Below are 72,089 nucleotides of genomic sequence, written 5' to 3'. Positions count from 1 at the left end.
CATGAAAAACAGTTTAGGTTAAATGTAAATTTCTTTTTGGTACCAACTTAAAAACTATGATTTATTATACTGTTAAAAAAATATGAGTTACAAAAGCGATTCAGTCGATCCGGTTTGATGTGTTTTGGTTTGGATTTCCGGAAAATCGTTCATTTAGCTGAAAATATCCTAATAATTCATATATGAGTACAGATGAACTTTTCAACGTGACAAAAATGTTTCTTATTTATAAAAATTACAAACGTTCTCGCTTAGTTACTGTAGACATAGTTTTAAAATATTTTAATTTAAAAAATGAATAAGGAAAAAAAACATACTATTTTGTATTTTAACCAAGATATTATATACATTTTTTTACCTCCTTGAAAACTAAAATTTATTTTAAAAATCATTTATTTATAAAGAATTTTGCTATACGAAAACATCACTCCACTCTTATTACTAAGGTTATCTTCTGTACATCATGTTTTGAATGTTTGTTATTATCGTTTAGTTACTTCGGACAACAAGCCGTGCAAGACGGGTATTGCTTATCGATCACTAGTCGATAGACAGCAATAAACAAAGTGTCAACAATAAATGTATTTTTACTTTACATAACTATTGTCATTTGTCTATTTATTGTAAATTTCAATTAATGGAAACCCAATATTGTGTGTTGAGCTGACTCATAGTCAGGATAAAGAAATAAAGCTTCACAGGTTAGATTTATTCATATTCTCTTTGAAGTTTCGAGTACTAATCCATAATTCATTGTGTCAGGTTTCCTTTGGACGATAATAATTTATTGTTGTCGATTTGGATATGTGACAAACATTTCACTATCGATGACTGAGAGTCTGGCATAAAAAATAATCGATTCAAACCAAACGCTTGTCCTATAATTGCTCCATCATCTGTATGTCAATTGTGAATAATATTAGATAAATTGTGAAACAATAAAAATTGTTTCTGGTATTGGTTTATTTTTATTTCATTATTTTCAGACTAATGATGTAATGAAAACACAAGTGTATTCAAATAAACTTGATGATTCTGCTAGCGATAACAGTTTTTCAGATGTCAGCTCATACGACTTGTCTGATTGCGATACTCTAAATACTATTGATCTAACTGTTTCAGACGATTCCATTTATCTAGTGATAGTAGTATGGTGAGTATGCCCCTTTAATTTTTTTTTAAATTTATTTATCATAAGAATGATAACGTCCATAGGGCAAAAAGTACAGATAATCGTAAATAACATGTAGAATAAGTTTGTAAATATAAATTATGAGTAAAATAGTAAATAGTAAAAATAACTTAGTAATGAAATAATTACTTATTAAATAAACAATAAAGTTACAAACATGGGTAAATAAAGAGCTTAAGTACACAATATTAAGAATTGATAATATTAAAATACGTGAACCATAAAATAATAGATGAATTATGAAGGAAGTCAAAGATACTAGTTGTATTACATAAGTTAAGCAAGCGATTTAACGATGAGTTGCTACTATAATTCTGTCTATAGATATGTATATAAAACATAGGAGAGGAACGAACGATACTTGCGGAACATTTATGGACAGTCAATTATGTTAATGAGTAAATTATACATCCAATAATCATCCAGAAATTTTCTTCTGCATAAAAGAGAAAGCATTTTTTGATTACTAAGCAATTTATCATGTTTAAATTAATTAAAAAGAGATGTTGTAAACATTCAATCTTATTAACATCACAAGCCACGCAATATGGAGACCATACAATAGATCCATATTCTAAGATGGGCCGAAAAAGTTTTTAAGCATGCAATATTTTGAAACTCATTACAATTACGTCTTAAAAATCCTAATGTTCTAGAAGCTTTATTACAAATATACATGATGTGTCTCGTAAAGGATAAACCACTAGATAGGAAAACTCCCAGATCTTTAACATGATTTACAGCAATGAGGTTATAGCCATTAAATACATACTGATGACAATTGTAAGATTTAGTTCTTGTAAACAATTACTCTCATTAATTAGCAATCCGTTTTTTAATGACCACCAGTAAAATTTATCCAAATCAGACTACAATTTTAATTCCAATTTGTTAAAAGGTCATTAGTCAGTAAATTCAAATTTTTGGGAAATTGATAAAAACATATTTCATATGTTACTGTTATCGTATGAACATAAAGTATCTCTTCGCACTTCCAATAGTACTCGTACGCTATTTATCGTAGAAAATTGTTTATAGTACCATATGAAAGACCAGAAGTTTTTCTGGAAAGAGAGCTAGAAAAAAAAGGAAGCTTCAATACCTAGGACACATAATGAGGAATGAGAGTAGGTATTCAATACTTCAATCTATTTAGCATGGGAAAATATTTGGAATAAGAGGACCTGGAAGAAGAAGAAAATCATGGCTTCATAATCCAAGGGAATGGTTTGGAAAGAGCTCATCAGAGTTGTTTAGCGTTGCAACCGACAAAGAGAGCATTGCTGGAATGGTCGCCAACATTCAAAATCGGATAGGCATCTGAAGAAGAAGAATCCTTTCTAGCACTTATCGTCTTTGTTGAACTTGATTTTGTCTTAAGGATAATTGTTTTGTAAACTAAGATTATTAATATCAACTCTTTTATAATTTAACATATATGCTTCAACATTGCTCAATGCCGCTAACAAATAAGCTGTTTTCAGCAGAGTTACTAAATGCTAAAAAACAGGAACAAAAAAATGCTTTTTTCTTTTCAAAATATATTAGTTACTGTCTATTAATTTTATTTTTGTCATAAATTGCAAGTCTTGGGTTAAAAGTAAATTTCGTCTATATACAATTATTATTAAAACTCAAATGTATTTGTTTGTTTCAGGACAGTAACGAAAAAAGATACCATAACATTAAAGTACAAATTAATGTAGAAAGGTCTCCAAGGTTATTTCACCTTGAGGCAATAAAAGAAAAAACCACATCGTCCATTAGTGGACTGAAATTTCGATTCTGCGAAATAACGGAAAAACACCAATCGTAAACACCACGAAACGAAATATATGTTGGATATTAAGGTGTTTATGTACGTGGATCAAGACAAAATAAGAATTAAACACAAGTTGTATAGTATTAATAAAACAGTAATATTTCACTAATACTAAATACAATATAAAGTAATAATAACGACTTATTATACACGAACGTTATGTGAAAGAGTGAGTGAGTAAGATATCCCCCGATCTCCCTTTTTTATAAGACCAATAGAATATTCTAGAACAAAACTGTATACAATGCAATACTACTATTGACGTCAATGCACTTTAAACAACATTATAATATACTGAATATACTAGGAAAAACTTTTTGTTCATGTGTTATCTATGATAATAATATTACTTAGAATATTATGCAAAACTTATTTCTAATGAATACAATATAAGTTATTTATTCTAATTTCAAAAATATACATTGCCGAAGAAACAACACCAGTACACCCGGCCAATGTTCACCAGCGTTAATGATATTTTCGGCAATCAATCCAAACGGGTAATCTGGCGATAAGTCCAGGCGATACAGCCTGGACTAGACATGTCCCCACACGTATATAATGGACGCTCACCGCCAACCATTTTTACTCCGCCTAACACCGCGACACTAGCTCGAATTAACACTGTTAAATTTTCAAAATATTGAAAAATGTAGTAAAATATGCACCTAAAATTTAAGGAAAAAATAATTCTCATATTTTCCGAGAAAATGAGTGTTTTACATTAGTTGGATAACCCTGTATACAGATTTTACGCATAGGACTCTAGTACTTTTTCTTAACAAAATCAAATTCTAAACAAATTTAAGCTGTTTTGACGGTATGCGTCTCCTATAGTTATTTTGTACTTGAAAATATATACACCAGAATAATGGTTTCACGATTAAATAAATTATTGTTGATCTAGGACCGAAATTTAGGATAACATTATGAAATTTGTTTAATAAGTGTTATGTTTTAAGATTTGTTGACAAGTTAAGACATATATAACTGGGCTTTGACCGATTTCCTTAATATATATTTTTGTTAACCATTAATCTATTTTTTATTGGTACCAAAATCGGGTCGATCTATTAAGAAAGCAAGGTCAATAACTTTTTTAAATCAAATACTCGAACTATATTGTAATTTGTATGAATTATGTACATACTATAGTATGCATATTAATATAAATATTATAAAATATAATATCCAACCTTGTGCAACTTAACATATTATGATGTTATGTAAACACAACTAAATATTTTCCTCAATAAGTGTTCCGGGTTATATATTAAAACAAAAAAAATGTTTTTGAAAAGATATGTGTAATAATTATATTGTGGCCTATTTACATGTATGCGATTATAGTGTGAAACACAACAATAATTGTTATTAGCTGGTTGTATTCCGAATCATGGAACCACCACCATTGATCGGCTACACGCTAGAAATTAAAATTCATTCATATACAAAAACACTTGGATTAAAATTAATCACTAATTTATATTCTTTGTCAGAGTCTTTTTGTTAAAATAAAGTGACAATTACGGATTACAATGATTACATTTTATCAAATTATTTGTATATGATGTGTCAGGAAAAAGTTGCTATTAATTATTTATACATTTTAAAAGTCATATTAAAATATATTGGTAAAGTTTATTTGGTTTACTTCACTCTATTGAACACAATCCCGTTTATTATTTAGTAATTATACTTATAAAAAAAAGTAAGTAACTCGTTTGTTTTTGAAAAATCCGAAATTCACATTTGTTCAATTATAACTCTTATTGGTGGTTAAAAAATAAATTTGAATAACTGGTATTCACAAATTTATTTAAGTACCTATAGTGTATAGTGCATGAAAATTAAAAATATAAATTGATTCTTATAATACATATAACATAATATATAATTATTAACGAAGTATTTTGTTAGCATTTTACTAGTGTTGCCCAATTCATCTAACAGCTTCGGATAAATAGTTCAAGGATCACAACCGGCCTACTTAATTGTCATTAAATTGTTACAATCTAAAACATATATGTATTTTCTTTGAGTTGTTGTGTTGGTAACAGTGATATTTTTTCGAGTAGTTATCATATGCATTAAAGGCACCCTATCTTTCGCCGTTGAACTAAGATCTAGTACGTCTGCATAATTTGTCCACTGTCAATTTCAAATTTCACACACCTTTACTTGATAACACCATAATGGAACAATAGCGATGAGGGCGAAAAAATGAATTTTCAATACAGATTGTCCTTGTCTTTTGTGTTCTCAATACTTAACATAGCCGTCTTCATCGCTCTATGTATTATAGTATAATTTATCTGCTTGCGACAATTTCGTGCGTTTGACCAAAATTTCTCCTTAATTTTTTTCACTCAATTTTAGATACCGTCTACGTATTTGCGAGCCTAAAATCATAGCGAAAACCCGTGAACCCGGACGCAGAAATAAAGCTATTAGATGAGGTTTATTTTCCTTTGGTACTAACAGTGATATTTTTTCGGGTAGTTATCATATGCATTATAGGTACCCTATTTTCGCCGTTAAACTAAGATCAAGTCAACATAATTTGTCACTTATTGGGGATACCTTAAAACCGTCAATTGCAAAGGTTTCACACCTTTATTTAAAAACACCATAACGGAACAGCGACGAGGGCGAAAAAATGAATAATCACAATTTTTCCAATTTAAATTTTCCTTGTCTCTCGTACACTCGATACTTGGCATAACCGTCTTCATTGCCTAATACACCTTTTTGTAACGAAAATAATCTGAACACAAAAAAACATACATTAATATTTCCGACAGCTAAAAAAATATTATATTTTGCTAGTTTTTAAATATATATTCGATTCATGTAAATAAGGTGTTTTATCGCTGTGTTGTAAATATTTAAATCAGCATAGATATTAATAATTTCTTTTATAAAGTCGACCAAATCTAATAAACAAGCAAGTAATTAAAATAAACAAATATTATACGGCAAGCAGCATTTTAATAACATTTTTAAAGGTACTTACTTACAAACTTTGTTTCTTTTCAGTAAAGATTTATTAGTTGTGCGTTTTAATCTATATTTCAATGGTAATCTCAAATACTATGTATGAAATGTATGTGTTCTTTTTGCACAAGTCTATACGCGTGATACTAGGGTATGGAATTTTTTTGGCTATTAAAAAAAAAATTATACTTAGCAAAAACAAAAATCATATAGTTGATTTTTTTATGGCAAATACATAATATAAATATTGGATCATCCAATGCAAAATCACCTGACGTGTGTGCGAGTGGGTTTGCTAAATTCCTCGAACTAATAAATCCAATGCTTATAGCTCCATAAAATTGAAAAATAAAGAAAATATTATTATTTCGGACTTGCTACATTGATTGCTACTTTCCTAAATTCTGTAAATTTATTGTAAAAACTCCTTAAGTTCACGACCACGTTACTTAATGACTAATTATGATATTGAAATGGAATTTTCACTGAACAATTGTAACAATTTGATTGAAATCATGAACTAGGTTTTCAATTATTAATTAGTATTATACATATCTCTTGTTAATTATTATACCTAGTCAGTACTTATTAATCACCTTATACTTATGTATATTCTGTATTAATAAGTTAAATGCAACAAAATACATAATTATCTTTATCGTGCATGTTAAACTGTTTTTAGCGATTGTTTATACATGTAAAGATATATATAAATATATATATATATATATTTAACGATAGCGCACGTCTTGATGGAATGTCTTGACCTCTTTAAGAGAGCGGCTCTGACAGCAGTGATGTTTTGATGTGTACTAATAGATTTTTCGTTTTTGGTAAATCGCGATTTGTATGCTATTTTGACATCCTTACTGATGGTAACGGTACCAAAGCTGTCGTTGCAATTTGATCAATCGGTTAGGTTCAGGATTAACCTTGGGTATAATTTTTTAGTTCTCACTTCTTTGAATTGGTTTTAAAAAGGTTTGTATTCATGTTTATTTTATATAATATGATGTGACGTGATCAACTTTATCACAGTTGGTCTTTCCGTCATTTCAAGAAGACGTAGACTATCCTATCACTATAAAGCTGTAGAAAATAATGATTACAGTTAACTACTAATCAATAACGTGTGGAGTCTACAAACGGTATTTTACCAATTTACTGTAAGCAGCTGCTCGATTCTGGTATACAACAGACAATAATCTTATTTCATTATCTGGACACATAGATATTGCTTGGTTATAGAATGTGACAGCTGCGTCATAGCTGCCCATAGAAAATTCAGCATCGCCTTGCTTTTTAAATTTTTCTATTTGATCAACCAACACCTATTATATAATAATATGTGTAATGTGTATTTTACACAAATACCATAATAACATAGCTTTAAAAATAATATCTTAACATTAACCTTTATAGAATCGTTTACATTTGGGACAACACTGTTGCTCTTGGATGTCTTGGTACTGACAAGTTTTTTGGAATGTAGGAATTATGTAACTCAAAGAACGGCAACACCAAGGTATCGAACGGCGAGGCACAATTTCCAATTGGATAAAAAACTGATCCCGGATTCCGTTGAATCAGCCATTACACAATTACAAGATTGTAACTTTTACACAATACTTTTCAAGCCGACCGCATGCTTAACAGTTAACGCTGGATATATTTCACAAACACACTTAACTGTAAAATTATGTTATAATAAAGTGAAGTAAGAGTTAAAAATAATTATTACTACTTTGTAAGCAAACTACCATGCACAATGTATCACGAACTATGTGCCAAAAGTAAAAATGTTTTAAAATGCTATGATTAAACTAGACCAAAGTCAAAACATAATAAATAATAATGCCGTAAAAATCGGTTCCTGTGGTCACCGTTTTTGAGTTACCACCACAGAATAAATGAAATTTCATTTCATATTGAATAACATATTTTTTCAACCGAAATCGGAAATCATTTTGGTATTTAATTTTTATCCGTTGATTTCAGCAAGTTAAGCCCAGTTCAAAGATGATCTGCAATTTGATTGGTTGTTCTGTTTTATATTTTGATACATTTTGTGGTACAACTATTGAATAAGTTTTTACATTATTTATATCTTAGCCCACTGGTTAATACAAAACTAATTTTAAAAAAAAAAATCCGGTCTCTCCGTCATTTCAAGAAGACGTAGACTATCCTATCACTATAAAGTTGTAGAAAATAATGATTACAGTTAACTAATAATCAATAACGCGAGGAGTCTAAAACGGTATTTTCGTAGTAATTTAATAATTACCATTTATATTTCAATTAATAACATTAATATAATATATTTTTACCGCTTATTATACAGAGTGATCCAACTAATGTGAGACACTCGTGTGGGTATACCAAATAAATAATCCTTATAAATTTAAACTCGACCCGACTCTTTTTCTCGAAATTTTAGCCAGTAAAAGTTCTAACTAAAAACTCGTTAGGTTTATGTCTTTTTTTTTAGAATTTTAACTGTGAAGAAGTAAACTTTTTCAACGTTTACCCCCCCCCCCCTCCACCCCAAAGTACAACTATATCAAATTTGTAATTTATACAGTTGCTACTTGAACGAATTGGTCCAGTATTACACAAGTTACACTGTATACAGATAAAAAAAAGGCCACATCATAGTAAAACCAATACTTTCGTCGCTTTGCACCGAAGTTAAAAGATAAATAAATACAACATTTAGAACAATTGTGTTAAACCTTGATTTTCTTCAAAAACTAAACGGTGTTTGTTTTAATGAAACTAAAATTGGTGTCACTTTTGGTAGTTGAATTCAAATTTATAAGTCTTTACTCTTAAAAAATAAATATCGTTTTATTCGAATACCAACCTAATAAGATATTGAAATAAAAACTAAAACTGTTACAAAATGCCCTAGAATGTTCCTATATAGATTTAGTTATTAGTTATCTTAATTTAATGATTCAATAGAAATTTTTTTTAAAACAAAATGATAGAATATCGAAATATTGAATGTTACAGTTTCTTAAAAGTACAAAGAGTAATAATAATACCTAACTAATTAAATTATAACATAATATATAGAGTAATACACGATGCCTGTGGAAATGTAATCAATTTATTACAAAATATCCCTAGGAAAATATTAGGTAATTTATTTTTGGACAATGGTTTCTCTCTAATGTAACAACCAAATCAAATGTTTTATTGATACTCGTTTAAATCTATATACAAGAATGGTGATTTTTTTGTTTAATAACAAATTTTTGGTATCAGATAGTATGCAGAAAGATATAAGTACAAAAGCTGGTACTTGAATATCAAAACTTAACCGTATCATTTTGGATAGATAACAATAGAAGTGTTAAATGATTTGATACAATTTTTTTAAGATTTAAAGTGTTTATGTCGAAATATACAAAATCTAAGAAAAACGCAGTTTTCTGACAAATAAAGAAAAACTGTTGTTCCGAATTTTTTCTTCGGTTAATATGTTATGGATACATATAAGTTTTAACTCTTGATACATTTCTAACTTCAAGTTCCTAAACATATGGCTAAGAAACCCAAAAAACAAAAAACTGGCACCCCACTGAGTATAATGAGTATAATTGAAGTTTGAGACTATCGACTCTTTTTTTCGAAATTAAGTAATAGTCCAACCTTTAAAATTTGTATGGTTTTTTTTTGTTATTTCAAATTTTTATACACTGAGTTACACGGAAAGTGGCGCACTTGAAATAAACTATTAATTTTAAATGTTATGACTTCCACTTGACATTTTTATGCTTAAAATAAATAAAATTCAATTTATGACACCGTTATTAATGTGCTAGCATATGATTTTTTCGTCTTATCACATAAACTCCTACAGGTTAAGCAAAACAGATCTGAAAAGGATATCTATGGATAATTCAATGGTTAGTTCATTTTACGTTCTCGGCCTTCGAACACGAAAAAAAGAATTTTGGTGGACAATTAACAATAAACCAATTCTAAAGTGAAAAAAATGGTGTTAACTAGTGAACAAATTGCCCGTGCTGTGGCCTTGATCGAAGATGGGCGCAGTCAAAGGTACGCGGCCCGTATCCTGGATGTACCGGAAAGTACACTTCGTAGGTGCGTCCGAAGATACAGGGAGCACTGGTCTCTTAACCCGTAGACCTGGTACAGGTCCGCAGAGGGCCACAAATAGGGTGGACGACCGTTTTATGCAGTTATACGCATTACGAAATCGCGGCTCTGTTCCTGTGCAGATAGCCCAAAGGCTTCATGCAGCTCGGGGAGTGGATGTTTTTGCCCAAACAGTACGAAGAAGGTTGGCAGAATATGGACTACATTCATTTAGACCAGCAAATGCACCCGCATTGACGGTAGCGCATAAGCGAGCGCGATTGGAATTCGCGCGTGAGTATAGTGCGTGGACAGAAGCAGAATGGAGTGACGTCCTGTTCACCGACGAGTCCCGCTTTGCCCTTTACGCATCAGATGGCTGCGTAACGCTCGCCACGTCTTCTTAGGATGTTTTGACGTCCATCTGATGCGTAAAGGGCAAAGCGGAACTCGTCGGTGAACAGGACGTCACTCCATTCTGCTTCTGTCCACGCACTATACATAACATTTTATAAGAACAGTCTATTTTTTATTAATTTCGTAGCGATGTGAATAACAAAACATGAGTAATAGCCCACAAAAAAACCCTGCTCTAAATCAATACACATCCAAATAAACAATTTTACACATTTGGAATTTAGCACACAATAATGCGTTGGAAAAAAAAATTGAAATCGACTTTCTTTTTGAATTCAAATATCATGTAGGATTAATTTTCGTACCCGACATTGTTCTTATTTAAATCGTATACAAACCAATCCAATACCATTGTGATTGTCCAGCCAGAATATTGTTTTTCCTCATTTGGCTATAATATATGGTGAAGGAAGGTATTTTCGTGGCATAAGCAATTTCGTGTTATAGTTTGTTGATCGTATCGCGTAATTCCCTATTAGAAAATTGTCTTGAAAATCCCACTGATTGTTAAAATAACTGTGTTTTAAGAATCAGTGTGATTTTCAAGAAAATTTTCTAATAGGGGATTACGCGATACGATCAACAAACTAGATCACGAAATAGCTTATGCCACGAAAATACCTTGCTTCACCCTATAATCTATTCTACGCTGTTTTATTTTGGCACCGACATTAGAACTCCATATAGGTTATGTTAGGTACCTCTAATATCAAATCTTTATATAATAACCATTAAGCTAAATTATCCATTAGAAATATTAACAATGACCCTGTCATCCAATCCAGCTCAGTCATTTAATAAAGGTAGATTAGATACAAAAATACAACTTTACTTATTCGGTAATTATTTGTTTTATTGGTAGACATGGCGTAAAATAAAAATAGGCATACAATATTATGTACTTAAAAATGTATATTGTGGAATACGTTATTGAAAAAATCCACCAACGGTTTTTCCCGTCAGCTTAATTATATGTATATATTTTAGAAATTATAATGAAAAAGTGACAATGATAAGATAAATAATAATATTTTTTTATATAATAAATCGAATACATGTGAGTGTGGGTGGAACTCGTGGACGTCCACGTTGTAACTGTGTCTCGAGTGATTCTCCTGCCTGGTTATTGAAGACTATTTGTGACCATGTGCCATCAATTTTCCTGTATTTGCTTATAGTATTACTTTTATCCGTAAAGATACATGTAAGGCTAGTTGACTCAATATCAACTTCTTTTATGTATGTATCTGGTGATTGTGTACTTAGGTATATTCCTAGAAAACGACACTTCGATGATAAAGATGCCTCATCATCTACAACCTGTTCACCTAAAAAATTTGAAATTTTTTTTATTATGCTAAGATAAACTTACTAGTTTACTACTTTTCTTACCATAGGTGCAGGACAAAACTATTTTATTTGTTAATACGAAGTCATATAAAAATAATACACTAAGTATAGTGTCCGTATTGTACTGTCATGATATTTATATGACATGAAAGTACGTGTTAGTAGTTTAAATTTATTTGGTGAATGGTTAAAAATTAAAATCAGCTGTATACTTTTTCCTATTAAACAACTTATATATATATATATATATATATATATATTTATAGCGTTCATAAACCATACAACTCCATAATAATATTTACCTAATAAACGACGTCCGATTAAACTTTTTAATGCTAAAGCAGCTAATTCTCTTCTCTCGTTTGCAATGTCTTGCAATGTTCCAAATTCTATAAAAATAATTATTAAATGACCGTGTTGCGAAGAAATAATAAAAATAAATAATATATTAGTCGCTCTTTATACATAATTATTGCATTACATTTCAAAGAATTGTGATACAAATAACTTTTTGTACAACCACTTATTAGTGTTGAGACTCCACAAATGTATTATTTCTATTGAAGTCCCAAAGAATTTATTACACATTGACACTGTAGTCACACTCAACAAAAAGTTGAATTTATTAAAATCATTATCTGATATAAAAAATTTAATAAATTTAATGAAGTCGAATTATCAACTCTAAAACAAGCTTTTGAGGCTATTTATGAATATCAAACAAATGGTAATTACCAGTAGTATAAGTTATTTTCGGTCTATATCCTGTAACAAACACATTAAACATCAAATCATTGTGCATTTTATAAAACCCGGTATTTACCTATTAGTTTTATAACTATGACTTGTATCATTTGATCGAGAATTGCATTGGCTTCTAAAATTAAAAATAAAATATATTATTATAATATACTTACATTTTTTGTTTGATAGAAACCGTGTGTCATAGATATATTTTATCAATAGGTACATATGATTAGTCTCAAAGTATTGGTAAATAATAAATACGAAATACTAAAAGGGGTTATTACTTTGCGTTAGGCCAAAAACTCCATCGTACACTGAAATTAAAACAAAAATCTTGTTTGCATAAAAAATAGCAAACAGCTATTGCATAACATAGAGAAAATAATTGGCTTCTAAAAGTTAAAACAAAATGCATTTTAATGTACCTTCCCTTTTTTTTAATGAAACCGATATGTCATATTGGTGTTTGTCAATAGGTACATAAGATTATTCTCAAAGTATTTAGAAATAATAAATATAAAAAGGGATTTTTACTTCCTGATTGGCCTGGAACTCGACGGAAAGCTGAAATTATAACAAAAATCGTGTTTGCATAAAGATTATAAAACAACAGTGTGGAAACGCTTCCATAAAGTGCAATGAATATTATTACCCGCTATATTGGATATACTATCCTTGTGGTCTGAAATGATTAAGAACACATAAATTAATGTTATTGCATTTAATGTTCAATTTTATTACAAAAAGGAAGACGAAATTCAAGGTAGAAAAAACATGTTTATTAATAACTCGAAAGAAATATGCTCCACTGTATATTCAGTACGATGAGAGTCTCTTTGAAAAATTCAATAGGAATGAAATATTGGAAATATTTTCATAAAATTTAACAAAAACTATTACCCGGTATAGCGATCAAAAAACAAAGTTTCTCTGAAATTCACATTACATAAATTAATGATATTGGATTTGATTAGCTATAATAAATTATTACGTTATGTAATTATAAATTAGAAGACGAAGGTCAAAGTAGAAAAAAAATTATATTAAATAGACTAGGGAACCCTTATGAAGTGTAATGGCTGAGTTGATGCAGTATTTTTTCATAAAGCTACTATTTAGATTTCGATGAAAAATATAATAATTATAACACTCGTTCTTTGCATACAGATAAACGTAAGATGCAGTTTTTATATTATTTTCAAATAATTTTTTTCTACTTTTGCCATTATGTTTTGTATTATTATTATAAATATGATTACGGAAATTCAAGAAACCAAGTTCATGGACATCATCAACCATAAACTCAATAATATGCTCCAAACCATCTAAAATAAACAAATAAAGATTTAGGCTATACTAAAATAATAAAATCATATAAAATTAGGTACAATACATACAGTATGTTTAGAATAATATTAAACCCGACTTTGAGCAGTAGCCATTAAGTTCACTCTTTTCCCTCGATTAGAAAATTATAAATCGTTAATGCATAATACACTCTATGGTGTACCAGATATGTGCTCTGTTCACTGTTCTAAATACCTGGTGCACCTTTCTTAGCTATTAATAACAACTAACATTTTTATTTAATTATAACTTGACAGTTAGATACATATAACAAAGCTTCTATATATATTAGTATATTATTTTAAGTATAGTATCTTACTTATTATAGGTGTACCACTTGTTGTTAAATAACTCTTAAAATAAATATTCTTGATGAGTTCAGCTGAGATTCATAATTAAAAAAAATTGTATAAAACAGTTTATTTTAAAAACTTAAAAATCATTTGTTTATAATATAAAATTTAACTGACTTGAAGTGAAAATATTATCCATATAAACCGATTCTGTGAAAAAGTGAAACATTACATTTTTTCAAATTTTAAGTACCTTAAGTTGATAACTGTGAAAATAAAATAATTACCATCATCTGCCAAAACACCCGCAAGGAATAGAAAGGATATTAATAAACTGGAGAGTTTCATTATTATCTGCGAATAATAATAAATCAAAAACCATTTTATATTAGTCATAGTTGCCTTTTGGGTAGAGACGAGAAGGTTAGGTTAGGTATGATTTTGCAAGACATTTTCAATATGATAAATAAATAAATATATATATATATTTATATATGTATATGTGTTTATACATCTTTTTACCAGACCCACAATATTTCCTAGACCGTTAAATTGATTTTTATGTAAACAAAGGTAGAAATCTATCTCGAAAGGTATTTGATTTGGCCAATATTACAGTTATTTCACCATATTGAGGATAGACAAAGTAAGAACAGGTCTGTTAACAATAATTTCAGTTGCATTGTATGAAAAAGTTAAATTATACTATTCAAAATGATAATTAGAAAAATTAGTATTTAACTAAATGTTGTTATTAAAATTCGATATTATGAAGTGACATTATATACTTAATTTTCAGGCGTCTAATGTAATATAGGTGTACCAATTTGTTTCTAGCGTTTTGTTTTAAAATCGTAAAAATAAACAATTAAAACATGCAAAACAATTTTTCTTAATTTCGACATAACATTTATACTGAATAATAAAGTTTTATTTTGAAAATTTACTTTTTGTTCACTGTAGACGGGTTATTTTAACGTTGAACAAAAAAACACTGATAATTAAAACAATTTTTTTTTATATATTTATCGGCCCATTAGCCTTTTGTCTTCAATCTCGAAAATATTCGAAACAATAATTTATTCTAGATTATTTTCTCACCTAACCGATATAGATACCTCACCACTAATTTAGATTGAAACCTAAACATTCAACTATACAACAATTTACTGCGTTTTACTGAACATATAAGCAATGGCTTTGACAAAAAAAACACCATACAGGAGCTGTCTTTTTAGACATAGGTCAAGCGTTTGACCGTGTATGGCATGACGGTCTTCTTTAGAAATTAAAAATACACTCCGACAGCTATTTTTAATCTAATTAAATCATACATTTTCTATCGTTGTTTCGCGTTTCGTATAAATGAAACGACATCGGAAACAAAATATATAAAAGCAGGAGTACCTCAAGGTTTCAAAATTTCCCCTTTTACTATTTAACCTATACGTCTTCGATTTCCCAACAACGAATAATACGGAAGTAGCATTATATGCGGATGACAGTGTAATATTTGCAGGTTCTAGTGACGCTGAAGCTTTAACTCAAAATATTTAAACTCACCTCGACAGCAATTCAGACTTCAATTATGGGCTAAAAAATGGAAAATAATTTTGAACCCCTCAAAAAGCACAGCAGTTCTATTTTCATTACGTCGTCCGAAAAAACGTCCCCATCATAAGACTTAATAGTGATAGCATCTCTTGGTTCTCTAATATATAATACCTCGGTGTAATTCTGGATAAAAATTAAACCTGGAACCCTCATGTATCCTTAAAACTACAACAACGTTACCATAGACTGAAAATACTCTATCCTCTAATAAATCGACAAACATCCCCAAGTTGGAAATGCTTCCTCATGCTGTACAAGCAAACCTTAAGACCTTTGTTATTGTACTCGGCTCCTGTGTGGGGTAACTGCGCCAAGACTCACTTAAACAAAATTCAAATCTTCCAATCCAAAATCTTAAGAACCATCTCAAATGCCTCCTGGTTTGTTCGAAATGACGCACTTCACGCAGACTTTCAGCTTCCACCAATAAATGATTACATTAAAAAACTAACAATAAACTTCTTCGACCAACTGAAGAACGCTAGTGGAGCACAGTACTACTATCTTGGTAATCAGCCCACTGGACGAAGACTAAAACGCGGACGCCCCCACCGGATTATCTTTTAAGATTATAAACATATTTTCGTTATTTGTCTCCTTCTTATACTTTGAAATTGAACTTTTTATCTTATATTTGTAAATAACACTAGACATGTTTTAGTAGTTTAAGTAACTTCGTTATCCAACGTACTATTTGTTTTCCTTCTTTTTATTTTATTGTAAATAGTGATCTTATTTAAAACCGACATATTTGTATTGTAAATTAACTCTAAGTTTAGATGACACTAAGCCAGAAAAAATTATAAAAATAATTATTAAAAAAAAAAAATTAGATTTATAAAGTGTATACAGTTTATCGAAGAAGCATTAAATTATAAGTGCTTTTTAGTATGTCAGACAAGAAAATCGATTTTTCCTTCATTTTAGCGTTAAAATTTTTTTTTTTTATTAAATATTATAGATATTTCTTATCTAGAGTCTAAATTGAAGCCACGCTCTTATCAATATAAAAGTCATTATTTGCCAATTTCCATAATCCTGTTTTTATGTTGTTTGTTTTATAATAGTTTTTTTTTTTTTGGAAAATTACTATTATTTTTCTCAAAAACTAATTAAAATTTTAAAAAAACTAATTTTTGCATATTTTTAATTTTAAAATTTAATTTTTGGCGAAGTTATTTTTTTTTAAATTTAAATCAACGTACTGCTGAAACTGTTTTAGTTACAATGGACTTTCTTAATCATTTTGCTTCTTTGACTTGGACTGACTTTAGGCTATTTTTTTTTTAACATACATGTTTATTTTTATCTTGGTTGTATACGCCAAAATATTTACTTTTGTATAAAATATTTACTTTATTGTGAAAACGATTTAGAAAACTGCAAAAAGTTTTTCAGCCGAGTCTGCATCCACGAAAGAGCATTTTCATGTCCCGTTGAAGTACCGAATAAATATAGATTAGTTGTGGAATTATAATTTAAAAAAAAAATTACATGGAGCTTCCAGTTACAGCATAAGCCAAGGAGATTAAAAAATTATGTACAATCATGTTTCTGGCTAAAATTGTAGTGTTTATTATCTGGCCAAAAGTAACTTAACATAGTTTAATATATAGAGAATTAAACTGTTTTGAATTTATTATTTAGTTCTAATTTGAACGTTGAACGTACATCATATCTCTTATCTCCTATATCTTACCCCTATCCCCTACTCCTATACCCCACCCCTATCTCCCACCCCTATCTCTTGTCCCTAACCCCAACCCTATCCATCCCCCACCCCTTATCTCCTACCCCTATTTCCACCTCCAACCCATCTTCGTGTGGTAACGCTCTTTTGGTAACGCTTTTATGGTAACGCTTTTTTCGGTTATGTGCCAGAGCTAAGACATGAAAATGTCAAAATTCAATTTTATAAATCGTTTTCATAATAGATCACAAAAGTAGCGTCTTGATAATAAAGTACAAAAATATTTCGTCCAAGTCAAAAAAGGAATATTCAGCCAAATGATTTAGTTTTTCCATCATGACTCATAAATAAAAATCTTGTTTTTGGAGGGTATTAATTTCTTTCTAAAAAACGTGTACAAATTTGTTTCTAGCGTTTTGTTTTAAAACCGCCAAAACTAAAAACATTTTTTTGCTGTTTTATAATGCATTTTTTTTTAAATTAGAAAATTACTAATGTTTTTTTTTTTAAATTATATCAAAGAAAAAAAAAATTATTTTTAAATGTTTTTAATTTAGAAATTTTTTTTTTCGATTGAAAAAAAGTGTTTAAAAATAAAATTGTGCACGTATATGAATTTAGTTCCCTACAGAGTTATTTTTTTTTATCTTTGTATTGTTAAAACTTTTTGAGTTATAATGGAAATGTCTTAATCATTTTGCTGAATATAGCATTTTTGACTTGGGGCTGGCTAAATATTTCTAAAATTATATTTTAATCTTGGTTGTACACGTAATAAGATCTACTTTTGTGAGGTATCATTTAGTACACTTTAAGCTAAATATCAAACAATACCAAAATTTATAATATAATTCTCTTCAAAATGTGGATTGTGTAAAACGATGATTGATGATGACGATGTAAAACGATAAAAGAAACGATAAAAAAATAACTAGCAATAAAAAATCATTATTATTTTTCTTTAACGCTATAGCTTTTGAATCTTTAGGCCATGCGTTTTTAGCGTTATTAAAATTTTTAGAGTTTTATAAAAACACTTACTTAAATTGTGGAGTTGGTAGGAGACTCTTGGACAACAATCGACTTGATCAGATTTCGAAACTAAATGTACTGCTTGCGACTTACGTGTGCAATGTAAATATTATGTTCATTTATTGGCACAACCGGTTCATTTTTTTTTGTGTGATTTATCTTGTACAAACATTACTTAGAAAGCAGAGTTTGGACTATTTTTTTCTATGCAATACATTTAAATAAGAAAAATATTTTATTAGATGGAATAGTATTTTTTTTAAATTGTATTATGGTTTTACAAAAACTGTTTCAACGGTTACAATGATTGAAATTCTAAAAACTCTAACGGTATTGAAATTCAAATAACGTGCATTGTATTATGACTTGATAATATACCGTCAACATACCGTCTACGGTATGTGGAAGTCAGTACACAGCGGTTCCTAAGGGGGTTTTCGGCTACACCACCCACGGTGTCGAGCCACCTAAATATGTCTTAAAGTAATGTTGTTATAATCCAAGTCTAGCTATCTTTCAGATAAAAAATTAAAAAAGTAGTTTAATTGAACAATGCGTGATGCGGACATCAATTTCTATTTCTACGTACTTACAAATTCGTTAATAAATAAAGAATTAATGTTCTCAAACATTCCAAAGGCCATTATTATTTAATAGGCTGTATTGATTACAATTTTACAGTAACATTATTTTGTTAAATAATATTATTTTATTTGTAAGATTTGGTTTTTTTCTACAATGAACCCATACTTTTTAGAATTTTTTTTATTTCACGGGTTCTTGGATTTCGTTTTTTACTATCAAAACCGTATACTATAGGCGGTATTTTTTGTAAATGTTTCTCCCTGTGCAATATGAGATATAAACAGATATTTTATCGACGCGCAGTTTTGAAAATCTATTCATTTTCCTTTAAAACGAAATTGTTTTAGTGTATTTTGTGGTTGTTGTTGTAGTTTTTCTTATTTGTACACATTTATTCGAATACGAAAATATTTCACCGAAAAACAATTTATTTTTTGCTCGATTGAGGTCGATTCACTACCGTTCATTTTGTTGACATTGTGCAAATTGTTGTTTCCAAAATTTCATATTATTTTTTTGTCCCTAAAAATTATTTTTCTGTTAGAATAAATATAAAACTAATTGTACGTATAATAGATTTACACTATAGAATATACTTTAGCTACACCTATTTTAATTAAAAAAACTATAGTAAAAAAAAAAAGAATACTTTCCACCACTTTTAAGAAAAAAAAATAAATTAATTCCACTATTTTTCAAATTAAACATGCTTAGTGTAAAAGTTAATTCAATATAATAAACGTTTAATTATCAAAATTAAATTTGTAATAATATATATTTATTTATATACATTTGTATATATCTTAAAGAGCATGGTGAGGTCGGAGCATATTGGGGGGGGGAGGAGAGCACAAGTTTCCCAGAATTATTATTACTGAATGTCATAACTCATAAATCACTATCAAATAAACATCATGTACTATCATAGTTAATTATTGTCTATTTTGAAGCTATGCTTCTTATGGGACGCCTTGGCGCTGGGGTTCAACGAAGATAAACGGGGTATCCTAAATTGGACTTAAACCTACAAAACCTTCGTCCAGTCTTACTAAAGCCAACACTTCTGCTCTTGTCTCTAATGAAGACTTGATTACTGCGTTCTGAATTTTCAGCAATTAATAGCAAAGAATCTGCGATGCTCCTACTGTCTTCATATAACACTGCAAAGCGCTCCGGTACTCTTTTTCCTGATGTTTTTCGAATGGCTAGTGATAAAACCCTATTGCAACGCAAGCTACTGATGGTGAATCCGGTTTGCGTGTAATATTTGAAAATGGAATACCGAAAGTCGGAACCACTTCTACAAAAAACAAGAGGATGATACTTTCATTCACACAGACTGTCATCATCTAATATCCTCGGTAAACGTTAAATGTATTTTTTTGTAATAATGTTAATTACTCATTAGATAATTTTATCCAAGACTTTTATTTATTCAATGATAAATTTTCTAAAATTTACCATTCACCGTTAAATAATATTATGTAAATCTAAGTCTATATTATCAGAATGTTAGAGGCCGCAGATCAAATTTAATCAATTTGCATTCCAACTTTATTCTTTTGTCCTATGACATTTTCGCACTCACAGAGACATGGCTCTCTGAAGATATAAACAAAGCTGAACTAAATTTTACCGGTTACATAATATATTTAGATGTGACAGTAATCTGTACTCGCACCCGTGATGGTAGATTTTCTAATCGCCGTTAAGGAATCTCTTAATCCAAAGCTTGTTTCCACTGGTGTATTAAATATTGAACAACTATTTATTTGGTTTTCCATTCATAATGGCCCCTCAGCTCTTATCAGTGTAGTATTATTATATTTGTGCAAAAAATCATTATATGATAGCTATGTAAATTCCGTCAACATTATCTGGGAGTTAGCAAACTGTGAACTTCGTATATTTTGTGGGGCCTTCAACCCTCCAGGAGTGTCTTGGAATACCGTTACCCAAGGGCTAATTTACACCAGTACGTTCAACAACGAGTCTTCTTTAATTGGTGATCTGTTTATCAGCATGGACTTTCTTCAATTAAATACAATTAGCAAGCGTTCTAGGTCCCTGCTCGATTTACTTTTTTCAAACCTCCGAGGTGCATCAGTTAAGAAATCTCCTGATTATCTACTTCCCCGTGATAGCTATCATCCTGCTCTCTCTATGAAATACCAGCCTCCTTTTCCTTTAATTATGCTAGATGATAAACATATCTATCTAATTAATTGTTATTTTCAATAAATTGCCAAAATATAAATAATTATGTTCACCATTGCTCTCTAATCTGGAAATTTTATAGAAAGCTAAAATGTGATTTTCTTTTGCTTTATTTATAATTAATTATTATTTCAACTCTGTGAGACTGATAAGATATTTGGAATTATCATATTTGCAGAATCGGGGAAATAACATACTATGCAAACATTTTTTTTCTATATTGGCATGCATATATCGAGTGTTTTTATACTGAAGACTAGCATTGACACATTTCCTAATGTGTCATATACCGTAGATAGAATACACAGCGTAGTTTATAGGACATGTCATTTGCAAAACGGTAAACATCGTGTAGACTTTGTCAAGAACTGAAAAACACCCTAACCGAACCGAGGGCCTCTTACACGTCTAAAGACGCGGTAAATAAGTAGAAAAAAAATGTGCACATGTATTGTTCAAATAATTCGAAAAAAAATGTTTTTATACTTAACGCAAAAAATATCATGATCACTCATGTAGCAAATTTATCGGTTTAAAAAAGAAAAACAACAGATATTATATTTATTACACATTTTATAAAAGCCATACCACATTATTCTTGTTTGTGTCTTTGTTTGTCCTTTATGCATTAGTACACCATTCATCCAACCGCCGTGAAACTTTGGGAAGTTGTTAAGTACACTTCCGTGAACTTAACGGAGTATATTCGGGGTATATTTTCATTTATGTAAACAGTGTAAATGTAAACCTAGGCCACAGCACCCAAGTGTTTTTCTAAAGTAAGATAAATGTATTTTCGTGTTAACTGTTAGGCCAAAATTCGATAAATAATACTTTCATAGAAAATTATACTTTTAAATGCCACATGCCAACTCTCTAACAATTAAAAAAATGTATACACCTATGTCATGGTCTTGTCATTAACGACTTATTGGTTTGTATTGGCCTAAAATGAGACCCCTAATTCGTTGAAAATTGTTCACTATCTTTAATGGTCACTGTCATTTTAAATATTTTGCAATTGAGCGGAACACGAAGCAATGGGTATTTTTAAGATTGATAAAACTTGTTTTATTGGACGCTCGGACCAAATGTTTTCATCATAGTTTAAAGATGGAATAAGTACGGTTAAATTTTCAAAAAAACAAAAAAAATTGATATTAAAAATGGTTACACGTTGTAAAATAAGATAAAGAAAAATAAAATTTGATTTGGTAAAATTTTCTTTTTCTTTTGATTTTGGAGTAAAACGAACGATGCAGCAAGAAGTTGATTTTTTGAAAATATAAAAACGGCTTTTAAAAAATACTAGTTGTACGCATCCCGTTTCGAACTATGATGAAAACATAGTTTTTAGTTAGTATGTAAAACAAATGTTTCAAGAATTTTCTATAACGTATATCTGTGACGTATAACTTTAACATACTATTTAAACTAAGAATAATTTTCTGAATAGTAGACTGGTCGAACCCCCATTTGGATAATTACCTTTGGAGCTCTTTAGCTTAAAAATTTAAGGAGGAAGGGTGGAGTGAAGTTTAATTTTTTTTTCTAGTACCACTAAGATTCTGTAAATCTGAGCTGTGAAAAAAAATGTAAATGTTTAGTAATTTTATAATATTGGAAATTAACTACCAACAAATTAACTACTAACTATATTAAGTGTCTCCGATTATAAAAACTACAAATATGCTATTATTTTAAGAGAATATGAGTGTCCTGTCCTTAATGAATCTATCAATTTTTAGTGTATTTTGATTTATCGAAAATATCAGAATAACATGTTTTCGTAATATTACCTATACTTGAAGGTAAACGTTTTATTAATATTAGGTGTTTGCTTTACAACGATTAATCATTTTGTTTTCTTTATCGATGCGCAAAAAGTAGTAAAAGGAAACAAATATAGCCAAATAACGACTGAAAAGGCATAGTACATTTCCTAAGGGTTTGAAGTACCATACCATACTTAATACTATACCATGAATGTCGACTTTTTAAAGAAAATTTTGACCGATTTATAACAGTCGATATATTGATTCTTTTCCCATACTAATTACTTAGAGTAACAATAACTATTGTGCAAAACAGTGTAACGATTTTAAACAATCGGTGACTTTTGTTGACGGCTGTTATTATGCTATACTTGAGAAGAATGTCTTTTATTTTTGCGATACAGCTGCGATGGCTAAATAAACACATAAAAAAACTATACGTCTTGGTTCAAAATATATTAACGGGCAAATTGTAAAATTTGGTATCTACATTTTTTTTTATGTAACGGTAATCATTTGAAAATTGTCTTTATCGTAATTAAATAGATGTAAAAAAAGGGAAAAGAATCAAGTAAAAAATTCCAAATTGTTGGAAAAACATAGGTAAAAAATATTTTCAAAATAGTTATTAGCGGTTCCATTTTGTTAAACTTTTTAATGTATGATGATCGTTCCTCTTGTACATCCTAACTAGCTTCATTAATATATTTAATTGCAACTTAAATCTAACAATATATTGTTCTATTTTTCGTGTAACCATATTAATATGTAATAAATAATATAAATATATTAAAAAATTAATTAATTTACAATATGGTTTTGAGATAACAAACTTCAGCAATATAAAATATTTGTTTCTATATTACTTTTAAAGCGTAAATAAAGACAAGAAATATTTTATTTAGTACAATAGAATAATAAAAATAATATTTCAGGAACTATTTCCTGTACCCAAACGCATTAGACGCACGCGATTTATGGATAGAGGCGATTCAAAAATAAAAATAACACGTATGGACAAAGTACATAGTAATACAAACATTTTTTATCAAACATTCAAATTCATAGTGTATTAAAATCAATTTATACTCGATTAAATTATAAAATGTCAATACTGTGGTATTAAGTAATAACAATTAACTTAAACTAATATCACTAAGTAGTCGGGTATGAGCTAATCATAACATTATTTAGTTTGGTCAATTATATAAAATAAAGTATTCACTAACGGCTATACTTAATGAAAACTTTTCATTCATCTTAGTTACTGTAAGCAGCAATTGTATTTATCACAGACAAAGTTTTTTGGTAAACAAATGACAACCTAAAAAAACAAAAAAATGTTTATAAATATTATAATATAGTAAACTTTAAAACAACATTAAAAGTTTTAAAAAAATACCCATTATATTATACTATAGTGCCTCTTTCCCGGTCAATAATGCCATACGAGTATTTATTTTATTTTATTTTTATTTCCGGAAACTTGGCCAAAACAAATTTGGTCAAAAGACAGTTAATCCCAAATAATTCATTAAAGTCACAAAAATAATAATACAATTTGATCTGTATAAAAGGTAAATTTCTCCGCTCAATTTTATATGCTCAAATCAAGATTTTTATGATTATACTTAGGAGTCACTTGTAAAAATCTAGCTTTCGTTAAATTATTTGTTTTTTTTTCCAAAAAAAAATAAAAATAATCAACTGTAAAAAGTTGCAAAATGTAAAAAAATAATTGATTGTCAAGTTAATTGCAAATCTAAATTTGCTTATAGATGCAACATTAAAATATAATATAAATATATTATAATCATTGATCTAAAATAGTCAATTATTGAAATAATTATTTAACAACTAACTTAGATTCGGCTTTGCAGATAGACATGTGGTTCAACGGCAATTCATAAAGCTCTCCAACTGAAGGGTCTAAGTAATAAATAGTATATGACAAATTAATTCATAATTATTCATAACTTCAGGTTTAAATATTAGGTAAAAATTGTGTGTCATTATAGTCTTACTGGCTGCTTGAACAGGAACACATAAAATCGGTACTTTCAAAGCAGTGAACTCTGTTGGAAGACTTTCGGCAAAAGTCACTATTTTCATTGGGTTTTCTTCTAAGCATTTAAGAAATTCGCCATGAAGAGACACTAATTTTGGCGAATCTAAAAAAATGTATTTATTTTTTAATTTAGATCCATTTTTAAACCAAGCGGTTCTTATTATTGTTAAGATTTAACCAACCAGTTCTAAGTTCATCTACTTCGACTGATGGCCACAAAATAAATCTATACGCAGTGTTGAGAGTGGCCAACGGAGAACCGTGATGAGGAGTGCTAAAAAAAAATACTGAACGTGTCTTCTCAAAAAGTTTTCTCACATTTGGGTCACTACTGTTACGTGCTGAACAAATTTCATAAAATTATTTTTACAGATTAATAATAACTAACGGTGACTGATTTTTTTTCTTCTAAAATGAACTCTATGTAACATTGCTACAAATTGTAAAAATAATCTTTGTTTACATTAATGCGATCGGCCCATTACACATTTAATGCATATGGTAGGCCCATATTATGCATAGGTGGGAATGTTATGCTTAAGTAATGTATAAAAACGTGTAGATGTCTAACAGGCCCTTAGAATATCAAATAAATTCACCCGCAACCAACATGCTTTTTACAAGAAGTCCACCCATAGAATGTGCAAGAAATATCACTGGTCTGTCTCCAATACCAATCGCTAACAGTTGATTCATTAACTTTTCAGCTCGTCCTTCTAGTGTTCGCTGTCTAACACATAAATACAAGTGTAAAACATATGTATTATAAAAATATAATATAATGAATTTGAATACACAAAAGGGAACTCATACTTTCTTGATTTTAAAGGACATGAAGGCAACCATTCGGATAAAGTCGAACTATAGTTAACACCAACTACACGAAGACCATCCTGGTCTATGGGTAACCAGTCAGACGGCCAACACTGACTGTACCCTTCACACGAGGCATTTTTTCGTACTGTCGCTAAAGATCTATACATAAATAATGATTCAAAATAACCGTTAGAGTATTAAAATTAAAATAATTTACCCGTCTAATGTGTAGGGTTCGTTTCCTTTGATATTGTCATTAATAGGCAAATCGTTCATTACGAATTCAAAGTCATTACCGATTTCGTCCCATTCCCGATCTTCCACTTCAGTATAATTTTCTAAATAATCTTGTATATCTTCACCAACGGACTTTTTTAATGAAGTATACGATCTCAGAGTTTCAGATTTATAAGCCCCTAAACAGAATATTGGATCAATGCATTTTTTATAATATCAATATTTTTTAAATTGCATACCGAGAATTCCAAGTGGTTTGTTGGTGTGCAGATCTTTTTCACGCCAAGAGAAACTGACACCACCCAATAGACCGTGAACGAGGACAACATCGATTTTGGCATCTTGTTGGTTTCGGTTTTTAGGGTACAACAAAACTGTGTTTTTGCTGTAGAGGTTACTACCATTAACGGGATCTTTATTGTCTAAATTTAATAGTGTTGTGTTGGCCCACGACTTAACTCTAAAGTTGTGGTGGTTTTTCCAATCAAACAGCACACTGATCCATCCTAAAATTATCAGTTATAAAATTCAAATACATAGCCCATGATATTAAAAAATACCTGTTAGAAAGATATCTTCGCAAAGATTTGAATACAAAGAGGCAGCTGTTAATAGTTGACTGATCTCTTCAGCTATATTTTGATCGTCCTTTAATAGTTGGTAGATGGCCATTAAAATAAGTAATCCACCTTGTTTTACCATATCTGTAAGAAAAATAATTTAATGAGTACAATGATTAATTGAAAACATTCTATTAGTTCTGTTATTGATTATAAATATTATAGATGGCGCGCCGAGACAAATATTAATGTTGTACGCCGACACGGGACGAGCGCTAGTAGTATCTTTTCCATTGCCCTATGTCGGTGTACAGTAGTGAAATTTGTCTTGGTGGAACATATATAATATGTATAATCAATGGTCTTATATAAAAAATATTATGATGTACTACGAAGGCCGTTGAAAGCTTACAGATGTCGGAAATTTATCGAATAACAAACCTGTTACATTTTTTTCATTACTACAATGATGACGTAATGCACTAATACATAACTGGAATATATTATCATTGTCCACGTGCATGCTCCTAAAATCGGGTGGTACGTCTTCTGGATGAAAATACTCGTGTGTGTGATCCTAAATATAAAATTAAGTCTTGATATGATACTTTTGAAAACATTATTTTACAGTCAAACCGGCCAACTTGGAGCATTATGGGTAATTTGGGTAATTATAGGTATAATTATACCCACATGCCCCAAATTACCTATAATTACCCAGTTGGCCGGTTTGACGGTACTTACTTTAAATGCAAAAGCAACAAAAAAAGACAGACACGTGTGCTCACTCATTCCGTTTAGTTTAATCAACAGTTCACGCAATTTACTCAAAGTTTCCTAAATTATTAAGGTGTTAATAATTTAAACCAGAACTATGTACGTACAACTATTACGTTTTTAGTCCAACGAGATTTTTGAGTAGGTAAAAAAAAACTCTGATGTACATTATTAGTCCTAGCAAAACCAACCATAGTATGTGCTTTGCTCATCTGCACTATGTCTTGACAATCAGCATCTAAAAAAAAAAATGTTTAGTTTAAACATTATTCAAGAGTATAGGTAGATTTTATTTTCACTACCTTTCAAATAAGCCATTGTCGCTAGACGATGAGTGGCCGCTAAAGAAATGTTTGGATTATTACACTTATTGCCCAATTCCAATAGTTTCACGGCTTTTTTGAACTTTATATTGTCCCATGTCTGGAAAAAATATACAAGTGGATTTGTCGGTTGCAGTAGACCGTTACTGTCGATGATACGGTATTTATCGAGATCTAAACAAGAATTCAAATAAACACCGTAGCAAAAGTGAAATGTGATTTATTTTATTTTTGCTGCACCTCACCTGTATACAGAGCCTTATTCAAGAAAATATACTCTGGCGTTTTGTGGTTGTTCAGCAAGAAAGCATCTTTTTGAACAATGTTTCGAATAGAGTAAGCCGTCTGATGGATTTGGTATCCGAACCATCCTAAGCTACCGGCCACCGTGCACAGAGCAACAGACTTGGCATACAAATGAAATCGAGCATGTTTATCGGAAATAAAAGCGGGTAAGTGAATTAGAGCTTTTTGAAAATTTCCGACCGGTACCAATTTGTACATTACGCCATACCATAGAATGTCGTACGATCCAACGTAATTTTTTTATTTTGAACAACAATAACAAAAGTGATAAAGGTATTTCGCGTTGATGATTATGTTGTTAACGTATCGTGTGTTATCACCATGGAAATAACTCTATGGGTTATTACGTGTTTGTTGTGATAATAACTAATAACGAATTTGACACAAGTAAAATATACTGTTCATTGCGGTACTTACTCTACCAGACATCTCTTTCAAATAACTGAAGGTATTTTCAAGTAAATCCTGGTTTATGTAACATAATCGACGTCATATCTGCTGCTTACATCATCTCATAATTTTATTAACGAATAAATTGTTAGATATTATAGTTCCTAAAAAAAAAAAACTGTTAACAAAAATTCACAAATTTTAAAATCTCACCTTTTTGAAAAGGAAGAAGTGTGTCCGATGCACTCAAAATGTGTTTTGCCATTCTTACATTTATTCGTGACGTTCCCTCAACCGAAATATTACGCTCACTTATTTTGTGAGCAATTTTAAAATCATTTCGATCATTGATGGGTATTAATTCCTTTATAATCGTTTTGCCTACAAACTTTTTATTTGGTAAAACGAATCCTCTGCAAATTTAGTTTAAAAATTATATTATTCAAGCTTCACTGTCAATTAAATTTAAGGACTTCCTTACTCGTCAAAAAATGATTTCTAGCCAACTTTAACATGTGTGGCACATCAGCAAATACATAAATACTGTGCGATGTAATCGAGTGTGGAAAAGACACATTATCAATAGATATTTTCAAATCTCTCCATAAACTCATATTAATTGGGCCCCTGTCGTTGACCTTATACAATTTTTATAGTGACCAAGGAGGGGATAATTTTTTCTTCCACGCAAAAATGTGTATGCCTTTGGACTAATGCTGCGCAATGAAATTGCTGATGCTATATCAGTAGGCAGCTACAAATATTAACGGTATTTTCTTAAAACGTATTTCGAATTTAAAATGCTCCGTATTCAGTAGTTGAGTTTGTTTTTGAGCCAACTTTCTTAATCTTAAAATCCTTTTAATTAGTCTTTACATTCTTTTGTTATTTTTAATACCTCGATTTCATCCATAGGTCTAATGTTAATGATATTAAATATTGAACAATTATATAATAAACTATGAACTACTAAAATAGAGATGATAAAAAATCAATTTGAATTACATAATAAAAATAGTTCGATTATCACTCGAAATATGAATAATGGTAATCTAATGTTTAATATTAGATTACGAATATTTTATGATATTATTACAATTATTTACAAGAGATATTTTACAAAATAAAAAATGTTCAGTAGAAAAAATAACTAATTCCTTATCAAAACTAGTGTTTAGCTTCAAATTTCCGATTACACCTATAATACGACGGTTTAAAATCGTTGTTTGAATTTGTATTTAGTCTAGTTTTGTACCTAATATATTTAATAGACACACATTTGGGGGGAGGGGGAGGGGGTTGAGACCTGAGTTAAATAAGAATTTTTTTGCCCATGCGTATTGCTTAAGGAACACTCTTACGTTTATACGTATATTATAATATAATAATAATAATATCATACATTACATCCCTCAATTACCTTATGTCAAGGATAAAATATATTATATTATGTCATAGCACGGCAATATACTGTTAATAGTCATTTTAGTTGTTTCTGTAAATATATTTAAAATGTATAATACATTTTTATATTAAATTAATCTATTTGTATTATTTTAAATGAGCTAAGTGAACAAAAAAATAAATGCTGACAAACTATTTTTGAATTTCGGAGGGTTTTTACCGATGACTTGGCAACGTCGCGTCGCGTCATTTCGATTTGTCTGGTCTATGGCGATGGTTGGTACATTAAATTATTATACGAACTGTTCTCATTCTGCATTCATTTCATTTGTATTTTCGCATTGAACGCCGAATGGTGACGGTGTGCATTTTTAAGTTTTTAACGTATTTTTTTTTATTGGTTTTTTTTCATACAGCATAATGATGTTAATGTAAGTATTATAAGTCCAAGTTTTATATTAGGTACTATAATAACGCTATAGCGGTAGAAAAATTTCATTGGTCGGGGTAGCGTTCTTTTTCATTACAATTTCACTTCGTCCAGGTTTTCCCACACCAAATCCGTATCTTAAACTAAATTTTTTACAATTGAACTGTTTCCCATAACTTCGGGAAAATTTTGTTGACAACATACTGTTGTTATATAGCTCGACATTTAATTTCAAAACATATTTTTTATTAAATATTATTTATACGCTGTTATGTAAAGTCCCAGAAAAATGTAAGAAAACCCGAAATTAAATTTGTAAATGTTTCTCCGTGAACATAATAGGTACTCATTAACCAATTGTAGCATTTGTTTTATTTTTTATTTCGATGCGGAGATGACAAGATAATGACGTTTTTTACAATAATGTATTTTCATTTGTCCATTGAAGTCTGGGAGTATATTTTATAGCAGGTCAAACATTTGAAAACTTCACCCCTTCCCCTTCAAAATAAAGAAAAACGCCCAAAAAATATACACGTTTTTAATTTTAAATTATCGCGAGATTTTTTTTTTTTTTTAATAGCCAAATTAGATAGTACTTTACATGGGTTCTATCCTTTAGTTAGTGCACTACTGATAAGCTTAGGAAAAACAAAACCATATAAAAAATCTTATTCTTCAGAAGAGATGAACATTTAGGTTCTATTTTTTTTTTGCTGGCTGCTATTTCTTACGTTGCTAAGTGGTAGTAATATTTGTATTTTGAAAGATACAGTCAGTTTCTGTAACGTTCTATTTGCGGATAGCAATATTTAATATTACATAAAGTTGTTTTTATTGTTTACAGATTTTTTTTTAAAAAAAAGGAAAACGTCTTCAAAGTCTCGGTGGTATATACAGTTCCAATATGCAATTTATCAAGTGTAGGTAGGTGTTTTCTAAGGGTTAATAATTGTTTTGTATATATGATACCTTATTTTTAGAACACATCATAGATAATTATATACCCACCTATGCATATTACACATATTTAGGCGCCTAGTGAAGTTAAATAATATCGGTTCTATAGACTATATGAATAAAGTTTTTTAATAAAATACAGTTATGTATGGTATTATCACAAATTTCAAACTTTTTTATTTTATGTGCAAACAAAATACAAACAATACTGTAACTTGAGTGTTTTTATTTTTTTATTAATTAAAAAACTTAGAGACAATCATAGTTGCTTTTTACAGTTTTGTTGCGTTTATGCTCTCCTGTCATAACCTAAATGAAATTTGTTGTTGTTCACGTTAATTATTTTTGGCAACCGGTAAATTCAACAACCAAATCATGCTATTTTGCTTTCGTTAGAATATCATAATAGTACCTGTCTACCACACCTATCAAACGGTAGTTGTGAAACTCTATAATATCTAGATTTATATTCTATATATAATAACTTCTGTGTGAGAAATAGAAATATATTATTATGTGGAATAAATGTAATTGTTAAAATATCGTGTATCTTATATTTATTTTATTTGTGTTTTTAGTTTGCGAGTTTCAAAAATGTTAAAGGGCTTGCAAGTGTGTTCGCAGCTATGACGCGGCGTATGTCGTCGACTTCAGCGCGGTGACCGCTGTAGACTTTCAGCTCGGACTCGATGCGTTCTTCAAACCACTTCCACAGACTTCTTAGTTTCTTTGTGTCCAACACATCGTCGTACGCCAAAGCCGTCGCCCTCTAGATCTACCTGAACCGGCTCACCGCTTTCGCCACTATCTTATCCCTGACCTGCCGTTTTTCTAGTGACACCAACCAATTGCATAGCGCTATGTGGTCAAATTTCGGCAACGGTAGCCACACCAATTGCTCTTCACACGCTAACCGGTAAACCGACTCTATATATGTATTTTCCTTGAGTGCTAACAGTGAAATTTCTTCCTCGGGTAAAAACTACAAACACTTATTAAATAGCAACACAAATGTTTGAATTGTTATAATTTACTAACACTACCTTCGCTTAATTCTACAATTGTAAACTGTGTCTATTTTGTGGAATCGTTGTTTTCCTTACAACAATTTACTTTCTATTGATGATGTCCATGTATTGGCTGAATAGTAATAATGCAGTATTATTGGTTAAAATTATGGAAAAGCATGAAACGCTATCTATTCGCTTCTTCATGTGTTCAGAAAAGAACGAGGATGTGAACAAACGATAAAGGATTTACTTGACACAAATTTAATAACATTAATATTAAAATTTTAAACGAGAATGAACATCTAGCTCTCATCAGTTTCTGTAGGCGGTAAGAGATCAAGCAAGAGGAACTGGAGATTTTTTTGTTGGTCTTTGTACTACAATTTAACTTTAAGCCTTTTCCTTTGACATAGGTCTCATCTTCTTTGTGTATTTATTTTGGACGACCGGGGTCTCGTTTAACGACTCCCGTGGCCACACTAGAATCGGACACCTTTCTCTTGACTGCTTTTACAGAGCTGTTAATACTCACCTAAACATTTTCCTCAATAAGTGTTCCAGTATATAAATTGAAAAAAAAATGTTTTTGTAAAGATATGTGTAATAATTGTTTTGTGGCCTATTTACATGTATACGATTTATAGTGTGAAGCACAACAATTGTTATTAGCTGGTTGTATTTCGAATCATGGAACCGCCACCATTGATCGGCTACACGCTAAAAATGAAAATTCGTTCATAGTACAAGAACACTTGGATTAAAATTAATCACTTATTAATATTCTTTGTCAGAGCCTTTTGTTAAAATAAAGTGACAATTAAGGATTAATTAAAACATAGAAATGGAACACTTTCCAAAACGTGGGCGGCTTTTTAATTATTTGGTATTGGTAAACCAATACTACTGTTAAAATAATGATAACGTCGTGTGTGTGTGTAGGAAAATGTGAAATGTCTGTATGAGTAGGATCCTGGCTGTAGAATTACCCAAAACATCTGTTAAAAATATGTATGTACGCTTCGTACTTCAATGCTCCTACGACTGCGTCGGTTATCAGTCGCTAAAACAAATATAAAAATTACAAATATTATTTTAGGTATTTATAAATAATACATAGGTATTAGTTATTTAGAGTTTTTAGTCACATAGGATATTATGTTTAATAATATTTTATGATTTATTTTATTTTATTGAATTAACACCTGGAAGGCTCAAGTATAAGTACATAATTAGTAAATTACATAAGTATGATCACATGTGTGAGGTATAAAAATATAAGTTATGTACAATATAATAATAGTACAAATTGAAAATAAAATTTTTATTTACAATCGAAAATTGGAATAATATAAATATATGATGAAAATAAACCATAATATAAGCCATTAGTATACAAATATATATATCATATAACTTATTCATTTTGAGCCACGCAGAAAATGGCTGCCTTTTTTTGTTTACAGCTTATAATATATTACTTTAGTTGCAAAAAACATCCATAAAGATATTTGATGAAAAAAATGTATGCATAAACATAAATAAAAAAAAATAAAATAAAACAACACATTTTGGGTCGAATCTGTTAGCTTTTTCTTAAATATTTTACAAAACTTTTCTCAAATAAAACAGCAAGTAAGGCGTGCGTTCTGAGTAATTTTGGTATACTTCTTTTTTCGTAACAGATTTAACAGTATACTATTTTCCATACCCCTAAGTGATAAGGGTGGTCCACCCCAAAACATTTTTTTTTATGATTATTAATAGTATCAATAGTTATCAATAACAAATAACGTATTCGTTTCGGCATATAGCTGCCCGACCCGGCGTTGCCCGTGTTTTAGAATAGGCACACAATCAGCTGATCACAAAAATAGGAACGCCGGACGTTCACCGCATTCTCTCGAATCTAACTTTCCTCTTGGAATAGACGTGCTAGTACATTCCGCCTCGGCAACGACCGTTAAATAACTTCCAGCTGGTCTCTATTTGCCAACGGCCTTCCAGCTGAGCTGTGTAGTCAACGTCTTGGCCAAAGGTTGATTCATTTGGGCGTCTACTTTGACGTCTTCGTGGTTTTCTACACTGGAGTAGCTAGTGTAGTAACTTAAACCGCTGGTAATACTGGTCGGCAAACTGTCTTCCGACAAGACTAAAATAACGTATCGTAGGTTCAAAGTTGTCGTAATCGCTATAATAAAATCCAGTTTTGCAGTGGTCCATATTTCAGTTCTGTTGCATGTTTCTGTTTCTCCCACTTTTCGTACCTGGTCAACCACTCTCGGTTCAGGGCTACCAGCAGTCGTGCTGCTGGCTTGATATACCGACCTTTGGGGCGAGCCACACCCAACTGCCGTTCCTTGGAGTCCGACCCCTCCCGTTAGGAGGGCTCCAGGAGTTTTGTTCTTCATATCGTTGTGTTTCATAATGTAAGTGCTCGAGTGCAGTTTTACCCTTCTGCCTGTTTTCTCCAGCTGTCCGTGTTCCAATTCTGTCTGGTCTTCCAAGATGCCGGGAGCTGACCGTCCTCCCGACATAACCCCATTGTCGCCGCCACTTATTCGTCTAATCCCGGGGGTACGGCTTATCTCGTGGCTGCCCTGCCTATCTGTAGGGCGTATGAGCGAAGGACAGGTTGGTTCCCTTTGCCGGCCTCAACCAGTTAAGGTCACGACCGGCTGGCTGTTGCCTTATCGGCTAGGTAAGGTTAGGTTAGGTTTTGGCTGCTAAACTCTGGTTGCTCATATGGTCGACGAGTAAGTTTGCTTTTTTTCTAAATTATACTGTTCGAATTTGTTCTTGGTGTTCGGCTATCGTTACTTGAAGTTTTTCTTTCAAGGCATCCTTACATTTGCGTTCTGCATTAATCTCATCTCTCATTTTTTCAATTTGTGTTTGATGGTTTTCTTTAACTTCGGACAGCTCCGTTTAGTGTGGTAAACAGCTTGTTTGTTTGACTCCTTTAAATACAAAATATTTCCAGTTACATTAATGAACAAACAGGCAGGCATTCATTTTTATGCATTTTTAATATATAGATTTATATTAATTGTGGAAAATTTTAAATGTTATCTGCTATACAATGTATTATTGTATTACACATGTATAATGGATATATATATTTTTCCTTTTAGTTACTACGCTTTAAGACTAAAAGTTTACCTAGCCTAACCTGATCTAACTAATATTTTTAGTGATCGAAATTGTATAGAGCCTTAAGTGTTACATGCTGTTTATTTTTAGGTACTTACCATCCACCACCGCCGGTATACATAAATACCTGTCCCTACTAATACCGTTCCGGAAATTACACTTATATATTCGTACATCATAAATAATAATAAAATATAATAAGATATTATATAATAATAAGATTCAATAACAATTTATACACTAGCGTAAAAATTACTATGTGTTACTATTTAAAATCAATAGTTATCATCACTACAATTTGATGTCAGTTACTGACAATTTGAAAAATAATGTTTACATTTTTTATCATATGTACAATAATAATTTATTATTATTGTATTAATTATGAATTGGGTGGGTGGGTGGTTCTCGGTTAGAACTGAACCACCTTTTTTACCTTGACTCGGCGCCACTGCTACATATTATTGTACTTGAGTCATCGCCAGTAATATTTTGATTCCATTACAATATCAATGCAGATGTATTTTAACTGCAAATAACGACAATAAGTAGGTATTGACTACCAATACGAAGAAGTTTAATATTTTAGATTTGTAGATATGATATTGGATTGTGTGCTGATTCAATTCCTATTGTGTCCTAGTTTCTTTTAATTCTATTTTTACTCTTTAATATGTGTTATATGTTTTTTTGTACGCACAGGTTTGGACGATCTCGGGGTAGCAGCTTTGTAGATTTAGTTAATTTATTACTTAGATCTTTTAACGAAATACACTTGCGTCTACTGTATATCAGTCGTCTTTTTTAGGTGTCGATATGTTTTTCTGACACGTATATTTACGTATAATACATCTACGGCCGACTCAGCGTATGATGATTTTTACATAGATCAAACTATCGTTTGTATTTTATACTCTTTAGCTTTGATTATCCCCTTTCAGGCTGCTTGACTACTAGTTGAGGGACTACACAAAACTCGTTTGGAAGTTAAGTCCATTTGGTTTTCTAATTCCAAGGCTACCAGTCTTAATAAAGAAAGGTATACTACCCCACTTAAAGACGACTACTCTCCTTTACCAAACACTTTATAGTAACTATTTAATTACATAAAATATCCAATTCTTATCGAAAACACCCAACCAATTGGTAATCAATAAAATTGTATTCCTGGGCTGTATTAGCTTCCCAAGAAATATAGAGAACCAGGATAACTATAACCGGACTATTTAAGAAAACTAAGTTATAGTAAAATAATCAAATGATCAAGTAAAATAATAGATGAACACTTTGTTTCTAATAATAAGTTTTTACACTAATACACTGAGTTGAGCTATACACATTTACATAAGAATAGTTAATCATACTTTCGTGCCTTGCTAATTAAATGATTGGTAAGTAGCAGTTAAGCATGGCTAAACGACTGGACTTAAGAAATGGTCGTCGGACCGTACGCTTTCTCTATGGCCTCTTGGCCATAGAGAGTTACATTCGACTGACGACTGAATAAGACGAGTGACTACAGACAAATGACAACTATTGTCCTGTTACAATGGGTAATAAGCACAAGGACTGAACGCTTTTACCCAGTGTTTGTGGAGGGAGCTATGAACGTCATTTTCTGATTCTGAGATTCAGCGTACTATATGTGTTTTGTTTTATTGGTATAATTTGCATATTACATGGTATTATTCTGGTGCAAGTTTTAAAATCAATGAGTCATATTACATGTGCATATTATATACTATTGAAGTCGTAAAATCTTATTTGATATAGTTGACATAAATATACTACACTCCCTTCTACAAAAGTCGATACCAACTTTTGATTTTCTAATGCCAACCACTATTTTTTTTTTTAAAAATAGATTTGAAATTGAAATAATAAAAACGTTTTTTGATTTATTTTCGAAAATATTGATTTGTTTTTGAGTTATTAGTATTTTTATAAACACAGCTGACAAGAGAGGCTTTTTGTACTCCTGGATATTTTGCACACTTGATGGAGTCCCATTATATTTACTTATTATTATTATCGTTGGTAATAATTTAAAAAGTGACAACTAAATGTAAATACACAACACAATAACATTCAACGTATATCGATAAGAAACAAAATATATGCAGTAACCTATTTAGACATGCCTCTACCTACAGCTGCCGTGTTATAATATGAATACTAACTGTGATATTTTATGGTCGTTATTCTCGTTATTGTAGACTAAGTCCTGTCTTGATTGAATGTTTTACACTGAGATAAGATTGTATAATGAGTTAAAGTTTAACATATTTATATAGCGAAATACTTCCTGGTATATAAAATATTAATTATTATTTCAACAAATAACACACGTACCTACTACCATTGATTATAAATGTTATAGATAGCCACACTATTTAAACAATATAATAATTTACTTTATTTAAAAAAAAAATGTAACATACAACTGAATTGTACTCAGTTATTATAAAAACTAACTATTATATAATAGGTGCAGTTCGTCAGCCATATCAGTTACCCAAAGCGGTGCTGGTTCTCTAAGATATTTTTTCAGCATGGTCATATAGCCGGGATGCCTGTAAACCACCAAATAAGTTATTATAAAAAAAAATATCGAAAAATACGCTACTTGTCTTTAAATTGTAAATGTAAAATTATAAACGAAAATTCTACATCATGTTTGGGTGGAGATGAAAAAACACAGTCAATAATCTAATTTATTGATTAAAAATCGTACATAAACGCAATACAAAATATATTATGAAATCCCTTACTATACATATAATATTAAAAAAGCCAGACAAATAATATATTATTTATTTTAACAAGTCGACTTAGCTTTAGAATTATCAATTATTAAAAAAAATCAAATTAACAAATAAATTACAACGTTATCACTTACGCGGTACTATAATATGCAACCATCGCTGTAAGAAAACATTTTTAAAGAAAAAATATTGAATTTTTGGATTTATATGTTGCAAAAAAGTTTATTTTTACTAAAAACATGCCAGAACAGCCAATCGTATAATAAAACCAACGTTACAATTATAGAATTTATTTATTAAGGTCGCTTTTCTTAGGGTTTACTTTAAAAGTCCTATGATTTGGTACTTTCGTGTTACTTAAAGGGGACTTAAACTAAGTATATTTTTTTATAATACAATATGTAGGGAAAATCTTTAAAAAGATTTTAGTATTTTTTTTTTTTTTTTGTCATCTTTCAAATACGTCTTAATGAGCTTTAAAGAAAGAAGTACAAATTATTTTTTTCACTTTGATACATGTATGAAGAGGTTTTATATTAACAATGTGTACTGACATATTGTATAATGTACCACGAAAAAAATGTATAATTACTTTCATTATCAAACGGATATTCACCATCTGTAAGAAAACAAATATATATTATATTATAGATAAATTTATCTAAAAAGCTAATATCGGTATGTCATAGGTGCACTATACCTTGCTTTACCACTCTATAAGTTATTCCAGGAGCTGAAATAAAAAAACCCTCAAGTTATAACTCTAAATATTTAAAACGTTCAGACCATTTCAACTAGTTTTTTTATACTTATCAATACTAAATACGCTTGGTTAAAACTTAATACAGATTTATTTAAAGAATTTACGCTCGTAAGGGCAACAGAGTACACATAATAATTAAGATAGTAGCTCACAATAATAACAGATAGAAATAATAATAATAAATACCTAACGATGATAAAATAATTTTAAAAAAAAAGCCAGTACAGTTGGGTCGGGGCATAGTGGTGACGGAGAGGTCACAGGTCTACAGATTTTGTTATAACTGAAAGTGATAAAATCACTTTTAAATAAACGCTTCGATGCGAATCTGTGGATAGTAGGTTCAAACCAGTTATAGCGGTTTAGAAGATATCGTAGGACCAGCAATAATGTACTTAAAATTTAATATTTAGTCTTGTGCAAGGTGGATACGATAAGGGTTGATCGTCTGTCTATAAAAATGTACTATCATAGTTACCCATTTATCGTAATTAACAATCTGACGAAAATATTTTCATTACCGGTTGACTGTTGATTCACTCACACATAGTAACCTAAAAACTGACTACGGCCAAAGTGTAAATTTATCCTATTTTTGGAGTTTTTCCTTAATAAAAAAAAAGTTTGACTACAGATTTTTGAGAAAACTGTATATGTTATACTTCCATTTTAGATCTACCTTTGGTCTAACTTTCAGATCTAAATATCTAAAACTTTGCTTGAATAAGTGAAATAAAGAAAAAAATTCTATCCCTTCTAGGGGAAAGGGTTTATGATATTTTTTTGGTTTGTTAATGTTTATCGATAGTACTATATTGAAGAACAATTCATATAAATTTGGAACTTTTTCGACTATTTTTAAAAAAATTATAGAGCATCGTAATTTTAAGTTGAAAAATTTGTAAATTTTTTTAGTGTTTTTTTCAATTTTGATGGGGAAGGGGTGACTTTTTTTTAATTTTGGCCCAACAAAGTACCTTCAGGTATGATTTCTGATCTATATAGTCGCTACACGAAGTAATCTGTTTAGCAGTTTACGAGATATCGTGGGTTCAGACACAAAAAAAAAAACACATCATTGTAAAAACAATACCTTCTCAGCTCCGCACCGAAGCTAAAAAAAACTTTAGGACAAACTATTTAATCGCGAAATTTAGATTCGTACCGATCGGGCGGAACGCGAACACGGTGTCATTTTTATCGTAGACCAACACGGCATAATAAAAACGTATAAAAAAATGTATTAGTCCTACAATATAATTGCGTGCAAAGTTTTTATTATTTTATTTTTCTTTTGCCGACGAAAATATTATAATTATTATTATACAGAAAAATGTAGTAGACCAGAACCCGACTGTATGACAAAACGGCACTGACTCATTGGAACGTTTCGGATGAACTACTGAAACATTATTTGTCTGTACTAATTTAAAATTTAACCCGTGCTAGATTTAACCTTTTATATTATAACTAATGTTTATTTTTACTGTACTATTTACACTTTTTGATTAAGTGAATAATACTAAATTCAAAACTTAAGACCTCTGTCCTAAATCTACGGATGAAAAATAGAAATAACGCTGAAAGATGGTAAAATTTAGATTCCAAACACGTGCGATAGCTGTTACCCTCTCCCTGAATCGAACTAAATACAATTGTACTATTTAGAGTTGCGACTTGAATGAATCAGTCTATTAAATGATTATTATAATGTATATAGATTAAAAATAAAATATCCAGAAATTTTAAAACCTATATATCTTCAATATCCTCATCGGAGCTAAAAATATATAACATTTAAATACCTCCACAGACTTGTTGGACAAAACCATGTATGAAGTAAAAATATTTAAAAAAATGATTTGAATAAACAAATTTTGGTTTAGATATTTTCATAAAATTTTAAAGACTTATTCTTACTAAATTGTAAAAAAAAAATTTTATTTAAATTTTAAAATTAAACTTCGACAAATATTTTAGCCTATATCCTACTTATGGCTTTTTTTTAATATTTGAAATAAATTTAATATACTTACTATTTGGTGATACAGCACCAATTAAGTCACCCTTTGCTAAAGATTCACTTTTTATAATCACACCTGGACCTTAAAAGAAATGTATTAAGTTATATTGAAAGGTATGTATAAAGAATACAATTTTGTATGAATTTTCCTACTTATCAAAACTCTTATCTCATATTTAAAAAATGTATTAAATGTCCAATGGTTTGAGTAATATTAATTATTGAAAATGTTTGAATAATTTATTAAATTACATTTAAAAATGTTTAAAAATTTGAGTTGCATCAAACTTTATTTGCCCAAACAAGTACTACTCGGCTGTTTACTTTCCGAACAATTTGAAATACAATTTTATCATGCCAAAAAACCTATTCATGAAATTTTACACAAAACGTCTGCAATACAATGAACATAGGCTTAATTTAACGAAGTCAACTAAACATAGTGTTAAAGTTTGCCTTTTATCACTAATAATATAGTTCATGTATAAGTAACCTGTGTATCTGCTCTCAACCCTATTATCGGATTACGCGTATCAGAGTTTATTTAAAATAGAATGGGATATTTTCGACTAAAAACATGCAGATCTAGAAGCCTCTAACATTTAGATTTTATCGCTTTCAATAGATCTATGTCAATTTATTAAAGTGCAAAACAAAACTACAACATAGAAAGCAACAATTCATAAAAAAAAACATTTTACAAACTTACTCAGATTTCCGAGATATTTCACCACATTGGTTTTGTACGTCTCAAAGTCAACGTCTCTGAAAAAACCATTTAATGATTTATTTTAAAAGCATAATCAAAAAAGCTACTTTATGATTAATTGTAAATCGTAATTAAAAAATGGACTTGTCCTTCATGTTATGATTTAAAATGAAAACAGACATCAATCAATAATTTAATCTTTAACCAATCCTTAGGTCATGTAATAAATATATTATTGTACTTACTTATAACCAAAATATTCACAAATTTCTATAAAAAAAAAAACAATTTTAAAGAAGGCTACATCGAGATTTGGCTTTAAATGTATGTTTTAGAATTTTTTTTTTACAATAATAGAGTACAACTAATCATAGAATAAAACCAACTTTAAATTAAACATATGATTTACTAAGGTCACTTTTATTATGTTATACTTTGAAAGTCCTACGATTAGGTACAACAAGTTAATTAACAAAATAACAAATTACATAAATATAAGTGGCAAGCTAACAATTGAAAAATTTCAAAATTGTTTACCTGTTTTTAGTAAACATATAGTAATTTGAATAATACATTTAGCGAACTTAACAAAGTATTTACAATTATATTAAAAATGGTTTACAGGTCTTTTTTTTTAACTAGGTTCAGTGCTTAATCTTTTTTATGCTCTTTAGAACAAAAAATTGTTGAAATTAGCTTTAGATAAAGCAATTGGTTGTTTTTTAACAAGTTTTACAACATTTAACAGATTTTTACTAATATTTTTTAAAAAATAATTTCTGTATTGGACATTAACACTCATTTTTTCATGTATTTAAATACATAAATTTATAAAAATTACCTTGATCTCCGAACGGAGATTTTCCTTCTATAAGAAAAGAAAATGTATTACATTATTAGATATATATTTAAGAAGCGAATATCGGTACATCAAATGTGTTCTTTACCTTCTAATACCTCATCATAAGCCATTTTGAACGCTTAAATGAAAAAAAATTACTATACTTATTTTTGCATATTTATAGACTATGTATGTAAGAATTTCAGTAAAAAATAAAAATTGTTCTATTGTAATTAGTACAGAAATTAGTTTTCAGCATTTTGTTACAGCATAACAATTGACTTTAATATACAGTTGTTATCCCACTTATGAGTGTTTTTATTTTATTTTTCAAATAAATTGATTATACTTACTATTAGTCATAAAAACACCAACTATATCACCTTTATTTAAGTTATCGCATTTTTCATTTGCACCTAAAAACAAATGGTTAACTTGCATTGAATGATAGAGGTAAAGACTACAATGAGTGTATATATTTTTTATTTCACGTCACGTTGAAGAGTATATCAAAATACATTAGAATCAGTTGTTTATTATTAAAAATTCGCAGATGAAAAGACTTATTAAGTTAAACATAAGTGAATATAATTTTATACTGACCTTTTTGTACATACAACGATAAAAATAGGAAACATATTATAAAGTAAACGGTTACGGCTTTCATATTGAATACTTTTTATTTTAGACGTAAACTACAAGTTTAAAAAGTACGTTTAAATTCGCCGACCTGAATATATTTTTTCTTGCCTTATTTTTCTGTTCGATTTTATTATGTGTGGTAAAATAGGAATCAAATTTTTTTTTAATAATTTATACTCAGACAAGTTATAAAATGTACGTACGTATGCTAAATATAAAATAAGATGTGATTAATTAATATATATAGTAAATTGTAAAAAAAAAAAATGCTACAAGACGTTTATGATGTTTGTAAAATAACGACAATTATTTGTTCTTATATTGAAAGGGTGGACAGGGGGTAAGGTTTTTTGTCAAATTTAATATAATAAGTGTAGTTCACATACATTTGTGTACTTAGACATTTATCTATAACTACACGTGTTCTCTTACAGCTGTAGGTTTTAATAATACGTGTAATTCAATTTTTGACTATTCATTACTTATTGCTTGACATACAAATATTCTATTATATCCATTGGGTTAAGTTAAGTAAGTGGGCTCACTGATGAAATTATAACATTTAACAAGGAGCTGTAACTCTTTGATATATGAAAATAAATAAAATGTAATAATTAAATATATCTTACATTCTTGAAGTGAACCAATTCATTTAAGTAATTGTTGTTATAAATAGTTTATACAAAGAAAAACGAATAAAACTAACAACTTCCTTTAATCTCTTGATATAAATAAATATTATAGTAAATAAATAAAAAGTTGAATTTTTATTTTAACTAATAGCTTAGAGTGCAATTAAATATTGACAAATAATAAACTTTTTCATTTAACTTTAACCATCGTCTCAATGACCATCGTATTTATTTGAGATTAATCGTGGCTAATTACGTGCGTTAATTAAAATACTCGTGTATTCATAAAACACATAGTTAGAGAAAGCCATATTAAATTTCATGTTTAAATTACATACTTATTATTTTTTTATGCAGATTTTGAAATATCAAATTTGACGTTTTAATAATGTATATCATTAATATAGACATAACAAATTTTCATACGCTCTAAGCAAATAATACTAGTTGCATACACGCTGGCACAGAAATCGAAAATGTATTGTAATTTTTTTATTGTTCTTATAGACTACGTTTGTCGCACTGATCGATCAAGTGTAATTTTCCAAGTCAAAAAGGTTTAAGATGAAAAAAAACGTATTCATTTTATTTCTGTTGGTTTTGGTATGCATGCACAACGAGACGAATGCAAGCGCAAACATGACAGAAGCCGAAAGCATCATGCTCAGTCATGTTCAACAAAAACAACATTGGCAACGGATGTGGTTCAATGAGTTCAATGCCGGCAAAGGTAATTGGATGCCTGTAAGCAGAATATGGTGTAAGGATTCAACACTTGGGGCATTGGATAGGTTGCGAATGGTCTGCCCGATGATGGGATGCGCTTATGGCATTAAGTTAAATTGGTTTCTTTTATTGACGCTTGAAGCAATAGATGAATGTGACAAAATGCAACGTAACAATAACGACTACGCAGGCGATTGTATGGCCGAACTTGAAAAAGTGATCGAAGCAGGTAGTTTTGTTATATTAAAACTTATGTATACAATTGAGTACATTGATGTTGTAATCGACAACGGTGTCGAAGAAAATCGATTTTACCATACACTGTCACCACTTGATGATTTTCTCACGGGACAAATCCCCATACAGTTTTCTGGACGTTCACCAGGAGGCTCAGTTATCAACAAGTTGTTTAATGGAGTTGCCGAATCCTTAAGAAACTTTTTGCTCTCAACGTGTTCTCCAAACTATCAGTTATTCGAAATAAAGGCAATAAGGGATGAATATTCTGCTAAAAGTTACCCGAAAGGTATCTATATGTTTTATGTTGAAAAATTATATTCATATACCGATTACATCAACGGCCACTTGCTAAAACTTTGGCCAACTAGTCACTAGTGCCTAACAAACAGGTCATTTGCTCTTACAGAAACATTATTACGTTATTATAAATTGGTGTACAATATTCTTAGATATGTAACAAGTAATTATTTTATAAATAAATGGTATCCTATTTATTTATTTATAGATATTTTATATCTATAAATAGTCCTTATTAATATGATATGACGGCTTGACAATATATTATTCTGTTTATAATTACAATTTAATTTTGTTATATTAATGTATTATGAATTACTATGAAACATAATTTTTAATATCTACCAGAACAAATATTATCTAATATTTTTCTCTTAATAAATAGAGCTTTCCATTTCCCTAAATAGCCGATTCTCAATGCTCGGTACATGCATATTTTAATGCAAATTATTGCAAGTTAAGTAAAACCGAAATATGGGCACTACCTGTATGTGCTAAAAGTGTTATAACGTCTTTGAGTATAGATAAATAAAAATTTGCCCTAAAGAGGAATGTCTTTTGGCCAAATGTATAATGTAGGTAAAACTAGTTTGTTATGTTAATATTATTAACCTTTGAATCGACTAATTGAACTGAATATCTCATTTAATTGTATAATAATACTAATACACAATGACAAACTAATATAGTTTTTAATTTATTTTTTTTATAAACATTGAAAATACAACTTAGTTGTGTTAGTAGTCAACTATGAAGTACTTGATGCCGGAAATTACCTAAGTCAAAGCTGAAAATATTTCCTCTCAATGGCTTCGAATTTCTTTACATTTCTGAAAACCATTAAATAATTTTTTTTAAACAAAACATTAGAACTAAGAATTATTTGAAAATCTAAACTAGAAATAAATATTTAAACTGCAATATTTGCAATATTACTTACGTGCGTTTATAATGTACAACAATGACTGTAAAACAAATATATTTTAAATAAACATTATTGAAAGTAGTATGTTGCAAGCAATTAATTTGTATGAAAATTATAATGTACAGCTAAACATTAAACAAAACGAAAGACAAAATTAATATTTTAGTTTATTCACTGAGGTCGCTTTTTTATTGTTTAAATGGACAACACCGCCAATATAAGTTTAGGTTTAAAAAATACAATTTTTAAAATCTCCATAAAATGTTATTGTTAAATAACAGGCAACAGCCGACAGCTAGTGGCTATAAACGTTAGTAGTATTTAACTAATAACTAATAAGTATAAATAGTTAGTTTGAGATTGCTCTAATGAAGTATATAATACATAAACACTAATATTATTGAGAATAAACGATTATAATTTAAACTATGGAGTACAAACGATTGAAATATGAACCGTTAAATATTCCAACTAAATTTAACAAGACATTGCATATGTGTTATTTCGTCCACTATGTTTTAAAAAAAAAAACCAGTACAGTGGGGTCGGGGCATAGTGGGGACGGGGAGGTCACAGGTTAACAGGAATTTTTAAATCTGAAAGTGGTAAAATCACTTTCGAAAAAACGCCGCGATGCAAATCGGTAGTTAGTATTTTCAAGCCAGTACAGTCCAAACCAAGCACAGTATAAACCAGCAAAGTTAAAAAGTATTAAATTGAGGTGCTGTATTTACAAATAAGCATCAAAGCGTTTATTTAAAAGTGATTTTATTAAATTTTATTACTTTTATTTATAATAATTCCTGTAGACCTGTGACCTCTCCGTCCCCTCGTTGCTTTGATTCCATTATACCTATACTGTACTGTACCCTCTAGTCCTCTCAGATAAAATCACTTTCAAAATAACGCTTTGATGCTTATTTGTAAATACAGCACCTCAATTTAATACCGATTTACATCGAAGCGTTTTTTCGAAAGTGATTTTATCACTTTCAGATTTAAAAATTCCTGTAAACCTGTGACCTCCCCGTCCCCACTGTACTGGTTTTTTTGTGCTTTATTTGTAACAGTATAAAAAAGTTTAACACTAAATTAAAAATATGATTTGTTTTATTTCTCATTTGTTTAATCACAATATTTTACTAATTAACACCTGAATATACGTAGACTACACGTAAAATATCGTTTCAAGAAGATGATTAAACGTTTTGTTAGTACCATTATTACTATTAAAATTAATATTTGCTGTACAATATATTGTAGATTCTTGTCATTAAGATTTATTATAAAATGTAAAAAATATCGGATGTTAATATTTTTTTTTTTAATAAATGTCTGAAACCGAATAAACAACATTATTAATTTTGTGTTTATGGACCATTATAATTATGAATTATTTACATATATCAAACAAAACAAAGAAAATCAAAGTTACATTTGATTTAATTTATTACATAACTCGTAGTTTGTTTGAAAAAACATCTGTAGACAAATTTTTTTTTAATAATGAAAAACCCCCAAAGTGACTTGCAGACTATAATTGTGAATTTGGAATACTACGGATTCACAAACTTAAACTTTACTAAATGTTCTCTAATATAATCACAATTTAAGTATACCAAATAAAAAAAAAATCAACAAAATTTGAATAATTTATGTTATTAACACAGACAATACATTTGTATATGCTCTAAGCATAATGGGTACGTCAGTTCGCTTGTACGAAATAGTACGACTACCTACTACGTGGCACAAATATACAGACATTCTGATTTTACATATACACTACGTTTGGATATTATTCATCCCATTGCTATTTTTCAAATCTATCAGACACGATATGGAAAAAAATGTTTTTATAATCTTTTTTATTCCGTTTGTTTTCGTGTGCTTACAAAAGGAAATAAATGCATACCCCGAAGGGACAAAAGCTCAAATCAGAATGTTCAAACGTATTCAACGAAAACAACCTTGGGAAGACATGTGGTTCGATGAGTTCGGCGGTGAAGATAATTGGATGCCTAAAGATATAATATGGTCTCAAGATTATACAGTTGGGACAATGAGTAGGCTGCGAATGATCTCTCCGATGTTGGGATGCTCTTACGGCGTAGAATTACAATGGTTTCTCCGGCTGGCCCTTGAATCAATTGATGCATGTAACGAGTTGCAGCAAAACGAAAATGTCATTGAAGATTGCAGGTCGGAAGTTAGAAGAAGCATAGAAAAAGGTAGGCGTGTTATAGTAAAATTGATGCGAAATTTAGAGTACATCCATTTTGTAATCCTTGACAATGTTAATCAAGATCCATTTTACCAAGCACTGTCGCTGCTCGAAGACTTTTATACGGGACAAACCGAAGAAATATTTTCTGGAATTGTACCTGGAGGGTTAAAATTCAACACACTGCTCATGAAAGGTGCTGAATCTTTAGGAAACTTTCTGGTGTCTACGTGTAGTCCAAAATGCCAATTATTTGACGTACGAGCAATAAAAGACGCTCATGCTGCTGAAGGTCATACAGATTATATCTATTTGTTTTGTGTAACCAAATTAGATTCTTACACAGATTTCATCGACGATCACTTGACCAAGCTTCGACTAACTCCTTGGTAACCAACAGCTCAATCAATGCTATAGAAACCGTGTGGTGAACACGGTTTTTGTATTTTAGTAATTACAAATTTTTTTTTTCTTCGTATAAATAAAATTCAGTATACGTACATTTTAATAAAATTGGTTCATTTTTGTCTTGTTAATGTTAAATGTTTTTATTATGAAAAAAAAATGTTTGAATTTAATGATTTGATAAATATAATAAAAAACTGAAGAGTTATGTTCACTGTGTTCACTTTGTGTTACCATGTTTTTGAACCTTTAATAATTATTTATTACGAGCCCTTAAAAGTGTTTAGTAATTTCACTGTCTTGCCTTATAACCAATACAGTTAAAACAAAGTTATCCATTTGTTTTTTATGTTCCCGTGTGGTTAAATTTATCTAATTTAAGTACGCTAATATTATTATTATTTGTATGGTATTCGTTTAATACAATGTAGAAGAAACCCTTTACTCTACCTTACAATATAATATTGTGTGCCATACCTTCAAATGAATCCTCCTATATATTGGTAATTTTATATTAAAAATATATTCCATACAAGTTAGGTAAAAATCAATCAATAATTACTTTCAAGTTATTACTTACTACTTTACTGTATTACTTGAAATACGTGATTTTAAAAGCAATACCTAATTTAAATCCAGTTTATGGAAAAAATGTATAAATACAAGAGTTACATGTAATTATTTATTCATACGTTCTCTTAATTAGTTATTTTATACATCACAAGTTTGAACAAAAACTACAATATGTTAGGTAAAAAAAAAAATTGTGTGTAGTGTATACTAAATATAAATACTTATAATATATATGTAGCTTGTAGGTTATATTATAAAGGTTTTATAACTGTTTAATTCCTTAATTGACGCATACCGTTTTTGCGGACATCCCCGTAAAAATCGATTACCACCCCGAAAATACTAAGCATTATCCTCACTCCGGTACTCTTACACAGCATCAGAGACCTATCTGAACGAAGCCACAAGTAGAGTTATATTAATTGACTATTTACAGATTACTCATATTACACGGTATTGAAAACTAGTTTGTAAAAACCGTTTTAAATTTCATGTTGAGCGATGTACTTATTACTTATAGTTATACAATTTTACGTTTTAATAATTTATGGTATTATGTAGACAATGCAATTTGTGCATATTATGCTCTGAGCAAACAATGGGTACGTTATTGCGTTTATGTGATCTACGGCTGCCAACACGTGTTAAAAATATACAGACATTCTGATTTTACATATACACTACCTATGTTTGTCGCATTGTTCGGTCTATGGTAATTTTTTAGATCTAAAAGACTAGAAATGAAAAAAAATATACTTATTAAGTATTTTATTCTGTTTGTTTTCGTGTGCATACAAAATGAAACAAATACATGCCCAGAAGGGACAACAGCTCAAATTAGAATGCTGAAAAGTGTTAAGAAAAAAACACTTTGGGAAGACATGTGGTTCAATGAGTTCGGCGGTGAAGGTAATTGGATGCCTAAAGATAAAATATGGTTGAATGAACCTACAGTCGGGATAATGAGTAGGCTACGAATGATCTCTCCGATGTTGGGATGCTCTTACGGTATAGAAATACAATGGTTTCTCCGGCTGGCCCTTGAATCAATTGATGCATGTAACGAGTTGCAGCAAAACGAAAATGTCATTGAAGATTGCAGGTCGAAAGTTAGAAGAAGCATAGAAAAAGGTAGGCGTGTTATAATAAAATTGATGCGAAATTTAGAGTACATTCATTTTGTAATCCTTGACAATGTTAATCAAGATCCATTTTACCAAGCACTGTCGCTGCTCGAAGACTTTTATACGAGACAAACCGAAGAAATATTTTCTGGAATTATACCAGGAGGGTTAAAATTCAATACACTGCTCATGGAAGGTGCTGAAGCCTTAGGAAACTTTTTGGAGTCTACATGCAGTCCAAAATACCAATTATTCGATATAGGGACAATAAAAGAAGCACGTGCTGCTGAAGGTCATACAGATAACATCTACTTGTTTTATGTAACCAAGTTAGATTTTTACACAGATTCCATGGACGATCATTTGACCCAACTTCGACTAACTCCTTGGTAACCAACAGCTCAATCAATGCTATAGAAACCGTGTGGTGAACACGGTTTTTGTATTTTAGTAATTACAAATTAACTTCTTGGTAACAGCTCATTTAATCCTAAAGAAACATAGATATTATAAGTTCCTATACAATAGTCAAGGTTCTATATTTTAGTAAATCCAAATGAGGCGCCTAGTTTCAAAACCAGCAATACAATTTTGGAAAATTTTCACAAAACAACAAATAATATCTTCAGATAGAACCAACCAAGATTTTCAAACAACCACAGTTTGAGTTAGTTATTTTCTTTATTTGATATTCAACATCAGTTTTACATAACATGTAATAAATTGTGGTCACTTAAAAAACAAACACATTGTCAAAATGTCTTAGGGCTAGTTTTGAAACTGGATGACTCAAATATTCTTTTCTTCGTATAAATTGCACTTAATATATAATTCTAATTATAATATTCTATTTTTCTAATGATTTGATATATGCAATAAAAAACTAAAAAATGATGTTCACTGTGTTCACTTCGTGTTACCAAGATTTTGTACTCTGAATAATTATTTATTACGAGCCTTTAAAAGGGTTTAGTTAAATCACTGTTTTGCCTTCTAACTAATATAGTTTAATAAATCTAGAGTCTAATAAAGTTTATGTCAACTGAATTTCAAAATTTTGTAGTTGTTGTGTAACTATTGTTGGTTCTTAAAAACGTTTTAAGGTAAGGTAAAATGCTATTCAACCTTGTTAATTTCTGTTAATATGTTTTCCTATACTTGAAGTAAGATTTTTACTGTAATTCAATGATTAGTTTTTTACTTATATACTTTTACAATATACTTCTATTATATTTAATAACCTACCATTTAATTAAGCTTCAACAAAAAGGTGACTCATGAATCATGATTATTAATTAGAATAAGATAAATTATACAAACTCAGTATATCTTCAATTGAGTGAATATAAAGTCCTTTAAAATGATGATTGATGCAGTATTAACATAAGTTTAGATCTATGAAATACTCGGGTAATAAATTGAGACAATGAAGAACTACAACTCCAATATCGTCGTTGAGCCAAAAAAAAAGGCACGTCGAAATTTTATATTATAACTACACTTAACTCTATAACTTAAGTGACTTAAGTAATAGAAACAATAAAGTTAAAGGATAAAACCATTAGCCTGAACCATAATTGAGGCGCATAGAGCCAGAACAGCCTAACCCACAAAAGTGTAATTGCGCAGGACGGGCATTTAAAGTTTTGACTACTTTTTTAATTTTTTTTTTTTCTTATTAAATCCACTCCAAGGAAAATAACAAAAACTCATTATTATGTATCAATCCTTGCCTTTTAAACCATCTATTGAGTACTACTCAATTTAAAGTCGGTTATGGTTCTGAAATTATATTTCATAATCACAGTGCCAAAAACAGTTATGTGCTGCCATCTAGTGAATAATTTTTTTTGTGGGATAGGCCATAGTGCATTTCAAATATTACATCAATCTGAAACGTTTTATCACATTAAACAGATTTTGATTTTTTGTGGGTTAGGCTGTTCTGGCTCTATGCGCCTCAATTATAAGATATGATCATCACTATTACTTTTTTAATTGACACCCAGTAGACAAATATACGTATATCAGATCAGCATATACGTAAGTGTTGGGACATTTTATGGATATTTTTTGGTCAAACGATCGATATTCAACGTGTATTCTACGTAAAATAAACATTCATATACGTACATTTTTGGCGCAAAAAAGGTGTATTTAGTACGTATAATTTTGGTGTGAAACCCGTGTAAAATTATGTTTGAATTGCGTGTATATTTCGCATATTTTTCGTATAAGATAGGTGTATAAATGGTGTATAATTTGGTAGATTTTTATTGTATAAACCATTTAAAATTAATTTTTAATAACGTTTATACTTAGTATACTATACGTATAATTTATAAAAGTTTCGTAGAATTTTGGGATACAACCCGTGTATCATTAGTGGAAATGACTCTCCTACGTTTAACGTCCGTTATTCCCACCGATCGGAGATTGGACAGATTGGATTTGGCATTTTTGGGCGTATAGTTGGCTGCCGAACTAACGCTACCAAACAAGTTGGCCTGGTCTGTGGCGATAGTTGCTACGTTATAATATTATATGTACTGTTTTTATTCTCATTCTGCATTCATTTCATTTGTATTTTCACAATGAACGCCGAATGATGACGGTATACATTTTTAAGTTTTTAACGTATTTTTTTTCTTATCCCTGACCTGCAGTTTTTCTAGCGACACCAACCAATTGCATATCGCTATGTGGTCGAATCTAGGCAAGGTGGCCACAACAATTGCTTTTCACACTCCCACCCTGTAACATCAAGTCATTTATTATATCTTTATACATACTATTTATTTTATAGTTAATTCGACGACTATTTCAATGTAGCCGACGCGGTGCAAAACCCTGTTAATGTGTTTCTATGACGAGATTGGTTCGACGTAGTTATAAAAAAAATGTACAGGTAACTCGTTATTTTTTCAAATCGACGATGATTAATAGTACAAAGGTTAGGTGTTATGTTATGTGTTTGTAGCTTGTGTTATTGTCTAGAAAAATATATAAATTTCATTAAAAATAAGACAATTTTGTACATTAAATTGAAATAACATCCGTAGTTTTTTTTTATAATATCTTCCTTTCCTTATTAGCTCTCTTATGACTCTTCTGGTTCTCTTGCACTCATTAACGGTCATTTTTGTGCGCCTTAACTTTATTGCCCTAAATATATATAATCATTGAGTTTGTATCAATATGTATTATAGTATATTATAAGCAACAGGACAAAAGAGATTGTAATTATACGTACTCGGTAGCTACTCTCCCACACTCGAACCCCAACACTTATCAAGCCTCCTAAAATTCCTCCGACCACTACTGAACCATAGTAGAGGAGATCAATTTTTGAATTTCAATAAGTAATTATCCCTTTCGGTCACTGCGTCCTATTGATGGAACAAATAAATTATGCCTCAGTAAATATATAAAATATTTAACATTATGTTTTGCAGCACATTGTCCTACACATAGAACATCTATATTTTTAGTTTTTGTAACATTTAGCGCCATCTATGAATTATTTATCGAGTTATAGGCCATTTTATACCATGGTGTATATGAAATCATTATACACCTTGAGAGACCGATTTTTAGAAAATTATTTAAAATATATTTGATGCAAATCTCTACAAAAAACTACTAAAAAATAAATCTAATGAGGAATGTTTGCAAGGCTCTATTAAAGGTTTTCACATAGGTATTACATATTATATTTTAACAGCTTGCGTACGAGTCCGCAACACCACAGGATACATTTTTATGTATCTAAGGTGACTATAGTACGGCCAACGAAAAGTGAGCCGCGATCGTCACGCAACTAGTGGCCGTTTTTTCCTTATTCAGGGGTTCGAAATCCGAGAGCGGTAGAACAGGTGGCGCGCTTTTTTAAAATTGACAGTTGTTTAGCATAATATATAATAATATATAGTTTGTTTTATACACGCAAGTTTGAGTATCTATTTTATTTTTATTTTAACTTTGAAATTAAAATATGACATACATATTTAACTAAGTTTTTAAAATAAGAATAATTTGCTGAAAATGTTGATTGGTCGATAACTTTTAGATTGTTATTCTTATTTAAAAAAAATTGTATTTTTAAATTTCAAAATTTAATTGAACTTTGGAATTTAAAAAGATTAAAGATAAAAAATGTAATATTGTCTGCCTTTGTAAAATAATATAAATACCAGCAAAAAAAAAGCAGAATGGTAATTATTATTTATTATTTAACGATATGTAAAAAGTGGACTGTAAACGATAGTTTTTATAGGATGGTAATAACTTTTTATTTTGTTACTTGGTACTTATGGTACGGACGGCGTTCACTTCGATACTACTCTAAAAATGAATATGTACAAAGCTGTGAAGCCTCACAGCGATAAGCAACACCCGGTTATAATCTGGTTGTACGAATAGAACATAATATTTATATGTACAATACTCAATATAGCGAAAAGTTCACAATGCTGACCTTGATTTTGCGTTGATTGTACGTATTCTTATCATTTTCAAATTTGTTTTATAACGCCTTTTTTGTATTATTGTTGCGCCCTTTTTAAATTTTAAATTGGAGTTATAGTGTTTTTTTTTATATATTTAAAAATGGCTTCTTACCAAGACATCCATTCACAGACTAAGAAGGTAATCTTTAGTGTACATTCACATTTAAAAATTTTAGCTGGTGCAAAAATAAACCAGAGCTACCAAACTTTTTCCGGCAAACACGCGAAGTAACTGCTGAAATGTGTGGGGTGAGTCTTGCGTGTGTAAAACGGGTATGTGCAGAGGGCAAAAAAACTTCCCAAAGAGAGAGAGAGCTTGACGGTCCTAGACCGTCCAGTGCCATTTCCTTTAAGTCACCAAGAAAATCATATAGTCGTGGAAAGTATGCAATTGGTCTTGATGATTTCGACAACGAGGTAGTTCGAAGAACGGTCCATAGTTTCTATGATAATAGCGAATTCCCAACAAGCGCTAAAATACTATCTGCTATGCGTGATAAAATTAATTGTTCCTGGTCAAAATCGTCAGTAAAAACGCTTTAAAAAAATTAAATTTTAAGTACAAAAAATGCAATGACGGGCGCAAATTTCTAATGGAACGTCATGATATTGTTTTAGCACGGGTAAAATTTTTACGGAAAATGAACGAGTTTCGCCGTAATAATGACACCAGACCAGTGGTTTACCTAGATGAGACCTGGGTAAATCAAAACCATACGAGGGTGCAAATATGGCAAAATTCCGAAAATACCGAGGGTTTAAAAGTGCCTATAGGAAAGGGCCATCGTCTTATTATTTGTCACGCCGGGTCGCCTTCGTTTGGTTTTGTTAAAGACTCGAAATTGGTATTTCGATGTAAATCCGGTAGAGAGGAAGATTACCATTCTCAAATGAATGCAATAATATTTGAGAAGTGGTTTAAAGATATGCTAGGTCATTTGGAAGAGCCTTGTATAATAGTAATGGACAATGCGTCGTATCACTCGGTTTTAATGGAAGACTACCCTAAATCAATTTCTAGTAAGGCAGAGTTACAAGCGCGGTTAAAAAGAATCTATAGCTTTTTCTTCTCTAGATAGAGTAATAGAATTACGAGAAAAGGTTAGGTTGGCTTTACCGAATCAAAAAAAGTACAAACTTGATGAGCTTGCTCTCCAAATGGGGCATGAAGTGGTAAGGCTTCCGCCTTACCATTGTCAGTACAACCCTATAGAGTTGATTTGGGCGCAAGTGAAGGGGCAAGTTGCTGCTAAAAACAACAGCTTTAAGATGGCGGACGTTGAAATGTTAGTTAACAATGCTTTGAACGAGGTGACGGTGAATGATTGGGCGAAATGCGGTGAACACTCTGTTAAGTTGCAAGAAGGCGATTTCTTAAAAGAGGGGCTACGTGATGATATTTTAGAACCCATAATCATTACATTAAATCCCCACGAAAGTAGTTCTAGTGATGAAGATGATGAGGGTGATGAACTTTTTTAGAAATAAAATAATATTTATATCGGTATTAAAACGAAACATCATATTTTTTTATCAATTTAATTAGATTTATTTTTATACATTTTATATATATTTTTTTTAGTTATAGGAATAATTTGTGTTTAATTATTAAGATGATTAAGTAAAATTAGTTAATCAATTATAATCAGTTAATTAACCATCAATTATTTTAATATAAAAAATAATAATTTAAAATAGATGTTTTCAAATTATTTTACGCGGGAAATAGGCGGAGAAACCCTAGCAAAAAACGGCCACTAGTTGCGTGACGATCGCGGCTCACTTTTCGTTGGCCGTACTATAGTAAACATATCAAGTTTCTGGCTAATATTTTAGTGTTTTCATAATATCTGGCCCAAAATAATTCATAGATAATTAGGCCCCTTAAATTATTGTTGAATTTATTATTCATTTCTATTTTGAACGTTGTGAATACAACATATATGCTCCCACCCCCATACCCAACCAAAATTCTTATCTCTTATCCCTATCTCTCACCCTTTATCACTTATCTCTCTTATCAGATAAATCAGCTGTTATTTTTCGTTATGATAACCGGTGTCTGTGTCGTTTTTCCGTGTGTGTGCCATGGCAAAGACATAAAAATGTCAAAAATCGTTAACCTATAGCAAGTTTACAATTTTATCTTACAAAAAAAATTTCTTCAATTATCAATCAATTTGTTAATCTAGTTAACGACTTGGCTGTTATATAATAAAAATATATTTCAATATAAATAAATATTGATTGTTAAAAATAGTTTGTCGCTTAGATATGTAACATTTTTAAACGTAACAGTTTTTCGCTATATTTTAATACGTTTATAATTACAATTTATTAGAAACATTAAGAAATTACAACAATAAATGAAGATATGGAATGTAATGTTCACATTTATAGATGCCAACCAATTATGTTAACTGGCGGTCCTAAAAATGTAACACAGATATAATTATGTTCCGGTCGCTCATAACGAGGTCAGATTTTCTTATAACTTACAGATTCTAAATTTTAGTTGAAAAGATGTGCAAAAAAATTTTATGTACCTCGATAGGAAACACCAATGTTTAACTTTATTTATTAAATTTAAACTTGACTTATCTTTACAACTGTGACCTCCACCTAGACTGTAGCCTGCAAACCTAGGATGTTACCTAATTTTTTTAATGTTTTTACAGGGCTTTTCCTATTTTTGTCGAAATTGTAGCTATTTTAAATTAATATTATATTTAATATGTGTTCTTAGAACTTAATTTATCAGTTATTTTAGTTTGGTAGGGTAGCATAAATATAAATGAAATAATAGTTATTCTAAACATAAATTTATTAGATATTTAAAAAAGCCAACTCGGTGAGGACAAAGTTTAGTGGAGTTGGGAAGGTCACAGGTCTTATAAACAAATGTTTCCACCAAATGCTTTGATGCAAAACTGTAGATGATGAAAATAAAAATATATAAATTATTTTAAAATTGGTACCAAATTTGTGTACGATATTCTTTAGATGTTGTACTTTGGATTTTAATGAAAAACTAAGAAAATAAAATAAACTCTTTCTCATTACAGGAATGAAAATTAGACTGGGAGTAGGCTAGCGTAGGCTTTTAACATTTACAATTTTTTTTTTTTTAGTGACTACACATTATTGAAAAGAATATGAATCAATTAAAAGATAATTTAGGATCTGTAACTTACATAATTGTTTTTTATTAAAGAAGCACACAACAAAAAAAAAATGTTCTTAAAATTATTATTAAATTTTAAACTATTGTAGAAAGAACTATTAAAAACGATCTGGTCAAAATAGGTACTCTAAAAATTATTTTCGATTTTCAGAAGTAGTATTCCTAATGCAAGAGATAACCACTAATGAGTACAAAAACTATCTTGGATTATGGCTGCGTCAGGCCAAGAACCGGAGCGCACAAACCAAGCAACCCTAACCAGCAGCACTGGTGTTCATTGGATATTTGTTATTATATAATAATTTGTTTTTATTATATTTATTTAAATAATATTATATTGTGTATACAGCTGCTAAATAAAAGTGTTTATTGATAAATGTGTAAAACTGTATTTTTCAACAATTTACAATTTTATATACATATAAAGCCTATTATATAATAGGTGATTAAATGTTCATTAAATGTCTAATTTATATGGAAAACAAACTTTTAATACATGTTTATTAAGTTGATAATATACTGCTTATAAGGTGTTTATTTGTCGCTTATGACAATGTGTGTTTCAACGCTTAATAAATGTCGAAATTGTATGGAATTGCAAAATAAACATTGATGGTTGATTAAGCGCTGATTGTATGAACTTTAAATACATCATGATATCCACATATAATAAACGTTTAAACAGTATTTAAACTCTGTATCCACTGTTTATATTGGAGCTATCAGCGTGTTATAAACGCTTAAATCACTATATTGCACACTGGGATCGAAGTTCCATTTTTAATTATTGCTTCGAATTACATTTACCTCGAATTCCAGTTACATCGACATAATACTTACCAAAAAATCTTAATGTTATGATTTCGCTAGTTTTTAGGACATTTACATTGACCTTAAATTCCATTTACACTGACATGACCCAACAACTTATTTATATAAAAATATAATATAAACTTTAAATTGGTAATACTTATTCACTCTGTTACTTTATCGATACAAATATAGTATACTTGGGTCATTTTATCAATCACCTGTTAAAATAATTTAAACTTTGTTTGTTGTTAATCTTTGTTAAACTAAAAAATTGACTTTATATATTGACTCTTCGGTTAAATTTTAGCTATCTTAATCACAGTTTAAGTTAGGTAGCATATTATGGTCAATTAAAAACTTTAAACTGAGAATTAAGATTAGTATCAAAATTATCAAGTAATATTTCATTTTACTGAAATATCTACTAGTGTTTTATAACATAATATTCCTATATTATTATTAGTTATTTGCTTTTACACATTAAAATTTTTTTTATCGAATTATAGTGATGAGGTATACTTTATGATTGCATGTAACAAAAAATAGAATTAACAGTTACATTGTAGGCAATTATTTCAATGTAAATACCAATTTAATTCAAAACGAATGCTTAAATTATAAATATTGTATTACCTACACATTTTATATAAATTGTATGCTTATTTAATTCTAGATAACTGAAATAATTAGATTAGTAGCAGTAGTAGCGACAATAATAGTGACGAAGAAGTTTATTTTTTAGGTTATATATTATAAACCAATATTTCAACGAAATTCGAAGACCTTATTTATTGTCGACAAAAATTGACCACTTAACTATATGGGATGACCAAGATTTTTTCGCATGGATTCGTCTGAGTAAAAACAAGTTTAAAATTGTTCAGCAAGAAGTAACACAAAGTTAAAATAACATTAAGGGGATCGCAGCACGGTTTCTTAAAAAAAAATATTAAGTATAGACATCAAAACAATAAAAATGCCACCCCATTGATAATGTTTTTATATTTCGGGTATGTTTATTTTAAATCTAAATTTTTTTTTAGATCATAGTAAAGTTTTTTAACCGCCCTAATATAATATATATTTACGACATTTTCCCCTAAATATTTTTATTTTTATGATTAAATAATAAATTTGTTTGTAAGGTTATGTATAAAAAAAATATAGTTTCCCCTTTGCATTTTGTGAATCACTTTATACGCATACAAAATTATTTCATAAACAATTATTGTCAACATATTTACACATTAGAAATAGTAGAGTATAAATTATTATATTGCCAAAGGTAACAAACGATAGACATAAAAAAAAAGTTACTTATTAAGTATCACATGATATACTTGTCGAATAGGATCACATCAAAATAAATAAACAATAATATTAGCTTATAATAAAAGTAGCTAATATACTTACAGGGTGTATCACCATAGGCTGACATATTTACCTACACAATAAGTTGTTTTGCAAATCTGTGAGACAATCATGATATGCCCTAAAGTACATTAAATTACAATTGGAAACGGTTCAATACAACAATAGTTAATTATTACACTAATTTGAGGACATTTTTAAATGTTAATTCCAAATGCTTTTAGTTTCATATCGTTTAGACAAAACGCATGATTATAGGCGAATAACACGTTGGCCGATTTAGTAAACTTCCATTCTTTTTTATCGGAATTATATTTCTCACTTAATGACGCTACCGTTGGTTTGGGCTCGTCAAACTGTACTCCTCCAAAAACGAATAAATCGTTTTTAATAAGGACACCGTCTGTTTTGAAAACATAACATAATATTACACGACACAGTTGACTATTTAATTAAACTAATGTATAACAGCACTGACTTGCGTTGAACCTGGGTTCGTTCATTTCTGGTAGCACGGTCCATTTATGATTTTTTAAATCAAATTTGAAAACACTCTTTTCAGATGAATATGGAAATATGCCCAATCCCCCGCCAATGAGATAAAGGACATTCTTTCCCACCGCCATGGCCATAGAACATTTGGGCGCTGGCATAGAACCGAGTGTTATCCATCGCTTATTTTTTAAATTGTAGCAATCTACGCTTTTAAGCATCATTTTGTCGTTTATACCGCCAAACTACACAGAACATTACATAACAAGTATAACCTTTAGATATTTGTTTACTGGAACTACTTAGGTCAGTTATATTAGTTCACTACAACTGATCGAAATAGATCCAATAAACAAACATCGAAAGGTTATATTTTTAGAAATATATTAGTCGTTGATGTTTAATAGTATATGCATGGAATCGAAGAGCAAAATAAACTTACGACAAATAAACAATTATTATGGATGATAGATTTGCAATATTTACGAGGGGTAGGCATCGATTTTGGTAATTTCTTCCAAACTTTAAATTCTGTGTCGTAATATTCTACCGAAGCTAATGTATTCCTGTGTTTATCTTCACCTCCAATCTGTACAGAATTAATTATTATGATTACATAAAAAATGTTCAGTTTGACAACAATTGCCATTTAGTTATTACAACTTACAACGAATATGAAGTTTCCATGAACGCTAACAGCGAAGTTTCTTCGGACAGTCTTCATGGGTGTTACAGACACCCAATTTTTCGCCGTTGAACTAAGATCCAGTGCGTCTACGTGATTCGTCCACTTATTAGGTTCCTCGAAACCGCCAATTGCAAATATCACACCTTTACTCGAGAACACTAAAACGGAACAATAGCGACGTGGGCGAAAAAACGAAAAATCACAAAATTTCCAATTTAGATTCTCCTCGTCTCTCAAATCTAGATACTTGATATAGCCGTCTTCATCGCCCGATACACCTTTTATAGCAAAAATAATCTGAACACAAAACACATAGATTAATGTTTCCGACTGTCAAACTAATTTATTTTGCTAGTTTTTGAATATTTTTAACATACATTCGATACATGTGCATAAGGTGGTCTTTGTGTTGCGTTAGAAATATTTAAATCAGCACGGATATTATCAATTTCTTTCAAAAAGTCAACCAAATCTAATAAATAAGTAATTAAAATAAACAAATATTATTACACGGTAAACCGAATTTTAATAATCATTTTGAAGGCAATTACAATCTTTGTTTCTTTTCACTAAACGTTCAGTAGTTATGCGTTTCAATTTGTGTTTAGGAATCAATGGTAATCTCAAATACTTTAGTAGTTCAGGTAAACAGTCCTTGCGTTCATATAAGTTATAATTTATCCAACCGATGATCAACTCAAAAACCTAAAAAACACATTTTACAACATCAAATAAATGAAAATCTTTTAAAATAAAAACGTATTATAAATGTCAAAGTTAAAAAAAAAAAAATGTTTTGGTCTAGAATTATTCACACCAGTACTAATACAAACAAAATGTATGATGAGAGTTGAGCAATATCTAATATCGAAGTGGCATTAAATTTAATCCATATTTTTTATCAATGCATTAAACATATTATTCATTTTGGTCGAGATCTGAATTTTTGGAGTTTTTGTTCGTTTGAAAAGTTATAATGCTATCTTTCCGATTCTTTCCGAAGCCATGTGTAAGTAAATGGCAAGAAGCTTCGGCTGACATAACAAAACGTGTTTTTAAAAAATACCTTCTCAACTTCTGAAATTTAACCTATACAATGCCGTAATTTGTTTAATATACAAAAAAATCTAATTAAAAAATGTATACTTTGCTTTTGGACAACATCCTTATTAAATTACTAGTAATAACTAAAACAAACTGAAGGACATATCAATTGAAAATCGTTCTGGTCAAAACGTTTGCACGACGACGACAATTTGTTATATTATACGTTTAAAGTAGATGCGCTACTCTAGTGACGCTATTTTGTGCGGTTTTCAAGCTGGGAGGCCAAAACTAAAGTTCCGTGCTAAAAAATATTTGAATAACTAAAACGATTACTTATGTTTTTAGTTAGGTAATTTAACCGGACTGAAATCGGTGAAATTTTAAAGTAACATTAAACATTATTTTAATAAAAAAAACTATTTTATGTTGTTAAAATTAAAATACTATACCACTTCTTCCGATTCAATATCTAAATAATCGTTGGATATGAACTCGACGAAATCATCAAAATTTGATTCATATAGTCTGTCCAAACCAAATTCCGAATTCAGAATAAGATTTCTATAAAAAAATAAGTTTAAAATGTTTTTTTAAGTTTTTTATTGCCCCTTAAATAAAATATATATTTCAATAATGGTGTATTACTCACTCGAAGTTCATTAAAATATAATGAAAACAGAAATTGTGAAGTTCTTTGTGTGATATAGGATTAGCATATTTCAAGAACGTCATGCAATTTGAATTGTTCATTTTCTCTTTAATAAAATCATAACATAACTTTTTCACATTATTAAATTGATAACAATCAGCAGCTTTTAACAGTTTCTAAAAAAAAGAAAGTTCTATGATAAAATATAAAACAATAATGTTATGTTATAAAGATATTATGCATACTACCTCGATATTATTATCTTTTATGTCTAGTTTGAATGTGTACACGTACGTCAGGATAGATCTTAAAACATCAGACTCGATTTCGTTTACGGTCACGTTACTTTGATTATTTTTTTTAAAGCCACCGTAGAACAGGACTTCAAACCAAGAACTGGCTGAAGCCAAAATAAGTTTATGAGCAGCTAATTGTACACCATCATCTGTTACCAAGTTTATATCGGGTGGTGTGTTCTTTCTGTAAATGTATTGTGATTAAGTTTTTACATTAACGCTAGGATAATATATATTAAGTTAACTCACTTAAATAAATTATAAAAGTTTTTATAATGATCTGATAATGATGTGCCATTATCGCCAAGAGAACTTAAAGACATTCTGAAGAAGTGTATTGTGCTCTAAATTATATTTCAAACACAAAATTATAAAAATATTAATATACACATATAATTAGTGTAATAATTGGAGAAATGAGACAAAAGGATTAAGCAAAATTTTCCGTAGTTTTCAGATTTAATAAAAACTTATTTTTGGAAGGATATTTCAAATTACAAATAGTCGTACAATATTAAAACAAAACAAAAACACAATGTTTTTTTACTATTTCCAAACAATTTTGTTTTTTTCAACAAAATGTTCTGTTTTTGAAGAACATAACCATGTCCCGTTCGTGGTGCGAAATTTTATAGATGTTTTTGTTTTCATGAACACTATGGATCGGTGTGGACATAAAATTGTGTTTAAATATTAATTGTTAATTGTAATTAAATATTAATGTGTTAAAAAATAAAAAAACAAGTTATATTAATAACTTGTTATATTATACCAATGTCATCATCCCGTAAATCTTTTAAGTTCATTGATTCATATACATTTCTTTTTTGTAACGTTGGTCTTCCCAAGAACGTCTATTATTTTTATTTTATTTATTTTGAACATTTAAATAAATATATCCAGCACCCAACATTAGTATATCTTCCTCATCTTCAATATCTCTTTTCAGTTTCCACATTGTTATTTTAATTATTTAAACAATTTAATTATTAAAATAAAAACGAATGAACCAAGAACCGAAAAGACTAAACGACTGTGAATAAAAGTATATAAACCATATTTTTTTAAAACAATATTTTCAGAATGGCTAGATGAAAATAAACCCAACACAAACAAAGTATTTACATTTTTGTTCATGATTTGTTGAGGTTTTTTGTGAATTCAGTCTGGACAAAAGTTTTTTTACAGTTTCGTTTTTTATAAAAAGAAAAAAGTTGAGTTTTGGTTTTGTTTTTTTAAAATCTCTGTGTGGACCTGGCTTTATACCCTAAACATGGATCAGCATTTTTAACTGACTGGGCGGGCAATGAAACGTTTTGTGCTTTTTGACTTGTAACTATCAATGTGTAATTAGTAAAATGAAACAAATTGGTAATCCTTGTTTTTTGTCATTATTTCAATTATTATTTTATAAAATTTGCCACATTAATAAAAAAAATTGAGTCCTTATATTTTGTGCTTGTGTTTTTTAATGTCCTTATTTATTATAATGATAATATTAATCATGGTAATAATTTGTGTTGTTAATTGTATTTAACAGCTTATCTTAAACACTTACTTAAGTCAAGTCTATAAATTTCAATGAGCAAATCGTTCCACTTGTTTGACAACCAGTAGTGTAGCGACGGGAATTTAACTGTTTACAGCACACGATGACTAGAATCGGTCTTTGATGGTGAACATTGAACTGTGATCAGAATAGGAACAAACAATATACTATAGGGCTACGCGTATTTATCTTTAACATACTTAAGTAACTTAAGTATGTTTTCCGTGTCCAAAAGGACACCCAGTAAGGAAATAATTATCGATCGACTGGATTTCGTCCATCCAAATAATGATAGCTGCTTTCGGTACCTTCGCGAAAATAAGCTTATTATCATGTTTATCGTGGCCAATTGGTGAGTAGGCGTTGTGTCGTTCTGTAGTAGCTTATTGTCGTGCCACAAGCGTCGCCGCAGCTGTCGTTATCGATTTTGGGTGGGTAATATTTGCTCCGCAAATTTTTTCTTCCAATGAACATTTGTTCCAAATGTTTTGTGGAACAAAAGCCTATTGGGACAATAGATATAACTTCCAATAAAAACTGTATAAATAATGATTGTAAGTATGTACCTATATGATATTATTTACATAATATATTGGTAGGTATTTTATATTATGATATATGTTATATGACGTTTTAAACCTTTAGGTTACATACTTTTGAATAGTACTAAAAAAATTATTAATGATTTTTATATTTATATAAAAATATGTTTGAAAGAAGTAAAAATTAATCAAAAACGTTAGCCAAGTAATTTTGGTTTATATCGCTCTTTTGTACACAAACCCATTTATAATAGTTTTATTTATGAAGGGGTTAATTCATTATTATATGAAAATGACTAAATTCATAGGGCTAAGCATTTAATTGAATCACTTTGTGTTGGTTGAACTATTATTGTTATTAACAAATTTATAAAAGTATAATATGCATCAGAATTAAAAAATACTTTTTATATATTTTTTTCAGGTTATACAGTTTTTTTTCCTAATAATAATTACCTACATTTTGAACACAACCCCTTTTATGAATGATTACATATAATTACTTTTAAACAATTTAATATTCGTATATAATTCGATTTATCTATTTTAAATTATTTTCAGTGATAACTAGAAAATAATGTGTTAATAATATATATATATATAAATATATATTACATATATATTTGTTATAACCTAATCAGGTTATTACTTTATTAACTAGATAAATATTATTAATAAAACTTAAGCCTGTTCCCTCGTAATTCACGTTTTGGCCAATGTTTCTAATAAAATGACCTACGTATTATAATATCATACATTTGTTTTTGAACTTTATAATTTAAAAGTTTTGTTATTATTTTTAAAAAGGCCAAGTTACTGTTGTGTATCTATTCCTCGCGATACCTTTTTTAACCCTTTTTGGGTTGCCTCAAGATGCATACAGAAAGCTATTATAGGAAGAAGCATTCCTATAACTTTAAAAAAGTCACTGAGTATGTGTTAAACACATTCGGGTCATGGATGTAGTAAATATACTGTAAGTAAACATTGAGTGTTTTTGTAGTTGTAAATTTTCATTTAATAACCATAGCTATGTCTAATTTAAAAAGTTGCTTTAAAAAGATTACAATTGAAAAAAGATACTGTACCCATAAATTTACTAGGTAGTACACATAATAACAGTTTGACATTATTTCCATATGAGATAGTTAGATCATAACAGCTATACGGCAGTATATGACATCAGATAGGTACTAGCAATCTACAAACTACTTTTTATAACTTCATTTATTTTATAATTTTCTATTAAAGTGTTATTTAAAAAAAAAATTAGATTGATACTGATTTAAAAACACCATCTTTATATCAATTACTCTTAGAGAATATAAATATGTCGGATTTACCAACTAACTGGTTTTATAGCAAAAATAACAACATTTCTGTGATTGCTTTCCACTCATTGAGTTTGTTTAAAAGCAATTACACTAAAAATGTTGAAAAACAGCTCATTATTATACAAGGTATTTATAATTTCACAACTCAACTTTAAAAAAAATAGCATACCTAAATTTATACATACATTAATTTAATATTTTTATAATTTTTTTGAAAAAAAGGTTACATTTTAAAATAAAATGTAACTTGTATTTGGATTCTAAAATAATTCTAAAAAATGAATGGCAAATTATTAGAGCCTTCTAAAATTGGCCTTGAGTTCAGCCAAGTTTACAACTTGGTTCAAATTCAGTTAGTTTTAAATTCACTCGAAATAATGAAATGTTGCCAAGGAGCTATTTCTTCTACCAATTACCTAGATGTTAAGTCTTCATTTGATGTTCAATATGTAGAATCATATGGTCAATGGAGATATATGAACCGTTCAACCATAATTACAGAGGATAGGTGAAAGTTTAAATAATAATATAAAAATACATAACCATATAATTTGTACTTTGTAATTTGGATGGACTTCTAATATATATTTATAATGCCTATGGTCTCATTACAGTAATTCAAATATTTGTCTCTCGTGTAAACGTCTTTTGTACTGTATTAAAAAAAATGGACAAAATATAAAGTCTAATTTTTCTCCTAACAAACAAAAAAGATTTCAAGTATATTTTGCAAATATCATTAAAAAAAGAAATTCCCGAGCTAGTAAAAAAATTACAAAATTATTTAAACACAATAAAAAATGAAATAAAAAATATAGACCAGCATAAGTTAGATGATGTACTAAATAATTCAAATATTTCTCATGGTCAGTCACAATTGATTAGAGAAATATTTGCAGCAGCTAAATTTAAAAACCCTAAAAATAGACGTTACAACGAAAATTGGATGTTTAATGTTGCAGATAAGGTAAAAACTGATGGCATACAGTTCTTAAAAAAAAACTACCCAGGGTTCGAAGAATGTGAAGAAACCATAAACTTCACATTGCTTATGAACGATTTATTTGATGCACTTAACGGACAATTCCCAGCTGAAGGCATTAAAAACAACAATCAAGATATAGAGGTTTAATTTTATTCAATTTGTATTGCACGTTTTTATTTGTAAAAACTATGACACTTATATTAGAAAATAATTAAATTATTTAAAAAACTTTAATTATCTAATGTATATAATTTATTGTAATGTAGAAATTTATTTTATTTTATTTTAAAGTTCTACAAAACGCATTAGTGTATCTGAACACCTGGGAATTAAATCTGACAAATAAGTTGCTAACGGAGGATGAATTTTTGATGAAGCAAATCACAGAAGGCCTTAAAATAACAATCAATCAACAATCAAAATAGATTTGGTCAGTTAGGTATCTACCTGATACTTGTAATTTTAATTATGATTTAACATACAAAACAAATAAGGATTGTTTAGAGGTCATGATATATACTCTATAAATTATTCTAAAATATATTAAAACATTAATTATTTCTAAAAAAAAAATGTATTTTCAGAAACTTTTTGGAATTATTAGACAGGTAGCAGGTCCAAATGACCACCCCGCAACACCAACCTTACTTACATTTATACAGGATGTTGTTAGTATATTCTATAATCAAGCCTCCTAAGTCTGGAAACTGTTGTATATTGGATGGTATGGCATGTAGTATTATTGTAGTTCTATTTTATGTAATGTTTTTTTCTAATTCGAGTAAAAAATTATACTTTAATATAACATAGAAAAAGTTCCAATTATTACTATTGCTGATTTAAAAAGTATATTAAATGATTCAAGCAATGTAATAGAAAGCAAAAAAAAAAATATAGAAGATTTGAAACAAAAAATGTATGCAATAGTTAAAGAAGGGCTTTGGAATTTTGATGGTGTTTATAAAGACCATAGTTACAGCTGTATTGATTCTACAGCTTTTGAATGTGCAGTTTATTTTATAGCTGGGTACATACAAATTAACCGTGTTCATAAACTTATCTATTTATTATTTTATTTGTATTTATTATAATTTAAATTTTTAGTTATATAACCAAGAGATTATTGAAGACCACAAAGTGTGAGGTTTGCGTTAAAAGTTTACAAACCAATTATGGAATATCGACAAATCCAGCTGCAGATTTAGTCAACTTAAAAACAAGAGGGTTCTTAACCCATCCGAACAATTATTTATTTAAGCTTTTGGAAACATTAGAACTATGTTTTATGAAACATGCAGATTCTGCAACCCCTTTTGAGGACACATATAAAGAGTTCTTTCAAATAGAGCATATTCAATTAACTTTTCCATGTAATCTACACAAAACTGTCACACTGTTGACAGACACTTTTGTTATGTATAACGAGTAAAATGGCCCTGACCCTTTTTTGCCTGAACGAGCATCGCTTGCCTGATCACATCGCCACCCGATCGGTTACTGTTTCACTTTACCCATCACAATTGTATAAAGTGATCATCTGCAATAATTATAGTTTAACGAATCAATGGCATCAACAAAATATTTTTTACAACATAAACAGTTTGATTGAACAATATTTAGTGAGTGTTATAAAATATTAACACTTTATGTTTAAACCCAAGACAGTAATTTGTAATTTTAAATAAGAAAAATAAATTGTATTTCTTATATAATAAGAACGTCGAATGTTGATCATGATCATGAGACCCACGACCACAAATTGTATTTTTTTTTTTTAGATCTACATGTATAATATATGTTATTTCCAATTATTTAAATATCACATATTTAACTATCTATTATTAATTCTTAGATATATATTTTATCTATAATGAATTGTGCAGGTGTGGTTTAATAGAATCTTTATTAATAGAATCATATTAATAGTTTTTAAAAAATACAACTGGGAATTGTATAAGTATTATTCGGTAACTACTCACATGAGTCAGCTACGGATGGGTAAATCATTTACATTGGGCACATGTCACATACAATGTATCAACACAAAAAAAATATGTAAAATGTTTTATTTTGTAGGTAATGATTTTTTTACGATATTAGTACAATAAAAAAATAGGACATACCAAAGCAATTATCTAGAGAAACACCGAACATAGAAATTTTCAGCCAAAATAAGCCGTATGATAATAATAATAATAGTTTAATGTTACTCGAAAATATTATCATATTATTCAATAAATCTTGCTGATATTTTGACCTTTTTACGTTTCGGATGTACTTGTAACGGCTCATTTTAATTGTCTTAATTTCAGTATGTAGTTGAGTTATAAGTTATGGATGAATTATACATTATCTTATTTTCATCGTTTTTATTAACAACACTTTATGCTTAGCTGTTAAAATAATAAATGGATGTACAATTAACAATAGTTCCTCAATAATATATTTAAATATTTTGTTATCTTAAATCTTTCCTAACCCTTATCTTCCTGTACTCGGACAGTTTTGGTTATTTTTAACAGTGACAACATAGTATGGATTCTCATTAGGACTTGTCACTGACACAAAATATGATCTATCATGTGCATCAGGACGGTTAGATTAACGGTGTTAAGTTTATCAACAAGCGATAAAATTGAATCATTATACCCAGGCAAGTATAGCTCAAACCCACTCATAAAGTATAACAGTAATTAGAGAATCCAATTTGTAAGGTCAATCAAACCTATATTTATATAGTATTTTAAAATTACTATATTATATTTATTTGTTGAATATGATAGTTTTGTGCAATAAAAAAAATGTGTTTTAAATTATAATAATAGTTATAAAGAACCCAGGAATAAATATTTTCACAAATTAATTATACTGACACCTTTCTTTTCACATAAATATATAGACTACGTGTGTTAAAAAATACACAAGTTAAAACCTGGATTACCAGCCAATTAGCAAAAATATCAGCCTATAATTGGAATTTGAAATAAATAAAGATTACAATTTATAGAATTGAGAACCAAAACTGTGTTTGTTACGGTATATTAAAAATGTAAAATCCAAAACTTAATAATTATATTGAATATAAATATTAGTCATTGTCAGTTTAATTATTATTCAGATAACTATTATTTCTTAAGTCAGTTAATTCCGGTTCTCAAGGATCTTCTATCATAGACGGATGGTAATAACTGTCATCTTCATTTTCATTACCATGATTTGAAAATCTCTAAAAAAAAAATGAAAAATAACTTCTTAAATATTTTAAAATACAACAATCTTACAATACGACTAATCCAATAAAATCGAGTAAATTTGTATAAAAGCCAAAAGAGATGATGAATATATTTAATTATACATCTATTAACCACTTGATCTACTTTTATGTTTTTACTCTTTCTATTTTTTTCTACACGGATATTATGCTCTTATATAAGTGTAAAAAATAAATAAATAAATAATAAAAAACGTAATTTTTTTACATGGTATCATTTGGCTGTTTGCACTTAGATACCAAAGGTCACACTTGCACGAATTGTCTAGTCAAAAACAGAATTTAAGTTTGACCTTTAAAAAGCACTAAATAAGTCTATTACAGATAGGAGTATTTTCGGATGGTGTTAGGCACTAGTTATGCCCCTACACCTCTAGTACATTGTCAATAAGAACACTTAGCTAGAGTGCACTTTTTTTTTATCTGCTTTTATTTTTGCTATAATGTAGAAATTTAAGTAATTTCATAGATAAAAAAAAAACATTTTTGCTATTAGAGATAATATAAAATGTATGAAAAAGATAAAAAAAAATATATATATATATAAGTACCTATATAAAAGACTCTGCACCTTAATAGTATGATGGTTATTGATTTAATAGTTGAGATAAGCATAACATAATAGGTACTTGTCACAGCAATAATATTTAGCGATGCGAGTATAATTGCTTACTTCTGTCATTTGATTTTGATGCCAGTTATACTGTGAGTTGTATGGACTCCGATGGTATGGCAAACATCTTGGTCCAGGACCATTAAATCTTGGAGAACTAAAACCACGTCCTCGCCATTGTTGATTTACGAGTGATGCTAATGTTTCACTCGTAGCATCAATCGTCCAACTAATGTTCG

At 29.5% G+C, this 72,089-nt stretch overlaps 6 protein-coding genes across 8 annotated transcripts; 2 read left to right on the top strand and 4 right to left on the bottom strand.

Annotated features, from left to right (window-relative positions):
* Positions 1-11,412: 11,412 nt before the first annotated feature.
* On the bottom strand, positions 11,413-18,674 carry LOC126839655 (uncharacterized). 2 transcript variants are annotated; one of them, XM_050575065.1, is made up of 13 exons: positions 18,621-18,674; positions 14,563-14,629; positions 14,453-14,485; positions 14,302-14,364; positions 13,895-13,960; positions 13,536-13,565; positions 13,288-13,317; positions 13,170-13,199; positions 12,920-12,949; positions 12,712-12,765; positions 12,624-12,653; positions 12,191-12,277; positions 11,413-11,866 (listed from the first exon to the last, which is right to left on the bottom strand). In XM_050575065.1, exons 2-13 carry the CDS (start codon positions 14,621-14,623, stop codon positions 11,574-11,576), a joined length of 807 nt encoding a protein of 268 aa, XP_050431022.1. In that variant the 5' UTR covers positions 14,624-14,629; positions 18,621-18,674; the 3' UTR covers positions 11,413-11,573. The 2 variants fall into 2 exon arrangements, with proteins under 2 accessions (XP_050431022.1, XP_050431023.1); XM_050575066.1 differs by lacking the exon at positions 13,895-13,960.
* Positions 18,675-24,448: 5,774 nt separating this feature from the next.
* Positions 24,449-28,473, bottom strand: LOC126839767 (protein SERAC1-like). Its single transcript, XM_050575174.1, is given in 13 exon segments — positions 24,449-24,512; positions 25,051-25,117; positions 25,213-25,359; positions 25,439-25,597; positions 25,856-25,986; positions 26,070-26,231; positions 26,290-26,815; positions 26,870-27,013; positions 27,311-27,446; positions 27,614-27,706; positions 27,763-27,884; positions 27,949-28,143; positions 28,215-28,473. Coding segments are annotated over 13 exon segments (2,205 nt in total).
* Positions 28,474-38,074: 9,601 nt separating this feature from the next.
* Positions 38,075-43,555, bottom strand: LOC126839659 (uncharacterized). Its single transcript, XM_050575069.1, has 11 exons — positions 43,324-43,555; positions 43,074-43,136; positions 42,827-42,859; positions 42,721-42,747; positions 42,125-42,149; positions 41,880-41,935; positions 41,184-41,252; positions 39,085-39,117; positions 38,977-39,003; positions 38,519-38,543; positions 38,075-38,192 (listed from the first exon to the last, which is right to left on the bottom strand). The coding sequence occupies exons 1-11, from the start codon at positions 43,385-43,387 to the stop codon at positions 38,090-38,092; spliced, it is 525 nt and encodes a 174-aa protein (XP_050431026.1). The 5' UTR covers positions 43,388-43,555; the 3' UTR covers positions 38,075-38,089.
* A 395-nt stretch (positions 43,556-43,950) lies between these two features.
* Positions 43,951-45,497, top strand: LOC126839657 (uncharacterized). Its single transcript, XM_050575067.1, has 2 exons — positions 43,951-43,969; positions 44,502-45,497. The coding sequence occupies exon 2, from the start codon at positions 44,559-44,561 to the stop codon at positions 45,333-45,335; it is 777 nt and encodes a 258-aa protein (XP_050431024.1). The 5' UTR covers positions 43,951-43,969; positions 44,502-44,558; the 3' UTR covers positions 45,336-45,497.
* A 2,375-nt stretch (positions 45,498-47,872) lies between these two features.
* Positions 47,873-48,918, top strand: LOC126839654 (uncharacterized). Its single transcript, XM_050575064.1, has 2 exons — positions 47,873-48,413; positions 48,489-48,918. The coding sequence occupies exons 1-2, from the start codon at positions 47,882-47,884 to the stop codon at positions 48,797-48,799; spliced, it is 843 nt and encodes a 280-aa protein (XP_050431021.1). The 5' UTR covers positions 47,873-47,881; the 3' UTR covers positions 48,800-48,918.
* Positions 48,919-60,237: 11,319 nt separating this feature from the next.
* Positions 60,238-65,421, bottom strand: LOC126839652 (kelch-like protein 12). Of its 2 annotated transcripts, XM_050575063.1 has the most exons (12): positions 65,115-65,421; positions 63,806-63,900; positions 63,509-63,740; positions 63,261-63,436; positions 63,061-63,172; positions 62,116-62,269; positions 61,942-62,036; positions 61,544-61,861; positions 61,319-61,465; positions 60,863-61,121; positions 60,564-60,787; positions 60,238-60,505 (listed from the first exon to the last, which is right to left on the bottom strand). In XM_050575063.1, the coding sequence occupies exons 2-11, from the start codon at positions 63,877-63,879 to the stop codon at positions 60,582-60,584; spliced, it is 1,773 nt and encodes a 590-aa protein (XP_050431020.1). In that variant the 5' UTR covers positions 63,880-63,900; positions 65,115-65,421; the 3' UTR covers positions 60,238-60,505; positions 60,564-60,581. The 2 variants fall into 2 exon arrangements, with proteins under 2 accessions (XP_050431020.1, XP_050431019.1); XM_050575062.1 differs by having other exon boundaries at positions 60,239-60,787.
* Positions 65,422-72,089: the final 6,668 nt, after the last annotated feature.

The sequence above is a fragment of the Adelges cooleyi genome, unplaced genomic scaffold, assembly GCF_023614345.1.
Source record: "Adelges cooleyi isolate 19-005CV unplaced genomic scaffold, UGA_ACOO_1.1 ACOO_flye_CR_arks_rails_tigmint_CR_PRNA_307, whole genome shotgun sequence".
NCBI classification, from domain to species: domain Eukaryota; kingdom Metazoa; phylum Arthropoda; class Insecta; order Hemiptera; family Adelgidae; genus Adelges; species Adelges cooleyi.
Note: the sequence above shows the minus strand (reverse complement) of the source record. Positions and strands in the feature narration are given on the sequence as shown.

Excerpts from the sequence above, each read along its gene's own strand:
- LOC126839652 (XM_050575063.1), bottom strand. The coding sequence starts at position 63,879 with ATGTCTTTAAGTTCTCTTGGCGATAATGGCACATCATTATCAGATCAT. Across the intron at positions 61,862-61,941 it reads CTTATGCACATGTATCGAAT|ATTATTTTTGCTATAAAAGG; the intron begins GTATGTTAAAAA and ends TTTTGTGTTCAG. Across the intron at positions 61,466-61,543 it reads ATGGAAACTTCATATTCGTT|ATTGGAGGTGAAGATAAACA; the intron begins GTAAGTTGTAAT and ends AATTCTGTACAG.
- LOC126839659 (XM_050575069.1), bottom strand. The coding sequence starts at position 43,387 with ATGAAAGCCGTAACCGTTTACTTTATAATATGTTTCCTATTTTTATCG. Across the intron at positions 41,253-41,879 it reads GAAATATCTCGGAAATCTGA|GTCCAGGTGTGATTATAAAA; the intron begins GTAAGTTTGTAA and ends ATTTCTTTTAAG. Across the intron at positions 39,004-39,084 it reads TTATAGAGTGGTAAAGCAAG|ATGGTGAATATCCGTTTGAT; the intron begins GTATAGTGCACC and ends GTTTTCTTACAG.
- LOC126839654 (XM_050575064.1), top strand. The coding sequence starts at position 47,882 with ATGGGTACGTCAGTTCGCTTGTACGAAATAGTACGACTACCTACTACG. Across the intron at positions 48,414-48,488 it reads TAGAAGAAGCATAGAAAAAG|ATCCATTTTACCAAGCACTG; the intron begins GTAGGCGTGTTA and ends ATGTTAATCAAG.
- LOC126839657 (XM_050575067.1), top strand. The coding sequence starts at position 44,559 with ATGAAAAAAAACGTATTCATTTTATTTCTGTTGGTTTTGGTATGCATG.
- LOC126839655 (XM_050575065.1), bottom strand. The coding sequence starts at position 14,623 with ATGAAACTCTCCAGTTTATTAATATCCTTTCTATTCCTTGCGGGTGTT. Across the intron at positions 13,566-13,894 it reads ACTTGGTTTCTTGAATTTCC|AGAAACTTTGTTTTTTGATC; the intron begins GTAATCATATTT and ends TGTGAATTTCAG. Across the intron at positions 12,766-12,919 it reads AGTTTTTGGCCTAACGCAAA|AAGCCAATGCAATTCTCGAT; the intron begins GTAATAACCCCT and ends TTTTAATTTTAG.